Genomic DNA, 63677 nt, shown 5'->3' with positions numbered 1-63677 from the left:
CTAATAACCCTTTTTATTTCCACAATATCTTCCAAGAAGAGCCCTGAGGTCCCTCTGCCAACTAGAACTAAGTGTAAAACTAATACACACAGGGAAGCCCAGGCAGTGCTGGCACAGGTTCAGGTGTGGCTTCCTTGAGATGTGTTCATTGCTCTCTTCCCAGCCAGATCAGCAGGAAACAGGGATTTTTGTCTAATTGTTTTTCCCTTGATAATTGCACGTCTCAGGAGAGCTTCTCCAACAAGGTGGCAGAGAACTGCAGGGCCAGAGCTACTGGATGGAAAAGGAAGCACAATTCCAGCCCAATATACAGACAGTCAGACTGGCAAAAAGTAAAAGAGAAGTAACAGATAAACGTGGTTCAGAATTGCACAGAAACCCCAGTATGGCCTCGGGAATTTCCTTGGGTCTGTGAGGGGAAACTCTTTGCTTCTCACTCTTCCCATAAAAGCACTGAACTGGACACTCATTCACAATTCACCCTGCACAGTGAGTTCAAACTGTTACAGCAATTTTGGGTACCTACTGAATAAAACCATTTCCCTCCTAATTGACAGCTCCAGATAAAGGTGACCTTCCTTTCTGACCCACAGCAAACACAAATTCTGGAGCACAAACACAGAAAGAATAAGTGAAACGAGGACAAATCTTGGCAGAATCACAAAGAACAACTCTCCCTCTGTTCATCCTGAGGACTTGTATACATTAACACACGCTTCCCCTTGCACAGCTCCGAGAGACATTCCAGTAATTCAAGTTCACAAGAGACAATTTTCTGACAAGGTCACATGACAACCACTGTGTCACGTATCTGCATGTTCACACTGGCAAATACTCAAACCAGGCACAAGTTCTGACAAGGAGAGCATGGATTCATTTTATATATTGAATATCTAAAATACTATTCCGATGAGAAGTGCCGCTTTTGTAAGCAACTATGACAAATATTAAAAGATCAGAGTTAAGTTAGTCTTGCCAGAGTTACACCTTGAACAAAAATTATTTTGCACATTTGCTGCTCCTCTGGGTGTACCTCCTCACTATCAGCTTTTGACACCTTTCCCCACTTCACTTGCAAGTCTCTTTTTATAGTCACAAACATCTGATTTTACCCCTGATGTGGGCTATTTTCATAACAACCCATCCTGAATCATCTCCAATTATTTTAGCTACTGTGGTGAAGTTTACTGGAAGCATAACAAATTATGGTTCTTCTCAGATTTACCCAAGTGTGTAACTGGAAAATAAAACCAATTAGCTGGCAGTGTTTGTATTCCCCAGAAACTCCTGGGCAATGTTTGAACTGCCAGAGTGGCTGGACATGAATGGCCAGAAAGCTGGGAATGCTGCCGTGCCACCCACTCTTCTCCATCAAAGATGGGAATTTTTTCATTAAATTAGTTCAGCCAAAAGTGACCTGGGCCAGGTCCCTGCAAGTCAAGGTCAAGGTCAAGGTTGAGATGGATGCACTTGCAAATGTACCCTGGTGACCAATAAGGGAAGATGGGCAGAAACTGAAGCATTTTTTATTCATTTCACTCAACAGAAAGTTTATGCCTGAAAAAATGAGCAATGCCACAATGAATACAAGCTGGGGCAACCACTTTTCCTCAGAAACTTGCAGGATTGGGAGGCGCTGTCCTGGACAGCTGTGCCCACCCATGCCACCTGTCCTGACAGGTGACATCCCGAAGCCGCTCTGCCTCCTGCCTTAAACATCTCTGAAAGATTTTCTTGGAACTGCCCAAACCCTTCCCTTGCATCTCCGCACATCCCGAGGTACCACTCAAAACATTCCATTGCTTCTCGCCATTCAAATCTTTCAAATATTTGTGGTTTCATAATGTCACGGTTGAATTGTGTCCTTCCCTCCCTCCCAAGCCAAGCCACCCTCGGCGCTGCTGTTTTCCTCTCCTCTCCCTGCCGAACGCTCCGCAGGCCGGGCAGGACATCCCGGTGCTGGAGCTGGCCCGGCGGTGCCACCTGCGAGCCCTGGTTCCACTCGGCGTCTGGGGTCACCTGTGGTCACCTGCCACCGCTGTCGCCTCAGCACGGCACCCCGCCGGTGCTCCCTCCCCCGGAGAGCCGCGGATTCACCCGAGCATCACCCACCGCCCTCGCGGCTGCGGCACCGGGCGCTGCAGGGAGGGGATTTGGGGACAGCGGGGAGCGGGGGAAGGACCACGGCGGAGAAGCACCGGGAGCGAGGGACACCCACCCGAACGGGGCCACCCGCCCGCGGCATCGCCCCCGCAGCCCGGCCGCGGGCGGGTCCCGCCGCCTCCCGCGCCCGCTGCCCCGGCCGTGCCCGCGGCTGGCACCGGGAGCACCGGGGACACCGGGCTGGCAGCGGCCCGCGGTGTGCCAGCCCGGAGGGGTCGGGGATGCTCGGGGCGGGGTGCGGGCGCGGTGCGGGGCCGGGCCGGACTCACCTGCGCCGTCACCATGGAGCCGCCCGGGCGCTCCTCCCGCGGCCCCGGAAGCGGCGCGGCCGCTCCGCCCGCCCGTGACGCGCTTCCCTGGCAACGGCGCGCCCGCCCCGCCCCGCCCCGCCCCGCCCCGCGCCGCCCGGCCCGGCCCGGCCCGGACAAAGCGGCCCCGCCGCCAATCCCGAAAATGCCGGGATTGCCCCAGCCTGGGCAAAGCGGCCCCGCCGCGGGCATCCCGCACACCGCCAATCCCGCAAATACCGGGATTGCCCCAGCCCGGACAAAGGAGCCCCGCCGTGGGCATCCCGCACTTCGCCAACCCCGAAAATGCCGGGATTGCCCCAGTCGGGACAAAGGGGTCCCGCCGCGGGCATCCCGCACGCCGGTAATCCCGAAAATGCCAATCCCGAAAATACCGGGATTGCCCCAGCCCGGACAAAGTGGCCTCGCCGCGGGCATCCCGCGCATTGCCAATCTCGAAAATGCCAATTCCGAAAATGCCAATCCTGAAAATGCCGGGATTGCTCCAGCCCGGACAAAGGGGCCCCACCGCGGGCATCCCGCACTAAACCAATCCCGAAAATGCCAATCCCGAAAATGCCGGGATTGCCCCAGCTGGGCAGGTCTCTGCCGCAACCAGGCTGGGGTTTTTTAAACCCTGCAAAGCTCGGAAGTATTTCCAAGGAGAAAAAGGCCATCGTAAAGAAGATGTTTAAGAGTTAAAACTCCTTAATCAGAGCTTTCTGGATCGCAGCGTTGCACAGCAGGCTGCAGCTGGGGTACCAGAGATTCCTGCAATGGAGGAAGGAATGTTGGTGCACTACGAGTGAATACAAAATCAAGTTTTTATTAGTACAAAAAATACCTTATTTAAAAAAAAAACAGAAAAGAAACACCCCACTCCAACATTTGGTTTTAATACTTTCTCTTCCCAACAGTGTGGGGAAAGGCTTCTCCAGCTCCACCGCAAGGCAAGGCAGCCCCAAGGGAATTGCCCAAGATCAGTAAACTGTATGACACAAGGAGGTTCAATCTTCAAAAGTCCAGCTTCCAAAGGCCCTAAAACAGGTAATTTTCCCCCAAATCCCATGATTTTTGAAGCCAGCCCTGAGGAAACAAGAGATGAGTTTTAGCCACCCTGACACCTAGGGAATCTTCTCATTTTGCCCACTTTTGCTCACTCCCCTGAGCCCTTTAACTCCTTCAAAGCTCAGAAACATTTCAAGGAGGAGAAGACCACCATAAAGAGAGACATCTGGAGTTAACTGCTCGTAACAGCCTTGCCAGGACTGCAGCAGTGCACTGGAGGCAGCAGCTCTGGTACCACAGACTCACCCAAGAGGCATTTCCAAAAAATGAACCGTTCTGTACTCAGTCTTTGGACCAGAAAATAAAGTCACAGAAGCACCAGAAGGCATGGGTCAAGTTATGTCTCACCATATTGGAATTTTTAGTTTACCAGCATCAAACCACACCAGGCCAAACAGAGGGGTTTGGGCTGTTGCTTCCCCATCAATGAATAATTTTCCAGAGTTAACTCCACTGGGAACTGCCCCAGACAAGGGTAATGCTCTCAGAGGGGTTATCTTATAGTACAAAAACAAAACAATACCATAGACCCACGACATACCTAACCCCACTACAGCTACTTCAATAACCTTGGCTCAAAGTTTCTCTTCTACCACAGACCTCACTGACATCAACAGCTACAAAGCTACGAGCCCTGAACCTCCAGTCCTGGCCTGGCTGTGACAGATCTCCTCCCATGTCCTGCACACACCTTGCCCCAGGCTGATGCAGAGGCTGAACAGGCAGCTGCCACGTCACACCACGTCCCACTGCACTCCTCCAGCACCACCAAAGAGATTCAGGGCCCCACAGCACAGAGTATGGAACCTCTTTGGACAGGAGAAGGGACACTGAGGCACTGTGGTGACACAGGTCTGGTAAGACAACTGCGGTCCTTGATAAACCCCAGAGCTTTTTCAGTCCTGAGCTTCACCTTGCACGCCCTTTCCAGGGAACCTGATGTGCCTGACAGAAGTTTTATACTTAAAAAGAGCCAATTATGGTCAGTTTTGGACACGGAGCTTCAAAACACCTCCAGGTGAGAGCTAAGAATTAACAGAGAAAGAAAAGAGGAGGAAATCTGAGCAGCTGCTTCATCATGATTGCTGGTGAATCCCAAGTAGTGAGAATTGAGAACTATAAAAGCTACCTCTTAAAAAACTATACATAGTTTATAGTTTCCTATAAACCACATGATTTAAATTCCCATCTGAGCTCACACTGGAAACACAGGAGAGATCAGACAGAACAGTCTGGAAGGGGCTGTGAGGAGCATTGGAGGGCAGGAGCTCTCTCACAGCCCAGCAGTGACTGCCCACAGGGAATGCTGCAGCACCAAGGGCCCAGCTCAGAGCCCTGGCACCAGGGAGCTCCTCCTCCTCCTCCTCTGGTCAGAACTCATCCCGCAGCAGCCTCGGAGGGTGGTCCATGCCAAAAAACGAGGAGGGTTTCCCATGGATGTCACGTTCTCTCTTCACAAAGGCAGTGAAGGAAGAGACACAGTTCCCAATGAAGTGGTCGGACTGGCCAAGGATGTACAGATCAATCTGAGGCACTTCTGGCTGCAAGCTGACAACCTTGAGCTGCAGAGAAACGTGGAGAGCAGATGAATCCAGTCAGCTATTATCACAATCCAATGTCTTGGCATAATGTTAGAAATTGAATACACAACAGAAAGAGAGTGAGTTTTGTCTTTCTCTGCCCTATAACTCATTTATGATTAGATCAATGTCAGAGCATTTCTGAAAATCACTTAGGTTTATTTAATTTAAACCCTTTTCATAGAAATATTTACTACCATGCCAGACAATGCTCTTCAATCTCCCGGAAAAAAAAAAGAATTTTACAGGATAATTTTTATTGCTATGAGCCAAATTCACTTTGAGATGCCAATATTTGGCTGTGAATACCCTATTCCACAACGGCCTGTCTGCTATCCATGACAGCCTCGGGCCAGAAGCCAAGGAAGGTTTTTACCCAAGCACTCCTGCTAGAAGATATTTCTGGAACACTCACCTTTCCCTGGAAGAACTGCTGTATTTCTGTTGTGTAGGGCTCAGAATCAGTAGCAATATAAACAGATTTAGCTTCAATCTTTGCCACCCAGAGCTTGAGAGCCCGTTTGATCTCTCGGAGGTCTGGCAGGCACATGTCCATGGTGAGAGGCACGGCAGCACTGCGGTCGTAGCCCACGCACTGCGGTGAAGCCATGAAGTGTGGTCCAGCTGTCCCATCCTTCAACATGTTGCAGGCATTTTTCTATTGGAAGAGGAAGAGAGAATCAAAGAATCATCAAAGCTGAAGATCTCTGAGATTATCAAGTCCAAACTTTGAACAGATGCCCCACGCCCACTGAACCTTATCAGAAAGCACCACCTCTAATTGTGTTCTGGACATTTCCATGAACGGCAATTCCACCATGGCCCTGGGCAGGCTGGGCCAGTGCTCAATCACTCAGTTCAATGAAGAATTTTCTCCTAATATTCAACCTGAACCTCCCCTGGGGCAACCTGAGGTCATTTCCCTTTGTCCTGTCGCTAGGAGGAGAGGCTGAACCCCACCTCACCACAAACTTTTTCATACCACACTCAAATGAGAAAGCACCACCACATCCCCCACCTCTGCCTGTCTGAAAGAACCCCAGCACCACTGCTGACACACAGGGAGCTCCTGGATGGCAGCAGGGATCAGGTGCTCTCCCAGCACAGCTCCTTTTTGAGCAGCTTTGCCCACACCCCACTGTGCCGTACCCAGTCGGAGCCGATCCTTAGGTGGATTCCCACGTAGGGCCGGAGCAGCAGGGACTGGATGTAGGATTCCCCCTTCTCCACCATTGCATCCGACCACTCCATGTACTTCTGCAGGGGCCGGTGCTCCTCCAGCACAGGGAACTGGGCTGGAGCTCCAGGTAAGGCAAGAACAGGGTGCTCAGAGGCTGGAAACCTACAGAAAACCAAACACAGCAGGCTGAAACGTGATCTAACCTGCACGAAGGCCACTAAGAAGGTTAGAGAAGAAACAAGGAACATCCCCAAAATATGCAGCATTTATTGCTCCAAATTGAGATAATTTTAGCTGGTTTGCCATTTGAACTGAAAAAATCTCAGGGGCTGTATTTTGTCTCAGACCTTTTATCTGATAGACAATAAGAGAAGAGCCTCAAATGTGCAGTGAGGAGCTACCAAGCAATGGGATGTTACATTTTCATCCCAAACTAGATCAATTCTGTTACCTAAAGTCACTCATGTCTCTGATAACACAAATACAGTTCATAATCCCCAAGTGAGAACCAAATTCCTTTTGATGATTAATTACATATTTAATAAATACTTGATAAATTAAATATTCCTGGCTCAGAAGTCAATCAGCCTAACAGAGTTCATACCTAAAATAATGCCCACAAGAAGTGCTTAGCAAACATTTAAAGGAAAAAGCATTAATATTTTTAACTATATTACTAATTAACCACTTCAATCTCTCCCCCAAAATGTAAAGTCACAATACACAGTCACAGCTGCTTTCATGAGTGACTCTAAATGCCCACAGTGACCTGCCAGCACTCTTGCATCTTCTTGCTACCTTTGGATCCAATGGTCCTTGTATGCAGGACTGAAGGAAATCCCCTTGAAGAGCTCAGACTTATCAAAATCCACTTGGAACTGATCCCAGAAGGGACCAAACGGATTTCCATCCTGCAAAGAAAAGATGAGTGTTCATTTAGTGCACACACAGAGCTTCAAAGGTGGATGTGCAAAGATCCTGAGGTGCAAAGCAGGAGCCTGTTCCAGGATGGAAGCAGCTGGGATACAACAGCCTTTTTGACACAACAGCTCCACAGGAAAGAGACAGCAAAATACATTTATATATTTAGCTTCAATCTTTGCCACCCAGAGTATACAGGGAAGTTACTGAGAAGGTTGCAAAGGTTGTCTTAAAGAACCAGCACACCACAGCTCCCAAACTTGTAATTAAGAGAGGTTGCTTTAACACCAGCTGGGAAACAGAGAGCAGGAGATAAGCTACATTCTCAATTAAATCTGAGGTGATAAAATCTACTTGCACAGACTGTATCCCTGATCCCCAAGCACTTGTAGACAAAGAAAACTAATGATAGCACAGTATGCCATTCCACAAGTGGTGAAAGCAATGCCACACAGACCGATTTGCGGCGGGTAACTCCTAAATTTGCGAATCAATGGCGACCTGAATGAGTCAGTCGTAGCCTTCGGAACTAAGCCGTGCCCGCGGGGCTGACGAGGAGCTCACCTTCATGGGACACGTGCTTTTATCCGCGCTTCTCTGGGCAGCAGCCTCGAAGCAATAAGCCACCCTGCTGCCGGGGGGCCAGTGCCGGGGCGCCAGCTGCTCCATGAACCGCTCCAGGCTCACCACGCGGTGGTAGCGCCGCAGCGGCTCCAGCTCGAAGAGCTCCGAGTAGGGGACGTGCAGCTGCGGGGGAGCAGAGCCGTGAGCCGAGGCTCCCCTCACCGGGCCCGCAGCTCATCCCAGCCCTGCCCGCCGCCCCTCCCTCCCGCCGGGGCTCACGTTGGTGTAGGGCGGGCGGTGGTGCCGGTACTCGATCCAGGGCGGCACGGCCAGGGTCCGGTTGAGGGCGCGGGCGAAGGCCAGGGCTCCCAGGAAGTGCTCGGCTTGGTTACCGAAACGGCCTGCGGGAAACGGGGCTCAGCCGGCCGGGACGGACCGGGCACGGAGCGGGGATGCAGCGGGGAACGGACCGGGGGATGCAGCGGGGCACGGAGCGGGAGATCCAGCGGGGCACGGAGCGGGAGATCCAGCGGGGGCACGGAGCGGGGAACGGAGCGGGACATACAGCGGGGCACGGAGCGGGGAATGCAGCGGGGCACGGAGCGGGGAATGCGGCGGGGCACGGACCGGGGAACGCAGCGGGGAACGGACCGGGGATGCAGCAAGGCAAGGACCGCGGACCGCGCCGGGGGATGAACCGCGGTCTGCAGCACCGGCGTCTGCAGCGGGAACCGCACCGGGGGATGCAACGGGGAGATGCACAGAGGGTCTGCACCGGGAGAGCCTCACCCATGCAGGGACAGTAGAGCAGGTACCCGGCCTCATCCCAGGCGAGTGCCTCGCCGTCTCCCGCCGCCGTCCCCGGGAGGAGCATCAGGAGGAGGACGAGGAGCAGCGGGGCCGGCGGCTCCGCCATGGCGGCTCGACGGCGGCCAGAGCCCGGCGCCACCATCCCGGCATGCCCCGCGGCGCGGCGCTCTGGCGGCCGCCACCGAGCCGTGACGTCACTCCCACAAGGCCCCGCGCAATGGCGCCGCCGGGGCCGGGAGCGGAGCCGCGCTTGGCGGGGCCCGGGGGAACGGGGTGAGCGCGGGGGGGCGAGCGAGGGGGGCGGCACCGCAGCGAGGGGCGGTGGCACGGCCGTACCCTCCCCTCGGTGGCGGGGTCCCCTCAGGGGAAAGGGGGGCGTGTGAGGAGGAGGAGGATGCGGGGCGGAGGGGGGGGCGTAGGCCGGGCCCGCCTCCCTCCCCTCTGCGCTGCGGGGCGGGGGTGGGATGTGCGATCCCGCTCCACCGGGGCTGCGCTGTCCCCGCGGGTGGGGGTCTCCCGCCTGGCTCCCGAGGCAAACAGCGGAGGTGCCGGAGGGAGGAGCGAGTTGCCCCTCGCGGCGACCCCCCCGGCACCTCCGCCGTTTGCAAGGCGGTTGCAGCAGCACCTCTGAATTCCCTAAAATTCCGTATGATTGTTTATGCACCTTACTGTTAAAAACATCAAAATTCAAACTCTTGTCTTCTTCCAGGTAGCTTTGAAACTGGCCCAGATGGCCAGGCTTTTTCGGAGGGAAAGGAGCAGTTCCCCGGTGAAAGTGGTGGAGACTCTCGGGACACCTGCACAGCTCTGGAGCAAGAGGTAGAGAGCACTCATCTTTTGTGGGACATATTTCATAGAGAGGTGAAAGAGTCATGCTTTTAGCACCTAGTAAGACAGCTTGCTCTGAACCACAGGCCTCCTGCACCCTGAGGGGTCAGAGCAGCTGTCACACCACGCTGGTTTGTGCCAAAGTGGCACCTCAGCAGTTCTGGTCCTTTATTGTTCTGCTCTGACCACGTAGATTTAGCCTGCACAAAACCAAGTTTTGCTCTTAACAGGCATTCCCAAAGCTCACTGTGATATATTTTCTTGGGAGTCATCCTGTTTCCCAGTGTTTTCCTCCCTGAGGGAACCATCCATGGTATTTCGGGTGACAGTGCAGTCACAGTAATTGTCATTTCAGCTCTTCATAACGTTCCCTGAGCCCTTTCTTGGGGGTTGGTTTGTTCCCTCGCAGTTGCACATCCTGCCCACAACTCGCACTCATGTTGATGTGCAGCAGGAAGTTCCTCCTCTGAAGCAATCATGGAGTGAGGGTTTGATGCTATTTTAAGTAGGGTTTCTCAGGCAGCCAAATTGAGTGAAAGAGGTTGGTTTTATTTCAGCTGACCGTTTATCAGTTGAGCTGGCAGTAGAACCCTGTAAAAACCAGCACACAACTCAGGAATCTCCAGCTGCTAAGAGAGATTCATATAGAACCTCATCAATGTGAAAACCAGAAGAGTTTACAGGAGGTGTACTTTTTTGAACAGGAAACAGTTTGAGCTTCCATTATTAATGCATGAGAGTGTCAAAGAAAAAAAAAAGAGTTAAAAATTGCTCATTACAGTAGAAAACTTGCTGATCCAGAGAGGCAGAATCTGCCTCACAATCGAAAAGTGAAAATACAATGAGTAATCCCACCCTGAAGAGGAGCAGCATCCGTTGCCTTCCAGAAAAAGGTGTGATGTTGATGATAATTGAGAGCTTTCTTCCTCAGCCTCATTCAGCCACATCTGGGGGTTCAGATTGGTTTGTTCTGGTGATGGTTTTGCCCAGTGCACCAGGTTGGTAGCAGAAAGGATGGGAAAAGAAAATACAAGAGAGCTCTGAGAATCTCTGAGAGGGAGTTCCCTGTAGGCAGAGACCAAGAGCAAGTGAGAATATAAAAAAATGGGATGAGAAGTGATCTGCAAGACACACAAATAGAGGTATTTAGAGCTACAAATAGACACCTTTTATGATATTTCAGAAGAAAACACATCCAGCCTGTAATACTGGCCCTTAATAGTGGCAAAAAATGCAATTCAGAAAAAAGTTTAACATCGTTTTATTCAGGTAACAGGTTAAGGGGAAAGAGACAGAAAAATATTATTTATTGGAGGTCCCCATGACTGGGAACAAACATTGCCACATGTTTATTGTGTACACAGGTGAAGGTGGCAGTGAATTAACAGCAGCCTTCTGTGATTTCAGATGAAGAAGTTCTGCTGTTAAAGCAGTTTGGTCACAGGGGGCTCCAACAGAAAACTGCACCAGGACAACATCACAGCCCACAGGCTCGAGTTCTGCTTGACATGGCCATGTTCTACTAGCCCTGCCATGACGGCATTTTTCCCCAGTGTTCCCAACTGGATTCAAGATGCAAAGCAGGAGGAGGAAGAGACAGGCTGGAAATTAGTCCCCAGACCAAGAGGTGAAGAAACCGACAGTCAGGGAAAATGCCAGTGTGAACTATCAGAGCCCCCCTTCCCTCACGTGGACAAGCTGAGAACTCACACGCTTTCCCACTCGGAGCAGAGGCCCTACAACTGCCCCCAGCTGCACTGTGGCAAGGCCTTTGCCTCCAAGTACAAGCTCTACAGGTAGGTATCTGCAAGTGCCTCTGCCCAGCAGTGCCAGGAGAGAGGGGAAACCCCCTCCCTCGGGTGTCTTTGCTTGAATTTCTGAGAAGCTGGAGGAGGGGAAATGCCCTTTTACCTTGCAAAGCAGTTGAGTCCCAGACATTACCATACTTGGCATCTCTTTAGGTGCCTTCCAGAGAACTTCAGCTAATGCTGTATCCTGAGCTCAAGCTGCTTTATGTTTCACTGAGGAGGAAATAGAAACAGAAAGTGAAGTTCGCAGATTAAAAAACAAAATGCAAGAATAGCGTTTGCATTCATAAATTCTGCTTCTAACCACAGGGATAATTCTGTGGCAGCTGTTGCTCCAGTATGGAGAAGTAGAGTTCCCATTTATGTAGTGAAGTACAAGACAAAATAGTTGAACAGTGATGGCTGAGAACTTGAAACCAAGTGAACCACAGTGGGGGACAGTGTGAGATACCAAGGTGAAATCAGACCACAGTGGCTGTCAGCAGACTTGGGCACAGCCTGACCCTCCTGATGAAGTGATGTTTTCTCACCTAGTGTCACAGACTAGGGAGGTTTTCTTTGGCAGCCTCAGCAGAGAGCAGGAGCTGAGGAGAGACAACTGCTGGGACAGACTGCAGGTTTTGCCTGAAGCATTGTGCTCCTGTGCTCCTTGTTTAATGAAGGTAAAATGCCATCTGGGATTTTTGTGGCATGAAGTGTAGGACACAAGGAAAATTGTGGAAAACCAGCTTGTGTTCCCTCAGGGGCTGGATGTTTGTCTGACCTTTGCTGCTTCTCTCCCCTAAGGCATATGGCCACGCACTCTGCTCAGAAGCCCCACCAGTGCATGTACTGCGAGAAGATGTTCCACAGGAAGGATCACCTCCGGAACCACCTGCAGACCCACGACCCCAACAAGGAGGCCCTGCACTGTCCCGAGTGCGGCAAGAACTACAACACCAAACTGGGCTTCAGGCGCCACCTGGCCATGCACGCTGCTGCCAGCGGTGACCTCAGCTGCAAGGTGTGCCTGCAGACCTTCGAGAGCACCCAGGTGCTGCTGGAGCACCTCAAAGCCCATTCCAGGCGCGCGTCCGGCGGGGCCAAGGAGAAGAAGCACCCGTGCGACCACTGCGACCGGCGCTTCTACACCCGCAAGGACGTGCGCAGGCACCTGGTGGTGCACACCGGGCGCAAGGACTTCCTGTGCCAGTACTGTGCTCAGAGGTTTGGGAGGAAAGACCACCTGACCAGGCACATGAAGAAAAGCCACTCCCAGGAATTGCTGAAGATTAAGACGGAGCCCGTGGACATGTTGGGTCTGCTCAGCTGCAGCTCCTCTGTGGCAGTGAAGGAAGAGCTGAGTCCTGTCCTGTGTATGGCATCCAGAGACATGATGGGTGGTAAGAGCTTCCCTGGCATGCTGCCCGTGGGCATGTACAGCACACATCTCCAAACCATGCCAAGCTCAGGGATGCCCCATTCTTTGGTCCCTAATTCTCTTCCAATGGGAATGAGCTATCCTCTGGAGTCTTCTTCTCCCATCTCCTCCCCACCGCAACCTCCTCCAAAGTATCAGCTTGGATCTACCTCATATTTGCCTGAGAAACTACCCAAAGTAGAGGTGGACAGCTTTTTGTCAGACTTCCCTGGCAGCCTGTCTCTCTCATCTGGTGATCCTCAGTCCTCTTCGCCTCAGCCACCTGCCCTGGATGAGGCTTTGCTTTCCAAGAGCCCTGCTAACCTCTCAGAGGCTCTCTGTGCTGCTAACATGGACTTTTCTCATCTTCTTGGCTTCCTTCCCCTAAACCTTCCTCCTTGCAATCCACCTGTCTCGTCGGGGGGATTGGTCATGGGCTACTCGCAGGGGGAGGCGCAGCCACTGCTCACCACTTTGCAACATCAACCTCAAGAGTCTCCTGGAGCCGGGGCCTCGCTGAACTTTGGGCCCCTTCACTCGTTGCCCCCCGTCTTCACCTCCAGCCTGAGCACAACCACGCTGCCACGGTTCCACCAGGCGTTCCAATAAGCTGGAAATAGCACTGGAGAACAGATCTTTCAGTCACCCTTTTGTGGAGAGCCTTAAAAGCGCACAACTCTTCCTTCCTTGGGGGTGTGAAAGCTCTGGCAGAGCTGGGTCAGACAGGAGGTTTCTGATCTCGGAGGGAGCACTTGTAGACTGGAACCCGTGCAAGTCCCAGTCCTGTACAGCAGAAAGATTTCAGCTGATAGACTGGATATATTTTATCTAATTTTTAATCTGTGAATCAGGAGCCGCGCTTAGCACTGACCTTCCCTGAGAATGCTGGAGCTGTATTCCTCTCTGGGAAGGGACTGTCCCTCAGAAGGAGCTGAGACTCTTTCATCCTGGGCTAAACTTTTGAAGAGTCCAGCTTCCATTTCATGTTACCACACTGCAATTCTGGCAAACCAGCCAACACCTCCACACGGAGAAGAAGTCATGATACCACTCTGTATGAAGCCAATGGGGAAGAGCTGTCCTTCCCTGCTACCTCTCATCCCATCACCCAACACAGCTTACTCCACATCAGTGTTAAGCAACAAGCCCGTTTACATAGTGAATTCAACGCCGCCTCTTTGGAGCTGTTAGGATAAACTGGTTATGGTGAACATTGTTTACACAACACAAATCTGTTTCTGCCATTGCAAAAAATAGGAGGCACCAGAATACACTGGGTTCATCTCTGGTGTAGCTAGAACACTGTTTACACAATGAAGTCAGGTTGCACTGATTTCTCTTCACTTATCATGTTCTTCCCCCATGGGGAAATCCACTGCTTTTGGACCACTTCAGCCTCTGCCCCTGTAGGCAGCAGCTTCCTGCCTTTTCTGGCTGGCTATCCCGAGTGAAGGGGATGGAGCAGCTCTCACAGCTCAGCTTGGTGTGTGGTGTATGGACAGAGCCCTTTGAAATCTCTCCCCCAGGCAAACAGATCTGGAAACCAAAGCACGTCAGAGAGCTGGGTGAGGAGCTCGGGCCATCGAGCACTGGCACACCAGGCGTGGGTGAGAACAGGCTGCAGGCCCTGCTCCACACCCTCCCTTGGGATGAGGAACAGAGTATGAGTTTCTGGGGTTTGGGCTTTTTTTAACCACTCATTGAAGTCAGCACCCTTTTTGGCTTGTCCAGGAAGGAGTCTCAAAGGTGTATTTTAACCTCAATGGTGATAACATGCAAGAATCAGGGAAACATTGGTCCCAGCTTCATGTATACACTTTCAGTGTATTTGAAGCATTTCTCCCAACACCAATAGTTCTAACAAATGCTGAGGTTTGGGGCCTGCAGTCAAGTTTTCACTTTGGATTTGGTTCCACTGGCCTTTTTTGTTGTCTCCTGCTCAAGCCTTGCCTCCTGAAGTTAAAGTCCTGCTTCCCTTGCTCCCTGCCCTACCTCTTCAACTCTTCCATGGGCTGTCTACCTACCAGGGCAGGAGAGTTGTACTGGGAAGAGGCAGCCAGCTGCTGGTGTCACTTAGCACCTGTATTGTCTCCTGCTCCTGTTTTCCTGGGCACTTCTACTGCAGATGGGGACATACGGAGGTCACTCTGCACTGGTGCATGTTTGTGACCATGGATGGGCAGATCTTCGTACCTCAGCATGGAGGAACCATTGTAGGCCAATATAAACCAGGAAATCTGTCAATATTGTTCTCCATAAATCTAGGAAATGCAAAATCTACCTCTACTCTGTTATCTCAGCTCCTTGGGTGAAGCCAGATGCTGTCCTCCCCGTCTCCCCAGAGCACATCCACCTCAGTTGATGCAGATTCCTTCCTGCTGAGCCATGATCCCACTGTGTGACATCAGCTGTGCCTCTTTTGGTCACAGGCTTGTCCCCCTTCCATTTTACTCCAGAATTTTATTTTTAATTTAGCTTAGTAATTCTTCCCAGAATGACTCTTTAGCAATCCATTGATTCTCCAGAACATAGATCGGTTGTTTTAGGTTAGCCAGCAATGCTGCAACTGAGACTTTTGTATCAAAATGTAATATAAGATTTATTTACCTCAGCAATATCCTGTGGCAATGATCTCCCCGAGTTGAATGCAGTACTTTTTCCTTTTCTCCACTGGAAAATGTTGCCTTTCCAAGTCCAACGAGTGCCTTCTTGTTCTCTAACCTAGCAAAGGTAAACAGGGCATTGCAGCCAGTCTGTTTACCAGCATTGAATACCTCAGGCCTGTCTTCTCTTGCTTTGCTCTTTGCAAATTAAAGAGTTTCACACTGTTATCAATTATATGCAAGCCTTATCCCTGTCTTCAGTTGAGAGGATTATTATTTTTTGAGAAATAAATGGTCAGAACTGATCACTCACTGGCAGTGAGGATTATCAGATTTATGCAATGCCATCACACACCTTCTCCCACTGCAGAACATTCAGCTTTTTTGCTTCCTGCCTGCATTGTACTCTGAACAGATGTCATCACTGGAATTCCTTTAGCAGTGGTAGCTAAACTTAGAGCCAGGCATCTTTTTCCTACCAGTAGTCTGTCAAAGAATAAATGGAATTCATTTTGCTATGATTTGCACGTGTGATTTGCTTTCCACAGCTACTTTAACAAGCAGAACTGCAGTAACTTTTGTCAATGCAAGGAAAATCAAACCCAGCAAGGGCAGCGTGGTCAGAGACAGCACTGGAGCTGATTCCAGGTGTTTGCACAGGAAAATGGATTCCAAGTTCCTCTCCCACAACAGCTTGTAACCTCAAGGTATTTTACCAGTCAGTCTAAAACTAATGAGAGTAATTCCATTTGAAATAGTAAATTCACAGAACAAATTACAGTGAACAACTTTTACCTGTTTATAAGAAAATACCTGGAGCATCCAAGCTTACAGCACTTGGGAATCCCAGTCCACTAGGACATATGTACCAAGCTCTTAGGCAAGTCAGTGGAACTCATCTTAGCCAAGCTCCTGCTGCTGCAGCTGGAGGTGAGGGACAAGGGTAACTCTGGCATGCTGTGAGGGGATTGCTGCAGCACAGCCTGCAATCTGTTCTGTGGTGTGTGTGCAGGGCTTTGTGGCAGCCACTGTGCTGGTTATGTGATATAAAAAAATCATCCCAGAAAGAGCTTGGGTTTGGTTTTTGTTTTAGACCACAAGTTTGGGGCTGCAGGTCCAGGACATGGCTGTGAGTCAGGCAGGCAGAGCCCAGGAAACCTTTCCACTGTGATCCCTCTGTTTCTGGCACACCTGTACCACAAAGAATGCACCAGAGCCCAGGGACAGCAAGTACAGCATGTAATTGTTCAGGAGGGTTTAATTAAATAAAGGGGTGTTTTAAACTGGCTGGCTTGGGGAGGGTCCAAAGCAGTAGCAACACTGCAGTCAGCTAAGGTATAAACCCACAGACCTCCAGTTAATAAAAGGACAGGACATGAACTTGCCAGCCCTTACAAATCAGACTCTGGATTCTCAGAAAGCCAAGGACCCCCTGGAAATAAGAACTAACAAAGAGCCAAGCCACTCCCTGACAGCAGAGGTTTAACTCCTGCCCATCCTTCCAAGCTCAGATTGCCAGAACCCTGTGAAGGGCTGAAGATCTTTTTTCCCCCTGGGATTACACCTCACTCAAAATCCATTTGTAGGAAGGAACAACATGTTATCTTGCATTTGCTTCCACTGAATTTCACATGATGGAATACTCACACACCATGTTGTGACAGAGCCCGTTCTCTGTCTCACAACATTGCTGCTCTTTAGCCTCAGTGTTGAAAAATGGTGTCACTTCAACTGGAATCCTTTTTTCACCTCTGGAAGATTGATGATTTCAGTACTTTTGTTGAGCTCAGCTCTTTGTTCTTTAATTCCTTCCTTGCTGACAGGTGAACAGCAGCTGCTGGGAAGATTTCCTGCAGTTCACTGAAAAAATCCCCTTTTCCTTTCTCTACCATTGCACCATCTTTGCTCTCTGGACAGAACAACCCCACAGAGGCATTTTCTGCTGTCTGCAATTAAAATTTCCACAAATAAATCTTCAAAGATGTGCTTCCCATCACCCTACCTTCTTGCTTATCCTCTAATCCCAGTTAGTCAGGCTGACTGAATTCTCCCTCAGGTGCCTATTTTTAGTTAATTGCCTGCCCAAGCCCTGGAGCTATTCTGCCACTGAACAGTGAAGTGGATGAATAGCTCAAACAGAACCACTTCAGCTTTCCATCCTCATCCAAAATTTGTGTCTTTTCCATAACTTCTGGTATTTTTCCCAGTTCCTAGAGATGGGAGCTGCCACCTGAAGCTGTGAATCCCCTCCTGGCTGACCCCTGTGCAGTAGGAGAAGGTGGTTTGGTTTAGCCTGGTCTGCTGAAGCCCAGATTCTTTCACCCCAATCCCCAGCTCTGGCACCTCTCACCCTTTCCATGCCTGTTGACCATAACATGCCACAGCCATGCTGAGCCTCTCCTGGAAAGCAGCTGGAAGCTGCCAGGGAGATGCCATCACCACTGATCCAGATTTGCAGGACCACTATTCCTATTCCCCACCACCTCTCAGGATCTGTTGTCACTGCTGCACAATCCATGCACACTCAGACTCACTCAGACTCACCTCTGGCCATTCCCAGTGATGGACTTGCTTCCTTCTAGTGAATAACTGGGATCCCCCAGGAATCCTCCACGTTTCAGCTGTTCTTGTGGCTGCAGGTAAGGAGTTTTCTCCTGGGGTACAGTCTGCAATCTCTACCTGGAGCCAGGTTCGTGTCTTCCCACAGGCCACACACCACTAATCACACTGGCATGCAAACAGGTTGAGCAAAACCAGAACTGGAGCTCAGAAATGAGACCAGAGAACAGATCACATTCTGCTTCTCACACACCCACAGAGATGAGCCTGGCTTTCCTGTTCAAGGTACATTTTATTTCCATGTGCACAGGTGGGCTGCAGGAGGAGCCTGAAGCACCTTCCTCACTCTGTGCTTGTGGTTGAAGCCAGATCTGTGTGGTCCTTTCCTACAGTGCCTAAATGCCAGCATGGAAATGGAGCATACATGACACAGAGGGAGCTCCTCTGGATCAGAACACACTGACAAAGGAAGTTAAAAGCATTGCAAAAGATAACCAGGGAATTTGGAATTAATTTTTTTATTACTATAAATAGGTCAGCTCTTCAGCTGGGGGAAGAATCCTCAACATTGAAGTGTCTTGTTACAAACCAACCATTCTTCACTTTTGTGTCTTTGTTTCGAACTACTGTGCAAGGGGATAACCAGCTCTAGCATGGAATGCACTGAGTGGACTGGGGACAGCTCCAGGGCCTGCAGGACAGGGACAGGCCAGGCTGGCTGAGTGTCCAGGTGAACAGGCCAGGGACCTGCCTGCAGCCCTTCTCCCTCTGTAGTCACTGTCTTGCAAGAAGGGAACACAAGCTTGGCTCACAGCCCTCAGAACCCACTTCAGGGTGCCACACCAGGTGCATGCTACAGCACATCCAAGACTTCTGCTAGAAGCCTTTCTGGAGTTTGAGATCTCCTCACCCTGCTGAGTGCCTCAGCCTTGATGCTTTGTGGAGCTTTCCCATTTCAGTGATTCCTGATATCTAGGAGCAATTTTTTGAAAGACTGTTTTGTAACATTTGAACCAGTGTTTTCCTTGAATGAGGATACTGAAGAACACAGAGCTGTCAGCTGATGTACTCTTGAGACCTGGGGTGGCTACAAGAAGGACAAAGAAGAACCTGTGGAACCTCTGGGAGCAGCCAAGCTCCAAAACTGCTGCTGGAAGAAAAGCTACAGAGTGGCCTTTGCAGCCACAAATCATACCAAAAACCCTCTCCCAGCACAAGCTCTGCTGTCCCCCACAGAAGCCTATACACATCCCACTGGAAGGTGAAGGGTTTGGGATCAGCCATGGCAGGGGAAAGCCACAGTGTCCCTCCCTTCACACTGTCCCTTCTTGTGCTGGTTCTGGACAGGCCCCGTGCCTGACCTCCCTCCCTGCAGCTACAGCTGCCAAAGCCAGAAACTTCCCATTGTTACAGTTCCACTGGCTTTCTAAAAACAAACTTTCTAGCACTTTTACACAGAGTGAATAACCTCTTTTAAAGGAGTGTTTTGGGGGCTGTAAACAAGGTTTTTAAATTCTAATTAAGTGCCATTAGGAAATGTATGGTTCATCACTAAAATTAGCTCTTGCAAAATGAAGTTCAAATTGAAAGCATCTTTTATAATGAAGTTGTTTATTAAAAGCATTTGGATCTACCCCAGGTGTCTTCATGGAAGGGAGTTTGGTTTTTGGTTGGATTAAGACAGGATAGAATCATAAGGCAGGTCAAAGACACAGTTCCCTACATGAAGCCAGAGAGGTTTTTAAATTTCTGCCAAGCAAAGAATTAGACCCACAAGAAAAACCCAGCACCCACTGGGGAGGCAGCCACAGCAGACACCATTATCCCCTGTCAAGGAGAATAATGTTTGTTAGACAGAAAGTTCTGGTCCCTTGGTTTCACTAGAATTTCCAGCCCATGTGGCAGCATTTCAGACATTCCCAAATAACCCCAACATGCTCTGCTCCCCACAGGCAGGAAAAACAGGACCAAACAACAGCTTAAGCTACAACTGGCTGCAGGCACCAGCAGCATTTGAAGATGAAACAGGGCAAAGCACACAGGGCCCTCCTGGGATTCTCCTTCAGAACATGGATTAAAAGCTGACAGCCACGATCAGTGTTAGGTGCTTGTCTAAGAATGATCTAGTTTTCAGTTCTAGTTTTCATTCCTAATTCAGCCACCATTAAAACATGACCTTTTCTCAGCAAGCTTTCCCCTGGCACTGGGGACTGTGACAGAACATGAATACACTCATCTGCCAAAAATGAGAAATAACTTCAGCATGGATTGTCCTGGTGCTGGAGCTGAAGCTTCCTTTGCCTTTTTAAAGGGAGGAGGGATTTTTCTGATGATTTCTGAGTTTTGATTCAAGTATTTGCCAGCTCTGGTCTCACTCACAGACACTCAGCAACCCCCAACTGGAATCTGTAATCTGGGGCAATCACATCCATTGCTCTGCTGGGCAAACCATCTCAGGAAAAGGGAATTCACTCTGCCTCCCTCCTGGAGCCAGCACTCCAGCAGAAGCTCATTGATCTCCTGCCACACACCCCCCAGCAGAAACACACAAGCTCTGGGAAGCCAATGGAGCTGGAAGCCAGCACTGAGGGCTCAGCTTCTGCAGCAGCAGCACTCCTCAAACTCCCTTGTGAGCTGCCCTCTCCCCTCTGCTGCTCTGAAGAGCCAGCACTGCCATCCAACAGTTCTGCCACTCTGCCCCTCAGTGCCACACGTCAAACAATGTGTCCCACACCAGACACGAGGTGCTCAAGTGATCTTACCCAGCAGCACAGCAACAGCAGATCCAAATGCCACAGCTGGTGGCATGATCACAATATATGGCAGCATTCAGGGCATGCCACACTGGGAGAAACTTAGTTTACCAGGAGAAAAATATTACAAAGAAAGCCAGAGTATTCCAAGCTCTGCTTCTGGCTGAAACCACACATCACAGACAGGCCAAGTGTTACAAAAAGAAATTCTCCAGAAGTGGCTTAGGAGAACCCAAGAAAGCAGGATGACAGGACAATGGCAGATTTATTTACAATAGGACACAAAGAATACATACATTAATTAAAAATTACAAAGAATACAGAGAAAACACTTCAGGGAAGGGAGAGAAATCAATGCTGGCTGAGCCTCTCCACTGGGGCAGGGGCAGAAGAAAAAAAGAAAAAAAAAATCAACAAAAATCTCAGAGAGGGACCTCAAATCAGAACTGACACAGGATTCCACAGCACAGTTGGCTCACACATCCCCTCCTCCTTTTTTCCATCCATGATTCCTGGCTGATTAGATTTGGGCATGACGGGCAGGGCCAATGGGAAGGGACACAGGCCCTTGCATGGACCTGGTGGAAACTTATGGCAATTGGGGTTTAAAAAGGCCCCAAAGCCCTCCCTGGGATCAAGGAGGGCTTTGGACAGCTTTGGGTTGGAATGATGTGACCTGTGGCAGCTGGTCATTGGAAGACCTTACTCCAAGAAGAAAAATTTTCATAGATCTCACTAGAAAAAAACTCTCCTCTGTAGTCCTGGCTGAATCCAGTGAGTCTGGGGATGGAGGGAGCCTTCACTGCAACGTGGAACCTTTTTACTGATAAACATCACTGAAGTGACCAAAACAAAAGAAAACAAACCACAACCCAACTTCAACCTCTTTTAAAAAGAGCTTCCCATGGTCTGATTCAGGCATCAAGCCATGGGAAAAGAAGAGCCCATGTCAGCTATCCAGGAGAGCTCCGTTTTCTGTGGAGAAGAACAAAATACAGCTATGGGGTGTACACTTTTCCTGTTCCCTGGAGGTAGAGAATTTCAGAGGAGGAGCAGAGAGCAGCAAGGGCAGTCAGAGTACAGGGCCAGTGAGAGGGCCCCACTCCCAGCCATGGGACAGCTCACGGGGCCACCTGCCTGTGCCAGCCCCCTCAGCATGGCCTGCACTGCCCTTGGGCAGCTCGGGCCCAACACTGCCTCAGATCACTTGGCACTAACACCACGGCACCACAGCCATCCCTGCAGGCTCTTCAGGATCCCAGTGGCATTCCCAGGAAGGAGCCTGCCCTGATTCCTCACTCATCCAGAGCAGAGCTATTGACAGAACAATCTCTGGTAGTTACCTCACGCATCCTTCCAGTCCTGTATTCAGCACAATCACTTCCACCAGGACCTTCTGTCCTGCCTTCTGCAGGAGAGGCAATCCCACCCTCCCACACGGCCTGTGCTGTCCGAGGCTGGAGGGAGCAGCGGTGCTGAAGGTTGCTCAAGCTCTCTCAGGGTGAAATTGCACTTCCCAGGCTCGGAATGGCACCTCCAGCAAATTGTAAACGAGCCAAAGCCGGGACTTCGGCGATCGGAGCGCGCCGGGCTCCCGCTGGGTGAGCCTTGAGGCTCCGCTTGTTCTGCCATAGTCAAGCTCCCTCTTCTGTGCAGACACGAAGGCAGGAGAAAAACCCAGTCTGATACTTGTCTGAAGAGTCTCCCTGAATCCTAGAGCACCCCAGGGGCTGGAAGAAAACGTTTTCACAAGTGTTTCCACTGCTGTCTCAAATCCGTTCATCATCAACATAAAAAAAAGGATGGATTAGCAAAAAGGGGGTTTACTTATACAGAGGGACATTTCTCTGCTAAAAAACTCCCTCAAATATGGAACAGGATAATAAAGTTAAAATGTAAGGTATCTACAGACCCCTTTTCCCCGCAGAAGTAGCCCAGAATCCATGTACACTGTGCCAAAGTTACATTCCAAATCGAGGAGTTAATTATTTCTCTTGTGACTCTCCCACTGGATTTTTTGTTTCCTTAAAAAGAGCTGGGAGAAGATGTCCCTGTCCCTCCTGGGAGGACATGTGTTCAGAGGTGTCTGATTCCTGCTGGGGGGTTCCAGCTTCAGTCGATTTTCACAGCGGCGTAGATCTTCCTCACGAACATGTAGGCTGCGTAGAAGCCAATGGTGCCCGTCAGGAGCCAGAAGGACAGGACCATGAGGGCAGTGTAGCCAAAGTACAGTAAGGAGGGAATGAACTCAACAATATCCAGCTGAAAGAGAAGAGGATGAGAAAAGTCAGTGAAATAACGCACACAAATGACAAACCAACCAGTGCCCTCCGCAAGGAGAGTGCTGGCAAAGGGAGGAAAATTTTCATTTTTGTCCAGCTGAAGGGAGATTCCCTATGAGGTGGGGTCAGGGAATGCTGCTCTGTGCGAGTCCTGGGGCACCTGCACCCTCCTCTCCTGTCTCGAAGGGCTGTGAGCACTGCCTTGGGCTGGCCCTCAGCAGGCCCACTGTTTCCTTTCCCAAATCCCACAAGTCACCCCAAAAACATGGCACTTCCCCCCAGAGGAATACCTTGTTCACAAAGTAGAAGACAGCATAGATGAGCACGTAGAAGGCAGATCCTCCAGACACCAGGAAGGTTCTCCACCACCAGCGGTAATCCTGACAGGATAAAGAGCCTCATTATCCCCCCAGGACCTTCTTCTCCCCAGGCACTGCCTCAGGGAAGCTGTGACAGGGAGAACACCACCCATCTTCAAAGGAAATCCACAATGTGGGACTGGTGAACTTTTTCTGTTCAAAGCACCTGCTGCCCAAGGACATGGCTCACCTTTGTTCCTGCATTTTGTTTTGTATGTGGGTGGAACGGAACAGCTTGGGAACAGCTCAAAACATCCTGTGCCCAGCAAAACTCCTGGCATGGAACCACAGTTCCCAGCCTAACAGATAACCAAGGTGCTTTAATTCCCTTTAGAGTGCAGAGACAATCACACCTGTGAAGCTGGGCCACACTGATCTTTGCTGAGCAGCAGCAATAATGTGATCTGTGCTTTTCCAGGAGCAGAGCACCCTCTGCTACCCAAATTACAAACATGGAAATCTCACCTCAGCACAGAGCTGGAAATACACCATGACAATGCTGATCTGGGAGCAGGATACCACCAGAATGATAAACACCAGGAAGAGGAAGCCAAAAAGGTAATAGAACTGGTTCTCCCAGATTGCCTGAAATAAACAGAGCAGGAATTGATTTCCATGTTACTGTCATCAATCACCGAACATGGGACTCACTCCTGGCAGCCAGCCAGGGGAAAATGAGGAGCCCCCTCAGCCTCACCTAGATGGAACCACAGATCTAATGCATTTCACAATGTCACTTCAGAGGAAAAGGTGCACAAGGACCTCTGAGATAGCTTGTTCATTCCCCTGCATCTCCCAAGCGATGGAACAGCAAATTCTTCCCCATCCATACAAGGTGAAAAATGGGTAGCAGCAGAACAGTGACGGTCTCAAGACCAGGACTCCTCCTTGATGTAATGTTACAGTAAATTTTGTCTTTACCACAAAATCACCAGGAGAGTCCCATAGCTCTCCCTGGGAACTACTGAATGGCCTAGAAGACACCAGCTACCCCTTCAGAGAACACAGGAACAGGAGACTGCTCCAGTGGAAGGCCCCTCCCTTTCAAAAGCTTTGGCATGAAAAGAATCCCATTGAGGAAGACAGTGGGTTAAATGCTTACACTGAAAATGAAGAACAGCTCAATGAACATGGCTCCAAAAGGCAGAATACCAGCCATGAGGATCCTACAGAGCAGAAACAAAAACCATAAGCAGCACAATATAACTGTCTGAACATTAAAAATTCCTTGTAAACACAGCACAGTCCAAGCAAAGGCTCTACATTTCCAGATTACTAAATTTCACAGGCAATGGCACAGCTGCTCCCACTGCTAAGTACCCCTCATACGACATCCAAATTATTGAGGTAGTCTCAAGGAACCCAATCTGCCATCTGTCCATGTCCAGAGAGCAGCAGGTGACACTCAGCAACCCAAGGGGACCAAGGGGAGGGGATTTAACTCACCATATTTCCCAGCCACTGATCACTCACCCCACAAATTTGTTCATATACCACCTCTGCTCCGGGATCTGCCTGGGAATCTGATTTGTCCGTACAGGATTGTCATAGGGCTGCTTGCGAAATCCAAAGTAGTAACCCAGGTAGACCAAGGGCAAGGAGATCCCAAACCACATGCACAGCAAGGCCACCATGGTAGGGAAAGGCACCTGGAATCACACCAAGAGCCACAGAAGTGAGGCTGACAGCACTCCTGCCCTGGGGACTGATGTCATTGGCCAAGCCAACTTGTCACCCACTTGGAAAGGTCTGGGAAGCCAAGTGGGTCCCTGTCAGCCCAGTGACCCTGTCCCACCCAGCAGGCCCCAGGCTGAGGGTGGCACCTACCGCACCAGAGGAGTGTTTCCCCCAGATGAAGCAGTTGAGGACAAAGCAGATGCCAAAGACAACGCCTGGGTACAGCGTCGCTGTCTGCAAGAGGAACCACAGCATAAGAGAAAGCACCTGATTCATCAGCCAGATGTTCCTATGGAATGAGCCCATCCCTGAGACAAGGCACATGTGGAGAAGTGTCCCTTTTGTTACAGGACAAGGACACAGAGCTGGGCTGTGGGGAGGATCTTGGACAATCCTCTTTGCTCTAGTACGTGTTCTGGTGGTGCCTTTTTTGTACAGCTACAAGGGCTCAACCCACAGCAAATGTGCAGCACAGTCAGACTGTGTCCAGCTACCACAAACATGTGGAGCTTATCCACAGATTCTGCCATCAGCAAACCAGGATAAACAGCACAGAACATCCAAGACTCACACAAAAGGCTCCCTTCTTCCATCGATGGCCTTTCAGAGTCCGGTATAAGCGGCCAGCAAAGAATCCACCAAAAACCCTGGACAGAGACAAGCCAAGTCAATGAAAATGAGCTGCTGATGCTGGGGGGAGGCAGGACAGCACAGGGGGAAGCTGTGGAGGCACCTACCCCATGAACATGAAGAGGAAGCAGGCAGTTGTCATCAGCGCGCCCCGGCTCGAAGGCGACAGCATCCCCAGCATAGCAACGACTGCAGAGGGAACAGGACAAGGAACAGCAGCTCTGAGGGACATGTGCTGCAGCAGCTCAAGGACAGGGGCCTGTCCCATCTGCAGCTCACAGCTGCCTGCAGTCCCTGTACAGCCTGATTTCCTTCACAGCATAATGTATCCAGAGCCTCCAGCACCGGCCAGAGAGGAAGGCACAGCTTTGATTTCAGCTACAGACCATGCTTCAGCCTCAGCTTCCCCAGGGATGGGAGCAGGTGCAGCTCAGCAGGCAAGGCACACCTGTGCAGAAGTCCCCCAGCCCACTATCAGCCAGGGCTCACAGCTTGGCAAAGGAAATAAAATCACACAAAGCTGCCTTCAGCTGGGCAATGTCATCCAGCAGTTGAGAATCTGCCCAGGCTGATGGCAACAGGAAGCTGCTTCATGGGCCTCACTCCAGCTAAAGTGAGCACAGGGTAAAATCAAACATCCTCGAGCATAATTCGTGTTACAGCCACCCCGTGCAACATGTGCCACTTACAGATGACAATCAGGATCATACAGAAGAGCTGAATTCCAGAACCCAGGAGAGAGCTGAGGATCATAGGATACTGTGGAGGCCTGAAGACATCTCCATGCACAAGTTTCCAACCAGATTCCTCCATAGTATCTTCCTATAGCAACAACAGAAAAAGGAGGTTATTTAGATATGATACACTAGTGGAAATTAAGGTCCTACCACAGCCAGCCTAAGAGATTACCTTTCCTGGATCCAGTTTTTCTACTGAATTTTACCACTCTAGCCAAGAAACTTCTTTCTTCTTGGGTTAAAACAGCTGAGACCTGAGTTGTCAGTGCCAGGACACACATTTACAGAGCTTTTACATTTACATTTGCAGTCACTCCTTAGGTCTGAAGACATCCTAACTAATATGTGATTGCTCAGGCAGAAACAGGTGTGTGACAGCACAACACAACTGCCCATCCCATGGCCAAGACTCAAAGGAAAACAGGGGCAAGGGAAGAGACAATACAGCCAAGTCTGCACACTGGATCCCTCCTGGCCTGTGCTTCCCTCCCTCTAATCCCAGTCCAAGGAACAAACACATACAATGTCATCCTCTTTGTTGTAGTTGGCAATGTCCTTCCGCAGAGTCCGGATGATGATCATGCTGAGAATCCCTGAAAACAAGCACAGAGTTCAGCTCAGAGGCTCCCACAGGGCTGTGCTGCTCTCATGCTGTGCAACTACATGGCTCCCACCAGCACTCTGTTCTGGCTGGGAGAGGAGGTCTTGAGTCATCAGCAAAGACAGAAACAAAACCCCAAGGAGCAGGGAAGGCAGTATTCCAGCAGAAATGAGGCATTGTGGATTTCTTGTGAGTTTTTTTGCTCCGTCAATGACCCCAGTGTGAGAAAGGCTGGTAACTGCCTGACCCCACAGGACACTGTTAGAACTGGGAGGCTTTAAATTGGTTCCTGCTACTTCTGACCAGGTTCAGGTGTGGTCACATGCTCCTTGAGCCACCTGCAGCTAAAGCTTAAAGAAAATTCCCTGCAGATAATGGCAAAGCCTTCCTCTCCCCACCCACCCACTCACCTGAAAGGAAAAAGACAACCACAACGGAGTTAATGATAGAGAACCAGTGGATCTGCACATCACTCATGGTCAGGTATGTGTCCCAGCGGGAAGCCCACTTAATGTCACTTTCCTGAAACAACAGCAGAGTTCTTCTCACACCAGCACATCCCCAATGCCTTCCACAACTCCAGTGACAGACACCTGGAGCATCACTGCCAGCCAGCTCCCCAGTAGTGCCTCACCTCCCAGTGCACAGAGTAGGTGAAGAGCAACTGGTTCTCTTTAGTGGGATCTATTTCCTGAGGGGCAGAGCCCGTGGCTTCGGGCAGAGTGCACATGCTCTTCTCATCAGCCTTCAAGTCTGTGAAGGAAAGCAGAGCACACAGTGAGCCCTCCCCTCAGGCACCACCTCTCCCACTGAGCATCACCCTGAGGGCACTGAGTTGCAGTAATTCCAGGTGGGGAAGCACTCGCTCCTTGCTCACCTGCTCTGCAGTTTGCAAAACTACTCTCCTGACCAGCAGTGGAGCACCATTAACAAGCTTTCGGGAAAGCTATGCACAGGGCTCTCCTTAACTGGAAGGATAAAAGCCAGAGGTTCTGAAGCTAAGGATCTAGACCATGAACAAATCCTCTATTCCACATGATATGGTGAGAAACAAGAGGGAGCTGTGTGGGGTGATCCACACCATGAGCAACTGCCCTTCTAGACACCCTTTTCCACTGGGCTAACTGAGGTAGGAGTTCTTTCCCCTAAGCATTATTTTTAAATTTCAATTCCCCAGAACAGTTCCAAACATCCTGTGTGTCCCTGAACCAGCACAGAGTGTCCCAGTCAGGGAGATCTGTGCCACAACAAGAGCCAGAATGCCAGACATGTCTCATACCAGATGACACAGTGCAAAAAAATCCAACCCCAAAACCTCAAATTTAGATCTTTTTACAGGAATTGATTTTCCATGGACTGCAGTTCATGGATACGTCTCTATTGTTGGTACTTCCTTAATAACAAAGTGGTTTATTATTCTTGCAATTTAGACTCATTTCTGTGCCCTGTGAAGCAACAATTGGCACTCTGATACATTTTGTCCATACAGGAGATTGTTCCCCCTTGCTCCCCTCCTCAAGGGTCTCTTACCTTCCAGTTTAATGCTCTGGGGAATCACCTCAAAGCGCACCACCCTGTAGGTGTGCTCCTGGCTCTCTTCCACATCCTCTCTGTGGTAGTAAAGGATGAAGGAGAGGTGGTTGTGCAGGTAGAACTGAAACAGTGACATAAAAGAAAACATCAGCACCCTATGGGAGGAAGAGGCAAAGCTGAGAAATAGCAACTGGAGAAAACAGCTTCAGTGAGGGAAAAGTCAGTCTTGGGGGCACAGTGCCTTTGCTCTTGCTGAGGGGAAGCCATTGCATGAGCCTGTCCAAAGTCACACAGTGAATAAAAGCAAGGACTCCTGCCTTTCCCACCTTCCCACAAGAGACCCTTCTCTCATATTTCCACTATTAATAAAACCTTTTGGTTGTGTTCCCAATTCTGATACTCTCTGGCAGACCTCTAACAGACACCCAGATCTCCTCCAGGCACCCTCACACAGCACCTCAGTTCCCTACCTTGTTACCATCCATAAAGCCAAGCCTGTATCCATGCTCGAACTGCACATCCTTCTCCTTCTTCTTCTCCTCTTCCTCACGATTGGAATAAAACTCCAGCCGTGTTGCCACAGGGAGGTTATCAGCAATGCTGAAGAGATCAAATTTGAACAGATTTCAGAACAAATTTGTCCACAGCACCAAATCCCCCCAACACAAACCCATGCCTCAGTGACTCACAGGTGGACATAGTAATCCTCCCTGATGCGCTCAGCGATGAGCTTGCTCTGCTCCACTGTCAGAGTCACTGGCTTGTTGGGAAAGTTGCACAGAACTTCACATTTCTTCTCCACATTCATGGAAACCTGGAAAGGCGTATTTACAATTCGGTCCCCTCGAAGAACCTCACCTGGAAAACAGGAAAACATGGGCAGGGTTGGAGACTGACAGGCTTCCTGCTGCTGTTCCTGCTGCAGGGACCACAGCAAGCTCCTTTGCTAGCCCAGGTGCAAGGATAAGATTGCAAGTCAGTACAGCTGCTTTGTTGGAAGTATCAAGGCCTGCTTATGGATCAGGTTACAGCTCTCCATCTGGACAGACACCTCCTCTGTTCAACACATGGACACTGCTGTTTGCAGACAGTGAATCAGAGGAAGCAGCTTCTCTCAGCTCAGCAAAAGGGACACTTGCAATTGCTTTTAGCCCTCTAAACACCCCCCACACTGTCTGACAGGTACACACCGAGGTTCTCAGCCTTGTAGGTGATCTTGCTGGGCTGGCAGAAGGGCAGTGAGTAGTACTCATAGGGCAGCTGGGTCCGGGAGCTCGTCAGCTTCACAGCCTGCAGGAGGAATTGAAGGATTATCCCCAGGAAAAAACTCCAGATAATTTCCTGTCCTCTCAGCATCATCCAGAAGCTGATGCTTACTTCAAGACACCTTCCATTTAGCTCACATCCAGAAGATACTACTACCACTACCACTACTACTATTAAAAATAGTAACAGAGACAGATGTTCCTGAGAGACTTCCAGTTGCAATTCATTCACAGAGAAACACTCAAATAACAAAACATGGTGGTTTCACAAATTTATGTCTCAGTGGAGTCATAAGAAACAACAAAGAGCTCAAAAGAGATTCAAGAATCGCATTTCATACAAGATTTCCTCAAACAAAAATTCACATCCCACTGGACCTAGAGGTCTGGCCTCCAGTGCTATGGAGAGTTCAGCAATTTTAATCTCTGCAAGGAAAGCCAGAGAGCCATCAATCTGGGAAGACAAGGTGACCAACCACAAACATTCCTGGAGAGTTTCCACAAATCACAGGGTACAAGGGAAGTGCAGAGACATACTACAACAGCCAAGACCACAGTTGCTCAGAAAAACAGAAGTGTTTTGTAACACAGCCAAGCTTGTTTATTGGAAAAGTGCTGGCAAACACACTGACTTGCCTAAGCACTTGAAGAAGCATTTAGCTCCTGAAATCCCTCTGAGAACAGCTATTCCAAAACCTTCTTCTTCTGGGAAGCTTACTGTAGCCACAGGCAAGTCTCATTTGCTTAAAAATAGTCTATGTCTGGCAGTCTGTGGCTAGAGAGAAAACTGTGCCGTGCTTCACGTGAGAGCAGCCAACCTCAGCAGCCCCAAGGGTGCTGGATTTGCTGAGACAGAGGCCACAGCTTTAGAAAAATAAATGAAATGGGCTATAAATCACTGATGTCTGAAAGCAAAGCCTGCCTTCCTCGTGGATAGGTGCAGCAGCTGTGTCACTGAGTACCAGCAATGCTGCAGAGGAACAGCCCTCAGCAAGGCTGGGCTGAAAGATCTGTAAGGCTCAAGGACAAACACCTCCACCTGGGAAGAGCTTCTCATGAATTTCCCTGAAAGCACAACATGAGCAAACTGGGTACTGAGAAGGTCTGATTCAGACCTTATTCCAAAATTCACCTTCCACCCAAAGGCCCAATCTGCATAAGCACCTTTAGAGTCAGTATAATGCTGGAGAAATTAAATTCACTTCAAAGAAACAGTGAGAAAGGGACACTTTTCCCAAACAGAGCAACATCTTGAGGACTTTGAAGGAATTTGACAGAAGGAATCTTGAAGAAATTTAGTAGAAGAAATCAGGGACAAGAAGGAATTGTGTTGGGACCCAAACATTGTGAAGCAAATTTAACGTTACAGCCCATTTTAGCTGCTATGGTATAAAAAAGAAAAAGACAAAAACCCCCCAAACCAAACAGACTCACAGCACTGAGTTTGTCCTACCTTTATCTCTACGGGGTCATTGCGGTGGAAGTTGATGGGAGCCACCCCGGGTACGTAGAACGAGTCTGTGCTGTGTAACAACAACAGCAGGCCCAGCACACATCTCAGCCTTTCCTGCAAAAAGAACAGGGAACAGTAAAATACAACAGAAACAGCATTAGAGATGGGCAACAACACTGGAAATGTTCATCCCAGATATTAGAGAGGCTGTGCAGTCAGGCGATTAAACAGAAATTAAATTCACAAAAGCTGTTCTTGGCTTTGTTTTGTGACCCTCATCACGTCACTTTCCACTCAGCGTGTCTCTGCCTCTTCATCTGCAATTAGGAAAACTTTGGCTTTGCTCAACCACAAGAAAAATGCCATTTTTATCTGCACTATGGGGCATCAAGCAGGCCATCACTTTTCTGCTCACCCCCACTGAGCTCCCTGTGCTAGAAAACTCCATGGATTAGTGGAGAAGAGGGCTGTAGCCCTGGCTGTGGGTGTGTGTCAGCTCTGCACAGCAGCAGCTGCCCTGGAGCTGAGTACAGATGGCTGCCCACAGGCCACTACCTGCAGAGGAGCAGTTACTGTGGAGTGACACCAGTAACTGCACCAAAGGGACAGTCACGTCACCACTCTGCTTTCCTCACCCCTCCAGGCCACAGCACAGCTCAGTAATATGGCAAATCACTTTTTCATCCTTTTTTAGGGAGCAGGGTGACAAGTCAGGCTGGAAGGTTCAATAAACTCTATAGGGGCTCCAGGAGAACTCAGATCCTACCACAGCCACAGCAAACCCTTTATTAACACACCTTGCTGCCTCCTCAGCCCCTCCCATTACCTCAGGTAACCCAGCTGAGCATGGGCAGGGAGGCTGTGAAATGAAAATCGAGCTTTAAAGAGTATTAGCCAGCAGCAGCTTGCCTGGATTAGGACATCAGCTCTGCTATAATCTCACAGCACTACTGGCTTCAGGCCCTTCTCCTGAACTCCCTGTGGGTATGGCACCACTGGGAAACCACACAAAACCTGGTTTGGTTTGGGATAACTCTTGAGCTAATGCTGCAGATGTAAAAATCAAATCCCCACTGTCCCTGTGTGTCCTCAGCACTGCCAGTCTGTCTGACAGCACCAGAGGGAACACTCCACAGGCCAGGTGTGACAAACAGCAGCTCTGTCATGGGGATCCTTCCTCAGGTTGGGGGAAAAAATAAAATTAAAAAAAAACCTGTGCTTATTATCCCCACACCCCTTCTTCTTCATCACCTTGCTCCTCAAGGTCTCAATCTAAGGCAAGGAAAGTACCTGGGCCTAGACACCTGTAAGGGCCAACCAGAGCATCCAGAATTCATGAAATTGAGCAGGATTTAAAAAAAAAATGCAGAAGTGTCAGGGGGTTGAAAATCTAAAATGTATTTAAGATGCAAATGCTAGGCACCTACAGAAAATATGAATACTGAATCATCAGATACATGTGGCCTTCCAGTACCTGGAGGGAGCCTACAAGAAAAATTGAGAGACTATTTACAAACCATGAAGTACAGGACAAGGGGGAACAGCTTTAAACTAACAGAGTAGGGCTAGAGTGTATATCAGGAAGAAATTCTTCCTTGTGAGGGTGGTGAGGTATTGGCACAGACTGCCCAGAGAAGCTGTGGCTGCCCCATCCCTGGAATTGCTCAAGACCAGGCTGGATGGAGTTTGGAGCAGCCTGGGATAGTGGAAGGTGTCCCTGCCCATGGAACAAGATGAGTTTTAAGGACCCTGCCAACCCAAACCATGCTGTGATTCTGTGATCTTTTCTGCTTACAAAGGGGATTTTCAGATCTATTCTAAGCACAGCCAAATACACTTGGAGCAGGCATAAAGCCTCAGCTTGGAAACACTCTTGTTAAAACTGCCTGACATTCAATACTGATCTGCCTTCAGGCAACATGGGGATTATTCTCTGTGCTTCACTAAATTTTGCCTTTCCAATCTTTAAAGGGAGTGCTCAGTGGCTCTCCACAGAGCAGGAAAATGTCTCCTGCACAGGGGAAGCAGTGGAAGGAATCTGCACTCTTGTCCCACACTGCACTCCAGCAACCTGCAGCCCTGTTCTCATTTGTCACTGAAGTGACAGACCTACACAGTGTTACTCCAAAACCAGAACCACACCACTGCTACCCCTGCCCCAGCAGGCTGGGAGGTGAAAAGGCCAGGACAGAACTTTGGCAGCCACTCAGGAGACACATGAGCATGCGGGAGATGAAATTTGTGATGACAATTTTGGCAGAAATCAGGCTGTCTTTGCATACAGATGATGATGACTCAGGCAGCAACAGGAAAGACAAGAGGGTGACTCTAAAGCCTTGCCAGGAAAGAACAGTTGGTAGCAAGAAAGGGGAAAGCTGCTATGCAACAAGTGGGGAAAGCTTTGGGAGTGAAATATGGAGGAAATGCCCAGTGCAGGCTCCTGAGCTGGCAGAGCACAGGGAAGCTGAAGCCAGGGCCTTACTCATCAGGACCTTTGTGCTTGTACTGACAAATGTGCCTCATCTTCTCCAAACAAAGGCAGCAGCTTAGAAATGTCAACATGGGCAGCCCCCAAAGCATCTGTGTGACTCATGGGCCTGGCCAGGTGATTGTCTCACAACTCCTGCAAGCTGAGCTCTCCCCTGTGCCAGGTCACAACTTCCAGCAGGGAGCTCTGTGTTGGTTCAGTCACAGAGCCCTGGCAAGTCCCAGACTTGGAGCAAACAGGACACACAGCTTCACAGCCTTTTCCATTTACATTTCAAAAACATGCAAAAAAACCCCTCCAATGACAATCTTGCATCTGAGGTGCCAGGAAATCATTTAATGGTGCAACAAGTAGCACAACAAATATGCACCAACCCCAGACTGAGAAAAACCCAGCTTCAAGTAGGCAAAAATAGTTCAGATTGCCTAAGCCTGATTGTTTTCCCATATGCAGACATGCAGAGACACCCTGTCTTAGGAGAATATGATCTCAATAAAAGAAGTAACTGCAGGAGCACAATCACCATTCCTGTCCCTCAGATCACAAGTTCACACACAAACCCTCTCCAAATAGGCCCTTCTGGATAATCATCACCAGTCTTGGGGTTTGCAGACAACCCCAGGTTTATCCCATCCAGAAAGACTAAAAACAACATTGCCACTTTCTGTGAATTCACACAAGGCTCACAAACCACACTGCCAAAACAGAGGATTTGTTCTCCAAACCCCAGTCTGACCCAGCATGAAGAGGCCCTAAAATATCCAGTTATTACCACACTTGTCCCTCCCTAGGCCTTGTGGTCCCTCCAGCCACCCCTGCCAGAGTCTGACATTTATTTAAGGGAAAGGGGAAACAGCAGCTGCTCCCTGGGGCAACAGCTCCAGCTGCTCCAGAGGGTCCATGGCCTGGCCATGTGCACCCAGGACATCCCTGCCCAGGTTACTGCCAACAACTTGAAGAAACTCTCAAGCAGCAGCAAATTCAAACATCAGAAATGAGCCAGTGCTGTACCAGGGTTGGTTTAGGTCTTAGGAGTTTCACAATCCACACAGGAACTGAAGAACAGAACACAGGATTTGTTCAAAGACATGAAAAGGAATGAGGAAGTGACAGTGATGGATATCATGAATTGTCCCATCTCTTTTTGGCAGAGAAAGGCAAGAGGGACATCAAAGAGCCATAATCAAGAGTTGCTAATTTTCAAAGACAGCTTTGAAGAAAAACAGGGAAAACGACCTGTGCAGAGCCATTTGTCCAAACGGATTCACACAGCTCTCCCATTCCATTCCACTTACTGAAACTTTTTTTAAATGGTCACAGAAAGGGAGGAAAGCCACAACCCACTACTCTGTGGGAGCAAAAAAACCCAACCAGCTCTCTCACCTTGTAGAATGTAACCTTCATTCTGCCCCCAGGCACATTAGCAGGACAGAACAGTGCTAATGGCACTCTGACCCTCATCCCCTTTTCCATGGGCTGCCTCCTTGAATGATCCTGACACCTGTTTGGAGAAACTCATCTTTATTACATCCCTGCCCTGCTCACCCTGCACTGGAGGAGCCACAAGAGCCCTTCAGAAGGAGACAAGTGCTGCATTCACATTGACTTCAGAGCTCCTTTGACACCAGGAGAGCTGCTGGCAGCCTCCTCTGCCCTTCACACAACAGAGAGCCACGAGGAAATTCCCAGCAGGACCATTCCCAGCCCTCAGAGCCAGCTGAGCACTCCCTCCCCCGTGCCTGGGGGAAAGCCAGCAGGGTATGAAGATGCTGAAAGCAAATGAAAGGAAAACCTTGGCTCTCCCAGTCTCTCCATGAGTCACCTCACAGCCCAGCCAGCAGCGACCTTTGTATCAGCACACATCCTTTATCCACACCGCTATTCCTGCAATGCCCTGCCACAAAAATACCCTCTATGAAAGCAAGCAGGAAATCCGTTTGACTTCTACAAGACTTCAAGGCAGATAACAAATGTCTCAGCTGCTCGTTTTCTGCTCTGCGGGGTGGCCCTGATGCTCACCAGGAACACAAGGAATAATCCCATGATAATAACAGGGATGTTGAGACGCGGGAAACGAGGCAGCTGCTCAAACCCGGGCCTGACAACCACCACCAAGCATCTGTGAAACCACACAGAGCAAACAGAGCTACAGGCTCGGTGCTTGGCACCAGCCCCGGCCCAGGCTGGCAGCTCGGAAGGGAGGGCAGAGGATGCGCCGGTGCTCCCTGCAACCCGCCCGGCTCCGAGCCCCCGCCCGGCCCCTCCTGCCCCGACACCGCCGCGAGCCGCACAAGGGACCCAACTCTGCTGCCGAGGGAGCGCGGGGCAGGCAGGACAGGAGCCCGCCGGGCTCCCCTGGGCACCGGGCGGCGGCCCCAGCCCTGCCCTCCACAGGTGACACCGCCGGGAGACGCGGGGCAGCTGCCAGGCCCCGGCCGGGACCGGGGAGCCTCCTCTGCCCAGGGGCCGGGCCCGCATCCCTCCCAGCGCGGTGTAGATCCGGCCGCAGCCCCCGAGGCGATCCCTGCGCCGGGAGCGCCGCCGGGCCGGGCCGGGCCGGGCAGAGCGGGCGGGACGCGGGGCCGGGCCGGGCCCCGCCGCACTCACCATCGCCGCCGACGCCGCCATCTTGGATCCACGTGTCGGCGCTGCCGTCACCGGAAGCGACGCGCGGTTGGCTGCGGGGCCGATCGCCATGGCGACCGCGGCGGCCGGGCAGGACCGCGCTGGGCGGCCGCGCTCCGCGATACCGGGGCCGGGCCCAGCGCAGCCCCGGATCGGCACAGCCCTCCTGCCGGGAGAGCCGGGGCGAGGGTCTCCGCTCCCATCCCCAGCGGATCTCCGGCCCCGAGAAGCCGGCCGGGGAAGGGGCGGGCCGCGCCGCCATCTTTGCTGAGGGCAGCGGGCTTTGCACGGGGAGCGGGCGCGACGCTGCGGCCGCCATGTTTGGTGAGGGCGGCGGGGCGGGAGGCGCCCGGAGCGTTCCGAACCTCCCGGTTCCTCCTGGTCCCTGCCGGTTCCTCGCGGTTCCTCCTGGTCCCTGCGGTGCCACCCGGGCGGTCCGCGGCCCGGGCCTGCTCAGAGGGCGCTGCGGGTCTGCCCGGCTGCGGGCCCCTGCCCGGGCTGCGGAGCAGCAGGAACGGCCAAGAGAGGAAAGGTTGATAAATATTTTATTGATTACAAAATAAAAGATCCCAAAGCACAAGCGACGGCGTTTGCCTCTTGGTATCAAAAATGTAATCACAGGCACCACTCTTCTTGCTGTAAGAGGTACATGGCTGTCTTTAAAAAATACTGTTTACTCCTTTTCCCCAAATAACCTAATGAAATACTAAAAATAAAAAGTGAGTGTGCAGGGAGCACCTGGCCCTTGCTGACACTGCAAATGTCCCAGCAGACAACAAATGCTGCCTGTAAGCTTTGCCATGGGGAAGAAGGCTCCTTTTGCCATGGCTTTGGGCTCCAGAGGTTCCTCCCAAGGCAGGTGGGGGGTGATCCATGCAGGATGGCCTGGAAAAGCCCTGTCTGTGTCCATCTGCCCCCGTGGCACAGCCTCACCAAACCTGCACTCTGCACAGGGGCTGCCATGAAAATACCGGGGAAGGAAACCCAGGAGGGAGAGAGGAGGTAAAGGGTCTGTGACATTCAACATCCAAACCCCAGGATCGTGTGCTGATGCTGAGCCCTGGGACTGCAGTGCAGTGTGCCTTAGAGGAATCCCTTGGGATCAATCACAGGGAGCACAGGCACTGCAGGGCATTTCTCCAAAGCCAGCACCTAAGGCACCTACTTCTGCAGAACAACATGATAAAATCTCAGAAAATAAAATACTGATCTGGGCTTTCCCTTGCAGCAAAAGCAGGCCTGGCCCCATCCCTGTCCATCCTCCTGGGGTCTGGGCACCACTGTCCAGCCAGCACTTCCTGGAGCCACTGCCCCAGGGGCATTCAGGCTCCTGGGAAAGGCACAAGGTGTGGCCACGTCTCTTCTCCCTCCATCATGTGCTGCTCCAGCCCAGCCTCTCCAGCAAGGCTGAGGTTCCTGGGCCAGGCTGGCAGGGAAGGCAGGGCACAGGTGAGACAGGGAAGAGCTGGCAGTGTCCGCCCCAAGCATCCCGTGCTAGGGCTCCTGCTGGTACTGGCTTTCTGTGGCAGTGAAGAAATCCTCCAGAACACTCTGTATGTATTCAAAAGTGGGGCGATCCTCGGGTTTGATCTTCCAGCACCTCATCATGATGTCATAGAGCTCCTCGGGGCAGTTATCTGTGCGGGGCATCCGGTAGCCACGCTCCAGAGCCCTGATCACCTCCACACTGGACATCCCTGGAAAACAGGGACAGGAGAACATCACCTGCTTTATCACTGCTGTCTTTGAAAGTCATAAAATCCCCAAACCCAAAACTTCTCTCCCTTTGGGCAATGTTTCCAGGAAGGGAAAACATTGGTTAGAGGGGCTGGGAAGGGGGAACTGCTGCTCCTGGTCAGGGAAACGTGGACAAAGGAGATGCTGGGTTATTGCAGGATGGAGTTTTGTGTCCCAGGACAGATGGGGTTTATAATCACTTTGTATAAATTAAAATCACTTTGTATAAATTCAAATGCTAAGTCTGTGATGAGCCATTGCTTCCAATGAAAAGTCAGTGTGAGGGCAGAACTGCTCCTCAGAACAGCCTGTTGTGCCACCCCAGATCCACTATGGCCCATTTGTGGTAGCATTTACAGAGTAATTCCCCATTGAAAAGAGGTACCAAAATGATTATTAGTATAAAATACAGGGTGGTCCCTAATGATAAGGATTTACAAGGTTTTCCCATGGAGCTGGAGAAGCTCAGGTCACATGCATGGGGCCCAGAAGGTGGAATGTCTTTTGGAATCAGATTAGAGGAGGCATTTCAGCTCCTTACCTGGGTAGGGGATGCGTCCATAGGTAATGATCTCAGTCAGGAGGACCCCAAAGGACCAGACATCTGATTTTATAGTGAAAGATCCATAGTTGATGGCTTCTGGTGCAGTCCATTTAATGGGAAACTTGGCACCTGGGCAAAGAGATCCAATGGGAATCATGAGCCCAACCTCAACTGCTGAGAAATGGGTGGTGAAATATGGGGAACAAGAAACAAACAGAAGAGGAACAAGTGAAGTGATGCAAATGAGAGGAGCTTCCCTCTGCCCATGTACCCAGCACATCCCTCCCAGGGTCAGGACACCATGGGGGCAAGGGAACCCCCCAAGCTGTCACCCCCAGCACCTTCCCGGGCTGTGTACTCGGTGTCCTCGATGACCCTGGCCAGCCCAAAGTCTGCAATCTTGCACACCAGCACTGCTGACACCAGGATGTTGGCGGCTCTCAGGTCTCTGTGGATGTAGTTCCTCTTCTCAATAAAAGCCATTCCTTCTGCAATCTGCCACAGGGGAACAGGGCAAATGCAAACGGGCTGCTTGAAATAACACACACCCCCTCAGCACCAGAGAAGCCAACTGCTTCTGGCCAGCACTCAGAAAAGGGTGAAAGGAGGCAAGAGATGGACGTCCCATCCCTGGAAGTGTTCAAGGTCAGGCTGGACAGGGCTTGGAGCAACCTGGTCTAGTGGAAAGTGTCCCTGCCCATAGCAAGGGGTTGGAATGAGATGAGCTTTAAGGTTCCTTCCAACCCAAACCATTCTGTGACTTTCCTGTCTGGAAGCTGCTCTCCAAGCAGGAAATCCCCTACAGAAGAAGTTGGGGTTTGGGTGAGCAGCCCAACATGACACCTGTGATCACCAGAGGCTGTGAGTGTTTGCAGGGCAAGGTGTAAGTGGGCTTCACCCACAGCCATGAGGATGTAGAGGAGGAACAAATAATTTCCTACTCAGGGAAGACATGAGACCAGTCTCCAAATCCACCCACAGTGGCTCACTAATTGCTGCAGCGAGGGTCAGCATTCCAGAGCTTCCTTAGACAGGGCACAAAAGCATAGGGGAAGATGCCTGAGCTCTTCCAGATTAGTTTCTGAAGAGTCACCTGTGCCTGGGGACAGGATGGCTGTGATGGCCCCTGACAATCCCCCCTCACCCCTGTGCCTTCTGAAGTCCCTGTACTCAGTGCTGTGTGTGCAGGTCTCAGCCTGATCAGGCAGAGGTGATCTGGTGTGTGCGCAACCAAACCCCAAAGCTGCCCTGTTATCCCATACCAGAGTCCAGAATGTGAAGGGGCAGGAGCAGCCAGAGGGGAGATCCCCCCTCCTTATCACACCCACACAAGCTGTGGGTGAGGTGCAGCTCCCACAGAGCTCTCCCCACTAAATACAGAAGTAGCCAGGCAAGAGCGGAAGGATCATTTCCATGACCACAGATGCATTTCTGCCCGCAGTGACTCAGCCCCAGCCCAGGGGCCAGGCTGCTGCCTGCCTGTGACAGCCCTTCAGCCTCTGCTCTCCCCAGAGCTGCTCCAGCAGCTCCTCAGAGCCATGGGCCGAGCTGGGGCTGGCAGGAGGCAGCTTGCTGAGAGCAGATGGTGCAGGAGAGCACAGCTGATGCACAGACCCCAGCACAGCCAGCTCCAGCAGCCAGTGACCTGGTCTCAGCCCACAGGGTTCCCATCCTGGATTTTCTATTGCTCAGGTGCCTCTGTGAAATATTTGAGCTCAGCATAAAGGGTCCCTGGGTTCACTCCTCACCCAGGGCCACTGCAGAAGCAGCAGGGGCTCAGTGGTTGTGTAAATGGTTGCACATGGAGTGAGGTGTTTGACATCCTGTTCTGCTGCACTCAAAGTCAGCTCCTGAAAATATCCCTGAAATAATTATCTGTGAGTCCTCCTGCCTCTCCAGCTGCCTTCCCCTGCTGTGACAGCCCTCTGTGACCCTATTGAACCACAGCCCTCCCATGGGCATTCCCCTGGGACAACACAGCCTGCTGTCCTCCCTCCAGGACACTGGGAACCGTGCCTGGCTCAGCCCCTCGGGTATTGGGAGCACACAGGATCGTGCTGCAGGATTCCTGTAAACCCACAGGGCTTCACACCACCGTGTGTGTGTGTGTGTGAAGGTGCTGTCCTGAAGCAGTGCTGGGGGTGAGGTGGGTGTGTGGCCATGCTGGGTTTGTGGAGCTTTGGCCAAGTATGCAGGTAAGGTTTGCAGGTAACTGTCACAGCAGCAGCAAATTAGAAATTATAGTTACCAGTATAAATAGTTATCAATTATAGAAATTGATAACATTGCCCTGAGCTTGCTTGGGCCACCAGCACCAGCACATTTGCAATTGTGAGCTGTGGAATTAAGCCCCATCCTCATCCCCACTTTCTCCACAAAGCAGAGTCGCCCATGGGCTGTGAGGGCTACAGGAACCATGGCAAACACAGAAGTCAGCAGCCAATCCTCTCCAGGATGTGTGCAGCTCTGCTGTGCACTGCTCAGGTGCAGGTGGGCTAGCTGAGTGCTGCAGATATTGGTGTGGTGAGGGGGAAGCTGCCACTTCTCCTTTCCCACAGCCCTGCTCCTGTGAGGTCAGCGGGATGGGGATGGTGAGCAGGCAGTGGCTGCCCACAGGAAACCTCACAGCATCCCCAGCATTGCTCACAGCAGCTCCTGGCTGGCCCTGCACAAGCTCCAGGTGAGCTCCCAGGCTCCTCACTCACCCTTTTTCAGGGGAGCAAGGGGCACTCAGAGCTAGGGAAGGTCTCCTCCTTCCTCACCTGGGCAGAGAAGTCGATCAGCTTCGGCAGCGGCAGCTTGTTCCCCTCATCGCTCTTCAGGAAATCCAGCAAGCTCCCTGCAGGCAGGGAAAGGTGCCAGGGCTGTTGGTTTAGCTGGAGCCTGCACCCACCCTTAGGGTGGCACAGGGTCCCAAGGAGACAAGCAGGACAAGGAGACTCTGGAAACACACTTGATCCCCATCCCACTCCCGTGGAGAGGCCGAGGGGAGAGCAGCAGTGCAGGCTCCCTCTGCCTTGCAGAGTGCTTGTTCTCATCTGTCCCCTCTTAGGTGTCCCTCCTCTCCCAGTGCTGTCACCACATCCCCTCTCCCAGCACCCTGCCCCAGAGCTGTGGCAGGAGCAGAAACTGCTCCCAAAGCCCTGGGAGTGGTGCAGAGCCCACAGCCGAGCCTGGGGATGTGGAAGGGATTGATCCTGCACCATCCCAGGAACCCGAGTGCCCACAGACATCCCTCAGGATGCAGACTGCACCTTTCTCCATGAATTCGGTGATGATGAAGATGGGCTCCTCCCTGGTGACCACTGCGTGCAGCTTCACCAGCTTGTCGTGCTGCAGAGTCTTCATCAGGTTTGCCTCCTCCAGGAAAGCTTCCACAGACATGCTGCCCGGCTTCATGGTCTTCACTGCCACCTTGGTGTGCTTGTTGTAGGTGGCTGGGGGTGGCACAACAGAGCATTCCCACACTGCCCTGGGAGCCCTGCGCTTTGGAGCCACAGTCCCAGCCCTGCTGAGCTGCTGTGGGAAGGCTGGAGGCCACACACAGCCCAGGGCTGTCCCCACATGCCCAGTCCCAACCAGGCCCTGCACCAAGGCAGGGTCACCTCCATGTCTCTCTGCTTCTCTCCCTCCCTGCCTCTTCCACTCCACCATCCCTCTACCTTCTCACACATCCCCCACCCTTCCTCCTTTACCACCACCTTCATCATCCTCCCAGCCACCTCCCCCTGACTCTCACCCATCCACACTTCTCCGAACTGCCCAGCTCCCAGCTTCCTCTCCAGGCTCAGGGACTCCCGAGGGATCTCCCAGGCGTCTTTCTCCCAGGGCTTCTGTGGTTTGGGCACTCGGCACGGGTGGGTGAGCCTCTGGCACAGCCCATCGCTCTGACCTGGGGGAGCATCCAGGGCCATCAGCCAGCCTGTCCCACTGCCACACTGTCCTTCAAGGGGAGCTCTGGCCACCGTGGGTGTGCAGGGACACCAGCACCACAGCTGTGACAGCCAGCAGCAGCCACGGCAATGGGGGAAGGCATGGAACAGACTGCATGATGGCAATAGGGGAAGGTCTGGAAGTCACTGCATGATGGCAATAGGGGAAGGTCTGGAAGTCACTGCTTGATGGCAATAGGGGAGGGTCTGGAAGTCACTGCCTGTTGCAGTCAGAGCCCAGGGGTGATGGGCAGGAGCCCCTCAGCCTCTGCACATCCCCAGCTGCTTGGCTCAGGGACAAAGCCCGGTTTGGGAAGGGGAGCCGGGCACCCCAGGGCTCACCCTTGTAGTGCTGCACCAGCTCCTGCAGCGTGTTGAAGTTGTTCCGAGGGGAGATGTAGAAGCCGCCGCTGTCCAGGGTCCGGATCTTGTAATGCTTCACTGCCCCGCCCCGCAGCTCGTCCGCGTCCCGCACCGAGAGCGAGTAGGAGCCTGCGGGAGGGGACAGCTGGCACCTCCCCGGGAGAATCCCACGAACATTCCTGCTGCTGCTCCCGGCCATCCCGGCTGCACAGAGCATCGCCAGCAGAGCCAGCAGCGCCCACCCCACTGTGCTGCCACCATCCCTTCAGCAGCACCCGTGCCACTGTGCTGCCACCATCCCTTCAGCCCCAGGCCAGCACCCAAACACCCAAAGCAGCCCCAAAGGGACACATCCCCCATCCCTGCAGTGGGATTTGGACATGTGCCAGCACCACAGGCCATTGCAGGGGCACCTCCAGGCAGAGCATGGGTCCCCCAGTCCCTCCCTGCAGCACAGCACATCCCCAGGGCTGGGGAGGGAGCTCGTCTTCCAGGAAAAGGGGAATGAGGGCAGCCCTTGGGGCAGCTGTTCCCCAGCACTGTGCCATGGACACCCCTCACACCTTTTGTTGTCTCGCTGTCCCTGATCATGAAGGAGCCAATCATGTTCCCAGGGCCAAGGAGCTGCCGCTCAGCATCCTTCCTGCTGACATCCTTGAAAAACCACCTGCAGCAGAGCCAAGGGAAGCCAGGAATGCTGGATTGCGGCAGGACAGGAGGCAGGAGCAGGGACAGTGGCAGTGGGAAGGGGTGGGACAGCATGGGGACAGGATCTGGCACACAGGGATGGACTCACTCCTCTGTCTCCAGCGAGTTGTCTTGGGCAACGTAGTTGCTGGGGATGAAGCCTTCACGTCCTGTCGCCAGCGACCGTGCTCGCCACCATTCCCCTGACCTGTGGCAGAAGTGACATTGGATTGGCTCCTGGCACATGGAGCTGGGCACCAGCAGCTCCTCCAGGGCAAATTCCAGAAGAAAATCCCATCAGGGCCACAGAAGCCATCAGGAGATCCTGAACAGGGGTCTCCAGCAGCACTTACTTCTCCAGGACCTTCATGCGCTCGCCCTGCTGGAAGCTGAGGTCCCCAGCGTTCATGGCCTCGTAGTCGTAGAGTGCCAGCACCACGCTGTCCCCCGGGCCTGCAGCAAGGGAGCTCCCTGGGCACCCTCCCCGTGCTGGGATGGGGTGCCAGCCACTCCTGCCATGAACTCTGGCCAGGACATTGGCCAGGACCCCCACAGCCCCAGCACCTCCATTGTGTCACATCTGGCCCCTCACGGGAGCCCAGAGCTCCCATCCCTCCAGGATGTGCTCACGCCCAGGTCAGAGAGGATCTGGCCATGCTGCCCCCACACACTCCCACCCCCTGCACCCCCTTGCAGCCCCCTTGTACCTACCATCCTCGGGCAGGGGCACAGCCATGCTGGGGACATTGGTGTTCTGGAAAGTGCAACAAAACCACAGAGTGACATCACAGGGGGCAGAGACCAATTTCCCATGGGGGGTCGTGGCCCCAACAGCAATGGCAGGAGCAGGAGGGCACCCAAGGGGCAGCACCAGCACCACTTGACACAGCCCACCCAGCACCAGCATCTCCACCCCCTCCCAACACCTTCCTTTTCTCTCCCTTTCTCCATAATTCCTGGATTCCCATCAGGTCCACTCTGTGCTTTGTCTCAGTGTGGCCTGGGCTCCCACCCATAGCCCAGTCCCTGTCCTGGAGCACAGGCACTGCCAGTGCCCTCAGCTGTCTCACTCTCAGTGCTGGTGGCACTGCTGAGGAGAGGGCCTGAACCCCCTGTGACAGCTCAGCCCCGAAATCTCTCATCACTCACCCTCTTGTTGGTGGCCGTGGGGTCTCTCACATAGTGGCCCTGCTGGATGGTGGGGCCAGGATCAGGATCAGGGTCAGTTTTTGTTATCTTCTCTTGGCCACCAGCTTCCTTTGACCTCACACAACCCATGCTGCAGCCAAGGAAGGGGAAGTGAGGCCATTGCAACAGAGGTGAAAGCCCCGCTCCAGCCCCAGTCCAGCCCATTCCCATCAGCTCCCACAGCACAGGGCCCCAGTGCTCTGCTGTGACAGGGAAACTCTGCTCCTCCCACAGCTGCAGGGCACTGGGGTGCCCTGTGACACTCCAGAGGAAAAGGGAACTCCTGGAGATGCCATTGGAGGTGAAGTTTGGGGAGACAAGAGCAGCAGCCATGGAGCAGCTTCCCTGCCCTTGGGGGATGCAGGACAGGGTGCAGGCACGGGGCACCACGGCAGCAGTCACACTCAGCATCTCCTGCACAGAGGAGCCCTGATCATGGTGAGCCCTGCTGCAGCTTGGGGGTCCCCACACAGCACCCCCATCACCATAGGTGACTCCACACTGTGCTTCCCTGATCTCTGCTGGGTAGGAGCTGCCCCAAACTGCCAGTCCAGGGCAAAGGCAAATGCTCAACCTTCTCCAGTACCCCAAGAAATTCAGTGGGAAAAAAAAGCTGCAAGAGGCAGCAAGAGTGGTAAACCCCTTGCAAATGTACTTCCCTTGGCCAGGGAGACCTGGGTGCAGAGAAAGCAGAAGGTGCTGGTGGTGATAGTGAAGGAGGAAGCTCAGGGCTGAACCCTCGATGTGCACAGCACAGCTCTTGAGGAACATCAGCCCATGGTCATTCCTTGCCTTTCCCTGGGTCAGCCCTGCTCCAGAGGGCAGAGCAGAGCAGCAGTGGCAGCCAGGACAGCTCATCTCCCTCACTGGGCACAGGCTGGGGACTGTGCCAGATCCATCCCGGCAAACCCAAGGTGCCCAGTGAAACTCAGACATGGCTCACACCATCACCATCACCATGCAGGTATTTGCTGTTCCCGTCCCACTCCATCCAGCCCTACAGAGCACAAACACCCCGCACAGTCCAAGGGTCATTTCCCTGGCTCCTGTGGCATAGCTGGCATTCCTGATGTGTCCCACCCTGGAGAGCCAGGTCCCAGGGCTCATGCGGTGTCCCCAGCCAGGAGAACCAGGTTGGATGAGGGTGTCCCTCGTTCCCGGAGCAAGGCTGCCCGCAGCCCCCTGCCCTTGCCCGTGCCTTCGGTCCCCGACAGCGCCTGCAAAGCCACGGGCAGGGACCCCCTCGTGGGGGCTGCACTGTGACCAGCCGGGGCTGCACCGGGACCCCTGAGATTCCCGGCCATCGCCTCATCCCGGTCACCCAGGGTCCGCCGCTCTGACCGGGACCGGCCCGGCGCGGGGTCGGCCCCACCGGGCTGCGCGGGACCGGTCGCGGGGCTCCCTCGCCGCCCTCGGGGCTCCGCGCACAGTTCGGATCCCGGGGCTCTCACCTTCGCTGCCGTCCTGGGGCACGTCCCCGCCGCCGGTCCCGCTCCCAGTCCCCGTCCCGGAGCCCGGGCTGCCGCCGCCGCTCCGCTCTGCCCCGCTGCTCTCCCGCCGCCTGCCCGGTACGGCCACGCCCCTCCCGGTACCGCCACGCCCCTCCCGGTACGGCCACGCCCCCGACTCCGACGGGGCGGGTGCGGCCGGTGCCTCCCGGGCCGGGCTGTGAGCGGGGATCACCATGCCACGAACAGCACCCTTAGGGACATCACAGCCCTGCGTGATCCCGCTGCCCTCAGGGACCCCCGACCGATGCCAGAGCCCGCGTGTCCGTCTGCCGTCCCCGGGACACCGGACGGGTTTGGGTCCCGCACCCCAGGAGGTTTCCCCGCCTGGTGCAGGGCCATGAACGGCGGGGGCACGGGGGGAGCACAGGACACGGCCTCAGCCTGGGTCTGTCCCAGGAAGGAGGAAAGAAAGCCCTGAGCATCCGTGGTGGGGTGCAGGACATGAGGGAGTGCAGGACACACAAGGGTGCCTGGGACTGGCTTTGTGAGGCACAGCTCAGAGAGGTCCGGGTATCCCTGGCTTTGTAGTGTCCCTGCTGGCCCCGGTATTCCCCTGCCGAAGCTCCCCTCGGTGCCCTACCCAGCCCCGCAGTGCTCCAGCCTTTCTTCTGGATTGCCCGGACAGCCCCTGAATTCGGGATGGAGGCAGCATCGGCAAGGGCATCCACGGCTCTGTGTGACCCTGGCCAGGGGCTGCTCGCGTTTGGAGGAAGCAGCCAGGGTGGGAGAGCGCCACACCTCATGAGGGTTTGCATATGTAAATATTTTTTGTAGAAAAAATAAGTCGCTCCGGTAGCCCCAGCGCCTCCTGCCCGCACACCACCCTGGGGCTGCAGCGCTGTCCCGCTGTCCCCACCAAGGGACATTGGGCCAGGGAATGTTGGCTCGGGGCCATCAGCCAAGGGCCAGCAACCGTGGGTTGTTGGGGTGCAGTGACCAGGGAGAATCGGCTCGGGGACGGCGGCCAGGGAACATCAGCTGAGGTCCATGGGGCGGCGGGAGCACGGCCCGGTCCCCCGGCGGCGGAGGGGCTGCAGGGCGGGACCGTAGGAAGCCGGGCCCGGGCAGGAACTTCCTTTTGTGAAACACCCGCAGCCCGCAGCCGGACCAGTGTCGCACAAGCGTCGCAGGCAGCAGCGGGCCAGCTGCGGCCACCAGCCCTTTCCTCTCCCAGCACATTCATGCTGACCCCCTCCATTGCTCTGAGCATCCCCTGGAGCTAGCCAGGAACAGCCGGCAGCACCCTGACACTGGTGGTGACCTCCAGGTGACACTGGAGTGAGTGGGCAGGTGCCCAGCCCAGCCCAGCAGCCCCCTGCCCCAGCTCACCCGACACCACAGCAACCCCTGCACTCTGGCAGGGCCTTTCCCGGGGGAAGAACCTGCTCTGTTCCAGCCCCAGCATTTAATTGAAATCTGCAGAAATTACAGCACATGTGTCTCCCCCACAGCTGCCCTGTGATTCCAACAGTCTCAACAAGAGCTGACAGGGCAGTGCAGAGACCTGTCCCCTCCCACGGTGACAAATTCACCCTCCCTGGTTCAGGGGCAGAGCTGGGCACCTGCTGAGGCCGCTCCTGGAGGTGCAGCACCGCATCAGCCAGCAGAGAGAGCACAGCTGGTTCTTGGCACTGGCTCACAGGTAGTTGTCCTCTTCCTCCTCCTCCTCCTCATCCCGTGCCAGGGCCTCAATGTCGTGAGTGATGTCGGTGATGATGCGGTTGAAGGACTCGCTCTCGGAGCGCAGGGACCAGCTGTCGTAGCTGCGCACGGCCGAGGCCGACGTGTTGCTCATGCTGCGCTTGATGCGGCCGAAGCTGTCGGTGAGGATCCCGCCCTCCCGGATCCCGATGCTCTCCAGGAAGGTCTCAAAGTACCCGATGTCTTGGTCAGGGATGAAGGGCCTCATTCCTGTCAGAAGCACTGTAAGCCTTGGAGGCTGCTCAGCCCTACTGGTTTGTCCCATCCCGCCCCAGTAAGTAGCAGGGTCCTGACATCCCCTGAAGCGCCAGCCCTGTGTCCCCAGGGGATGCACAGACATCACCAGGGTGACACAGGGTGGCTGCAGACACTCACCCAGGAGGAGGAACTTCCTGCGGTCCCCGTAGAGGCGCAGGAGCTCCGTGCAGTATTCCTGCACCGGCGTGCCCAGCCGGTACTCACGGAGCAGGATGGCAAACTGCTGGATCTCCTGTGGTGACAGCTTGTTGCGCAGCTGGGGTGACACAGGGACGGGTTTGGCTTGGGGACATCAGCAGCACACAGCCCCCAGCCCCCCACCCTGTGTCCCACTGCTGCTCTCTGGCACAGGGAGCTCACACCAGCCTCCTCCCCTGCCCCAGCTGCTGGCACTGCTGGCCTGCTGCTTGTCCCTGTGCCCATCCTTGTGCCCTCACCGTCACCATGTAGTCCTGCAGCTGCTCCAGCCCTGCGCCGCTCTGGTCACTGCCACTGCAGGCGGTGGCCAGGCTGTGGTGGGAGCGGTGGAAGGAGGGCGAGGAGGTGCCGCTGTAATACGCCTCAAAGGTCTCGTGGGAGCCATTGCTGGGGAGAACACGGGTCAGTGTGTCCCTGTACACCCAGTGTGCCCAGCTGCTCCCCGCCCACTGCACAGCACCGACCATCACATGGGGCTGGGGCATCATTGCAGTGGGACTGGCACCCAACCAAGGGCAGGGGTACCCACCCAGGGGCACCCTGGGGGAGTCAGACTCACAAGGAGCTGCAGCAGCTGTAGTCAGCATCGTAGCCATATGTCCCATCTGTGCGGCAGCTCTCGCCTGGGGAGCGAGAGCAGAGACCTCATAGCAGAGACAAACCCCCCATCATGTGTCCATGTACCCCCACCCGTGTGCCCCATGACACTCCCCTTAATGTTCCCACTCCTGTCTGCATCCACTCACTCCTGCTGGAGAGCCAGGGCCGTGTGGGTGTGGAGGTGTAGTGGTACCCGGCTCTGTCCACGCACTCGATGCTCTGGTCGCCGTAGATGATCTGGAACACCTGGCAGATGAGGGCACAGGACTCCTCCCCAGCATCCTGCAGGGGAAGGGCGGCGGGCAGTGAGCGCCGCTGGGTGGGCGAGACCCGGTGGGCGGCACACGCCGGGCCCGCTCACCCTGTTGGGCACGGCGAGGATGATGAGGTTGGAGTAAGCGTCCGGGCAGGGCTCCTGGGGGTCCAGGGGGTTGCTGCCGGCGTGCCGCCGCTCCCAGCTGCCGAAGCCGGTGCCGCGCTCCCAGCTGCCGCCGGCGGTGCCGGCCCGCCGCCGCTCCCAGCTGCCGCCGCACTGCTGCCGCCGCTCCCAGCTGCCCGAGGGCCGCCCGCGCTGCCGCCGCTCCCAGCTGCCGCCCCGCCGCCGCTCCAGGCTGCCGCCCTGCCGGGCCTCCTGCCCGCCCCGCGCCGCCCGCCAGTCCAGGCTGCAGATGGTGTGCCGCCGCTCCATCGCGCCCCCGAGCCGCCCCTCCGGCCACGAGCCCCCCGCTCGCTTCTCTGCGGGAAACGCCTCGGGCAAACCGGCCGGGGCCGCCTCGGGGTGCGCCCCGGCGGGGACCGGGTCCACTCCCAGGCCTGGGGAGCGGGGACAGACAGGGCGTCAGGGCGGAGGACTGCGCTGCCCACCCTGCCGGGTCCCCAGCCCCTGCCCCGGCCTCCCTGTCCCACCTGCCCAGGGGGATGCGGAGGGATGGGGATGTGGGAACCTCAGTGGGCTGGGGACACCCCTCCGGTGCTCGGTATGTAGGAGAGGATGGGACACACCAAGGCAGGGACACAGGGCGGGATTTTGCCGCCCTGATAGACTCTGACACCCATCTCCAGCCCCTCACAGCCCCTCGGGGCTCGGCTGGCGGCCCCCGGCCGGACCCCCGCACCGGTTTTGAGGATGAGGAGGTGCAGGGCATCGTCGCGCAGGTAGGAGGCGGCTGCGATCTCGTGTGTGGGGATTCGCAGGATGAGCTCCTCGTTGTCGCGCCAGGTGAGCAGCAGGCAGCGCGCCGAGAGGCTGAGGATGCTGTCCTGCTCCGGCGTGGTCTGCAGCGGCAGCTCCTTCAGCTGCTGCACGGACAGAGCGCGGGGGCTGCGTGGGGCACCCGGCAGGGTGGGGTACCCCGTGCCCACCCTCTGGGGAGTGGGGACCCCTCTTACCCTGGCCGTGTCCAGCAGCTGCAGCACCTCATCCCGGCTGGAGGGGTTCAGGGACGATGTCACCCATGTCAGATGGCCTAAAAACTGGGGGGGGGGGGGAAGCCCAGGGCAGCTTGGGGAGGCTGGGGCATGGCCCCAAGGTCAGGACACATCTTCCTGGGGTTCGGGGAGACCCTGCACTTAGGGGTTCCTCCCCGCACCGCCAGCGCACCCTCCTCCTCCCTGGGTGTTTGCCTGGGCAGGGAGGGGACCCAGACCCTTCTGGCCACTCTGTGTGTGGATCTCAGCACCGTGTGGTGGCCTCATAACCCCACCTCAAGCAAGCAGTGACCCCGGGCACTTTCGGGCATCCCTTTACCTTCACCTCCTTCTCCACGTAGTCGTGCAGCAGGATCTGGGGGTCGATCAGGTAGTCGGGGGGGTAGAGGGGCACGGAGTGCAGCGGGCGCCGGTAGACGCTGCTGCGGAGCGCTGCCCTCCGCGCCGCCTTGGGGAAAACCAGCCGCTTGATGGGCGACACGAAACCCTGGCAGGGGAACGGGCACGGGGACGGCTCAGCACCGGGCACCCAACCCTGGCCCCCACACACGGGGTCCGTGGCACCCAGCACCCGGGGGGATGGGGGGGGTAACAGCTGAGCACCTCTCTGCTGGCCCTTCGCTCTGTTTGGGTGGCTCCATTCTCCCCGCCGTGCTGTGGGAGGGGTGCGGGGCCTCTCAAACCTGGGCATGGCACTCTCTCCCCCCTCCTGGCCGCCCCCTGGACCCCAGCCCCAGCCCCACGCACCTTCTTCCCCTTCTTGGCCTCGCTGTCCATGGCAGGACGCGGTGCTGCGGCCGCCCCTCTGCCCCGCTCGGCGCCGCGGCGCTTTCCTGTGTCGGAAACTCCACCAGGATCGCTGGGATGTGAGTTCCTGCCTCTCCTGGGGGGTGCTGGGACTGGGCTGGGCCGGGCTGGGCTGGGCTGGCACTGAGACTGGGACTGGGACTGGGACTGGGCTGGCACTGGGACTGGGACAGGACTGGCACTGGGATAGGGGCTGAGCTGTTCCTTGGGCAGAAGCAGGAGCTGAAGCTGGCTGAGATGGGACTGGAGCAGGGACTTGGACTAGTGCTGGTGCTGGGACTGGGGTTGACATTTATACCAAGACTGGGCCTGGGATTTGGCAGACTGGGGTTGCAGTGGGCTGAGATGGGACTGGAGCAGGTGCTGGGACCAAAGCAGGTGCTGATGGTGCCTGTGGGACTCTACTGCCATGGAGCAGCCCCTGCCCCTCACTGTGGGGCTCTTTCCTGGGGCTGGTTCTGCTTCCCTATGACCCCACATCAGCCTCGTCCTCATGGGGCAGCCCTGGGGGCTCCCAGCCCTCGCTGCCCACATCCTGTCCTGCTTACATGGGGCCCTGGCACTTGGAATGGCCCTGGCACTGGGAACAGCCCTGGCACTGGGAACAGCCCTGGCAGGAGCCCACACAGCTGCCTCCAGCACCCCGTCCCCACAGCTGCCCGTGGGGTCTGAACCCACCGTGATTCTGGGGTTTGCCGGGGGTCGGGGCCTCCGGCAGGGGCAGGAGGAGGCTGAGGCTGGCCCGGCAGTGCCGTGTCCGCCAGTTTCCTCCCCGAGGTGCTGCATCCTGCCTGTGCACCCCTTCCCTGCCGGCCACCGCGCCAGGGCCACCACACCAGGCAGGCAGCGCTGCCTCAGCCATCCTGCTCTGCTAATGATGCCCCCGAGCAGTCCGGGACAGAGAGGAACCATCCTGCCCTGCTTTGGAGCCCCAGCTGCGAGCTGGAGGTGCCGACAAGGACAGGATCCCACAGGCAGGGCTTATTGAAATGAATTTAATATCTCATGTTGCAGCAAAATTAAAAATATACAAAAAGTTTGTGGTATACAAAAAAGTCTCGGGACGGACCCCGGCCTCCCGCTCGCCCCCGCCCGCGCCGAGGGTCCCAGAGAAGAAGGTGGCACACAGAGTATTTACAGTACGTGACAGCAGCCGCCGGGTCCCAGCGCCAGGGGGTGCAGGGATGCGGCTGAGACCCCGCGGCAGCCCCTGCCAGAACGAGCTTCTCTCACTCCCTGAAGCTGGAGCAGCCCTGCTGCCACCCCTGGGTGACACTCCCAGGGGCCAGAACCCCGCCATCCCCAGTGGGAGCTCGAGCACCCCTGGAGCTGTGCCCATCCTGGCCCCGGTCGTGTCCCCTGTCACCCCGGCAGGCAGGGGGGGACAGGGCGCTGGGTTTGGCTGCTGCTGGGGCACAGGCAGGGAGGGGACAGGGGGGTGGCCTGGGGCAGGAGTGAGACTGAGGGGTCCCCCCGAACCCCACACGTGGCCAGAATCCTCTGCCCAGAGCAGCCCAGGGCTGAGGGTACCGTGGCTTGAGTGCATAGAAAAGTGTCCCTCCGACCCACCAGCGTGGCCCTGGGGTCCCCACACGAACCCCAACGTGAAGGACATGCCCAAATTGCGTCTCTGCCCTGGGGTGGGCACGGGCAGGGGGAGTCCAGAGGAGCCGCCCGATGCTGGCACACAGTCCCCACATGGCCCCTCCCCAAATCCGCTGTGAGCCGGACCCAGGGAGGAGCTGCCACCGTCTGGGCACCGCTCAGGGGCTGCGGTGACACTGCTTGGTGCTTGCAGTGAGCCCCCGGAGCAGCCTGGCACCCCTGGCTGCTGCCCCCACCTTCCCTGAGGAAAACAGACCCAGCCCCAGAGCTGCCCCAGCCGGGGCTGCCTCTGCCCAACCAGCACCAGCACACACCCCCGGGGCAGCTCCAGTACAACCAGCACACACCCCCGGGGGCTGCTGTGACGGTGGCAGTGAAGGAGCGGTGCAGGTGACAGGGGCCCAGCCCACTGCCCAGCCCCAGCCATGCTCTGCATCCTCCTCCTAAAGGGTTTCCAAGGCTTCCAGTTAGCACCAGTGAACCCAGCGATGGCCGGCCCAGCCTGCTGTCACCCCAGCTACCAAGAAATGGGAAACAAAAGCAACGTGATGCCACCCCACTGCCCCCACACCCCTGCCAGCCCGGCCGTGTCACAGGGCTGGGCACCCACGCTGTCCCTCAAGGACCCCACATCCCCACAGCTCCCAGGTGCAGCTCTCCCATCCCACACCTCCCATCCTCCAGTGCCTCACACGGTGCCCCATGGCACAGAGGGGCCCTCAGTGCTGCCCACACTCCCCTGCCCAGGCAGGGCTTGGCACTGTGGCTCGGGGCAGACAGGGGCCAGAACCCTTTGGAGCCATGGCAGGGGCACAGGGGATGCAGGGAAGGCACAGGGGCCGTGGGTGTGGGGGCAAGGGGGGCAGCACAAGGCTGGGGGGTCCAACAGCTCCCCTGCCCTGCAAACCCCTGCCAGCCCCTGCACACACACACACACACACACACACACACACACACACACACACACAGAGCCCCCCAGGACAGTCCCAGCTGGGGGGCACAGGGTACATTCAGCACAGCCCCTCGGTGGGAGCCGGTGGATCTGGGCAGGACCAGGGACACATTCAAACCCAGAGCCCGAGCAGCCCCACTCCTCTGGGGAGGCAGGAGCAGCCAGGACAGGCGGGGCAGGGGCTGGGGACAGGCAGGGGGGACACAGGGTGAGGTCAGGGGACGGAGGGAGGGTCCCAGCTCAGCTTGATACTGCAGAGCTGGACGGGGGTGATGCTGATGAAGGAGTGAATGGAAATGCTCCCGGCTGGGAAAGGATGCCAGCCCAGGAGGGGAGAACGGCTGGGGGTGAATCCCACTTTGGGGAATCCGGGGAACGCCGGCGGCCCCGCACAAACCCCGCAGTGGTGCCAGCCAGGCCCTGCCACCCCCGGCCCCAGCGGAGGTAGAAAATGTCACACAAAATGTCACCATTCAGGTGAAAACAAACCCAATGAGATGAAGCAGTTCCTGTGGGGATGGGGGGGAGGATGGTGTGCAACCATCCTGGCCTCAGCTGGGGACCCAGCTCCGAACCAGGGGTGCAAGGTTCGTGCCCACCCACGAGGGGCCCACCCAGGCCAGGGTCTATTCCCCACAGGATATTGGAGACCCCATGGAGTTGGGGACATGGCTCAACCCTGAGCCGGGGGGACTGAGGATGGATATGAAGGGGCTCACTTCGGGTTGGTGTGGCAGAGCTGGGGGAAGTGGGAGACATGGTGGGGACTGGATGGACCCCGGCTGTCCCTGCCCCAGCTCCCTGGGGGCCACCAGCCGCATGCACACCCAGTGCAGCCACGTTCCATCCCCACGGCTCTGCCGTGGCACAGGCACCTGTGTGCTGCCCACCGTGCCCACCGTCCCCACCGTGCCCCTGGCAGCTGCCAGCCCCCAGCCCCATCCCAGGGTGCTCCCTGTCCCCATCCTGCACCACTGATATGGGCCACAGCACCCACCGCCTGGGCTCAGGCACCGGTGAGGTATTTTGGCAAGGACGAGCCCTGGAGGGCGTGGGGGCGGCCGCCGTCGGGTGGGACGGGTCTGGGCTGCGGGAAGGCAGCGCGGGGAGGGGATAGCACCAAGAGACCTCCCCGGCCACGGCCCACAAGATGCTTGGCACGGCGACACGGCAGCGCCGGCGAACCCGAAGGAAGGCAAACAGCTGTGGAGACACAGGGTGGCCCGGGTGGCACCGGCGCTCCCGCCGCAGCCTCACGCCCCGCAACCTACACGGTGGTCTCGTACTCCAGCACCTCCTGGGGGGCGCCGGGGGTGCGGTACTGCAGGCGGGGGGTGGTGGGCGACGCGTACTCCAGCGCCAGGATGGTCTTCCGCAGGCGCCGGTCGATGAAGTGGGCATCCCAGGCCGGGTACTTCTTCCTGGGCAGGTCAATGCGGATGACGGGCCCCTCTGTCCGCGGGGCGCGGGCGGCCGGCGCCGGCGGGGCGCAGGGTCTCACCTGGAAGACGGGCACGCAGCTGTCCCGCTCGCCCGGCGCCCCGTCCCGCTCGCCCCCTGTAGTCCGCGGCAGCGAGCGCGGGGGGCTGGTGACGGCTTCCACGGGGGACCCCGGCACCACCGGGGGCGGCTCCTGCCGGAAGATGCAGCCCACGGAGCGGTGACTGAAGATGGGGCCGTTGGGGTGCAAGAGGCAGTAGTAGATGAACATGAAGAAGATGCCGAGGGCGAAGCTGGAGCTGACCACGCAGACGAGGATTAAGGCGTTGAAGTCGGAGGTGACCTTGCGGTCGTAGTAGAGGAACCAGAGGATGGTGAGGGCGGCGTTCTCCGACAGCGTGATGATGTAGTAGATGCACATGCGGTAGCGGCTCCGACCCTCCTTGACGTTGAACCAGCAGAAGATGTAGATGATGCCCACCACCATGTTGTAGATGATCTCCTCCCACTTGGACATGCAGAAATCCGTCTCGCCCTGGATGATCCAGAAGGTCATGATGCACCAGTGGGTGACGATGAAGATGCCGAAATAGAGCTGGAACACGGAGGCGAAGAGGGCAAAGGCGATGGCACGAGCGGCGATGGTGAAGAGGTGCCAGAGGATCTGCACCACGGCGCCCTTGTAGGACATGGGCATCTTGTCCTCCCGCGAGTCCCGCAGCACCTTCTGGTAGGACGCGATCATCCAGGCCAGCGAGACCAGCGAGGCCGAGGCTGAGAGTCCTGCGGGGAGCGGCCGTGAGAGCCCACACGAACCAGAACCTCCCTCCCCTCACCCTGTCCCCTGCCAGCGCTGTCCCTTACCCTGCAGCGGCTCGATGCTGTTCTGCTGCACCATGATGCTGAGCTGCAGCACGAGCTGGGGCGCGCTCTTGAGGAAGGCCTCGAGCAGCCGCAGCATGCTGATGTCGGCGCTCTCGAACATCATCCGCCAGTAGAAGTGGCGGCGCCGGTGCTCGGCCTGCCACCGGCTCTGCAGCCCCAGGTACAGCGTGCGGAGGTACCTGTGCGGGGCAGGCCAAGGGTGAGGTGAGCCCACGCTGCCAGGTGAGCTCACCCCACTCTGTGCACACCAGGAATGCCCTGTGACCACTGCCAACCTGTTCCTGTTGATTTGGGACCATGGAAAGCTTCCCTAGGCCAGTAGTGCCAGGAGCTGCAGGACAGCAGCAACGATGAATGCACCCCTCTCCCAGACTCCAATTTGGGAAGGGGCAGCTTGTGCAAAGCCAGCTCAGCACCCCAGAGCCCTGGGCCATCACCATGCTGCCCACCCAGCCATACACTGCCTACCCACCCATCACTCCAATCCTTGCCCACAATTCAGGGTCTGGCTTCCTCACAGGGACCCCATCCCCAGCTTCACTTTCCAGCCCCCCATGGATTCAGGCTGCCCCAACCCAGCACCACATCCGGCTGCTTCTCAAAAGGGATATTTTGGTCCCAGCTGGCGCCGAGCCCACCCTGCTTCCTCCTGCCCCGGCCGGGATGGAGGAACCAGCTGGTTGTGCCGTGCTGCCCACAGGAAGCTCCTGGCGCTCATGCCGGTGTTGCCTGGGCTCTTGGCAGGGCTGCAGGCTCAGCCACACGCTGGCCCCGGCCATCTGGTGGTCGGCCGGGGGTCAGCAGGGCCGTGCGTGGCACGGACGCACGCCCGGCTGAGTCACCGCCACCAGGGACCCTCCCCACGGCACCGGGCCAGAGCTGGCACCACGGGAGGGACGCGGGGCTGGCCAGGCAGGGCTTCCCCGGGCAGTCCTGCCTGCACCACGGCCAGGGCTCTGCTGGCCAGGAGGAGAAGGGAGCCGGGTGAGGAGGAAAACAGGCGCAGCAGGAGGACATCGGGCCACAGATTCCTCCCAGAGAATAAAATCCTCTGGCAGAGCAACGGCTTCTCCATCACCTCCAGAATGTGCTGCCAGACAACTCCATCAGCCCAGAGCATGGGAGAAAGCCTGATCGCAGCACTTTCAGCTCATCCGTCAGCAGGAGGAGGCAGCAGCCAGCCCTGCTCCCGCTGCAGGGACAGCAGAGTGCTCCCACCCCGGGGCTGCACAGCCCGGAGAGCGCACTGAGGGCCATCAGCTGGGGCCACCGAGCCCCCAGGACACCCTGCTGCCATCTGCTCTGCCCTGCCAGCCCCACTCCCAGCCCCCACCGGCTTCTCTGTGCTGGTGTCAAAGTGACGTTTTAACCTCCACCTCCGGGGCAGCGCCTAATTTTAGCCTTTGCTGCAGCCTGTGCCTCGCTGCTTGGGGTGGGGAGAGGCTGTGGCCACCTGGCTCCTGGCCCCTGGCACAGATCTGCATCCCAGTGCCACCTGCTCAGGCAGCCAGGCCAGCGCTGCCATTGTGCCACCTCCAGGGCCAGGGCCCCTCAGAAGGGCCCGGTGAGGGACCCTCCTCTCTGGTGGGGAGCAAACCAGTGGGCAGCCAGGGGTGAAGGCACAGCATAGGGGCAAACAACAGGGGAGGCAATGTAAAACCCTGGCTGCTGCAGGGCATCACTGCTGTCCCAGGGTGCCCATGCATGAACCAGGCTTGGGAGCTGGTGACCTCATCCTGTCCCTGTAATTAGTCTTGATAATTGGGCTCATCAGTGATCCCACTGTCCACAGCACAGAGCAGCCCCCACACACAATACTGAGCCCCAGCCCTGGGTCCTGCACCGTTCAACAAGTGACCCGTGGCCTCCCCAGCTTTCAGCAAGGGCACAATTATCCCTCTGTCAGCCAGCTCCATAGGTCTCATTAAAATGAGATTTCATCTCCCATCAAGTCTCCCGAATGAAACGTTGATTCTTATTTGTTCTGCATTTGATCATGCCATGGTGTTTCAGCCCAGCGAGCGATCCCGGCGCTGCCAGCGCGGCAGGCGCTCCCCAGCCCCGCGCCACGGCAGCTGCACGGGAAACACAGAATCAATCACTTGAAAAAAAATCATTTAATTTTCAAAAAAACTGATGATGAGGCAGAAACCGACAGCGAGAGCTCTCAGGGCTAATTGCTCCCTCCTTTGTATTGCAAAGAGTGATCCAACAAAAACCCTGCAGCAGGAAGGTGGTGGCTTGGTTGGGCACTGGTTTTGTCAGAGCCCCACTACAGCTGGATTTGTCACCAGTGTCACTGTTTGCCCCCAACTCCCAACTACTGAGCCCAGCTCTCAAATGCTGGAAAAAATGAATGAGGAGAAAAGCCCAGCTCTGGTTGCAAACAAATCCCCTAATCATCATCCTCAGATGGAAAAGGATGAGGGACCCTCTGGTCCCAGAGTGAGCTGAGGGAAGTGTGATTTTCCTAGAAGATAATTTGGGATCTCATCCCTTAATCCTGTATTTAAACAAGGAGAAAATTGCTTCTCTGTTACAGCCATTTTAATCCCTTACACATCCTACCAAGTCAGGTCATGAGGGAGAGCTGCACATGTGCCCATGTCACTGCATGGTGACACATATGTGACACATGGTCACGCAGCCACTGTGTCCCACCAGCCCCACACCCCAAGGTGTCCTGGCTGCTTGGGGCAGATGGGAGTACCAGAGGGCACCTGTGCTCAGGGAAAGGCTTTGTCTGGCCCTAAAAGCCCCTTGTCCTTTTCACCAGGTGGGCCAGGTGGGGACTGGCAGCACTGGGTCCTGCACAGAACAAGCTGACACCCCAAAGCTGGGGGCCCCAAGAGCTGGGGGGCTCCTGCCCCAACACAGACAGAGCAAAGCTCTAGGGAGCAGAGTGGTGGGGAAACCTGCAGGTCCCAGCTCTGCCACCCCTCATGAGCCCACCCAGGATGACCTTGCCCTCCTGGGCTGCTACCAGACTGGCACCAGGGCTGAGGGGTGGCACTGGGTCCCCGAGCCAGCAGAGGATGGGGGTACACAGGCTGAGAGGGGAAGAGAGGGAGCTGCTGGTCTGGCCCCAGTGACCCCAGGCAGCCAAACCATGTGTGACCCTGTGCTGACACAGACACAGGCACTGATAGGGCTGTCCCCAGCCCAGTGGGACCTGCAGCACACCCTGGCCAGCTGCCAGCCCACAGAGGAGGCAGGGGACCCTGGCACATTTCCAGGCAGGAGGACACTGGCATGAGCAGCATCCCTGCCCTGCAGAGCTGCTTTGGTGAAGAAGCTGGGGACTTCATGAATGGATAACAATTCCTGAGCTGCAAAACCATCCAAGCATGGCCCACAAGCACAGTGGTGGTGTGGGACCAGCTGGGGACAGGCCCTTGCTGCTGCTGCTTACACGGGCACATGGTTATGCCACCAGCAGCATCTCCAGAGACCACTGTGATGGAGCTTGTGCATGTGCACCATGAACATACCAATGACTGCTAACTTCAACAGATTTAATCAGGGATAACCACAGAGCCAGTGCCCACAGCTGCTTTTGCAGGTGGGAAGAAGCTTTCTTTTTGGGGACTGGGGGTCTTTATCACAGGTAGGGCTCGGGGCTGTGCAGTGAGGTTGGTAGAGGTGACATCTCCAGAGGTGAGGGAGGAGGCAGGTAAACCAGGAAGGGGGAGATGTTTGGCAAGGGGCACAGTGCTCTGACCAGGGAAAATGCTTTCTTTCACCTGTAGCATTTATCCAACACTTCTTTAACTGCCACATCCTCCTGCACCGGATCCAACCCCACTAATGGGTTTAACAAACTGCATTTAACTGGTCACCCCAACTAATCCCAAATCCAGAGATTAGAAAGAGCCTCAGCTGCTGCTTGAGACCAACATGTCCTGGAGGGTGAGTGCTGAGAGTTACCGCTTTAATTGGCTTAGGAGTCTCCATGGCTCAGCTGATCCAAGAGCGGGACTGACACCTCCAGGAGCAAAGCCCGCGGCTGCTGCTCAGCTCCAGCTTGGGCTGGGATCAGGTGTGTCAGGCTCACTCCAGCTGCAGGCAGGGCCAGAGAGCTCCTGTCCTCTCCCTCACACACCAAAGCGGGTTTTGCACCCACCCTGCAGCCAGAGTACCCTGAGAGTGGCCCCGTTGTCAGGGGGATGGGGAGGGCAGGTGTGCTGGCAGGTGTGCTGAGCACGGCACACGCTGCTCTGTCAAACAAAGTTAAACACCCAGAGCATCCCAGAAGGAGGAGTAGGGGAATGAACATGCAGACACCAATAGGGAACGAGCAAAGAGCCTCTACCACAGCACTCAGGAGGGGAAACAGGATGGAAACCCGAGCAGGGAGTGCTGCTGGCTCCAGGCATTGTTCTGGGCATTGCCTTTGTCTGCCCTGCCAGCCCTGGCTCCTCCAGAGCCGCTGGTGCCTGGCCCAGAGTGGGGTTTGGAGCTGGGAGGGCGCAGGGCTTGGCCCGTGGCACAGCAGGGGAAGGTGCCAAGAAAACATCACCTTGTGCAGCTGGGGGGTCTGCAGAGAGGCAGTGAAGGGCCTTGATCTCCCCCAGCCTGTCTGTCTGCTGCTTGCCCTGCCCAAGCCACCAGCCTGTCCCCAGGACTGGGATGGGGCAGCCTGGACAGGCTGGGGAGCACCAGCACCTCCTTGCCCAGCACCCCACACATCCAGTGAGATCAGGACAGGAGCCCTGAGTTGTTCAGGGCCCAGCATAGTCACTTCACACCCCCAGAATCACACTGCCATGGCCAGACAAGTCCCCAACAGGCCCAGCACCACCAGGCAGCAGGGCTGGCAGGGCTGTGGCACCGAGCTGGGCTGCGGCTCCTCACCCACACCCACAGCTCCTACCCACACCCACAGCTGCTGCCCACACCCCCCTGTGCCCATGGCTGAGAGCTCTTCTCCATCACCCATCTTTCTGGGGCTGCAGAGACATTGATCCCTGCGCCTCCCCAGCTGCCTGGCCCCTGCTTTCACCTCTCCATCCCCACCCATTTCCCCATGCCTTGCCAACCCCTCCTGGAGTCTCCATGCTGTCATCCCCACCCATGTCCCTGCTGCACTGTGCCGCTCCCTCCAGGCCCCGCCTGGCTCCATGACCCCCATGTGCCCCCTCCCCACGTACCTCCAGCCCTGCCCAAGCTTTAGCAGGAGCATCAGGCCCTGCAGCAGCCCCATCCCAGCCCCCTGTACCCTCACCCCCAGGCACCCTCGTACTTCCAGACCTGCCCCAGCTGCAGCAGGTGTGTCAAGCCTAGAAGCATCCCCATCCCCTCAGCACCCCTATCACCCCGATACCCCCACGCCCCCCGTTCTCCCATACCTCCCACACAGCCACACCTGCCCCAGCTGCAGCAGGTGAATCAGGCCCTGCAGCCGCCCCATCCCCTCTGTGCCCCCACCCTCCGGGCACCCCCACTCCCCGGGTACCCCCGTACCTCCAGACCTGCCCCAGCTGCAGCAGGTGGATCAGGCCCTGCAGCAGCCAGACGCAGAGGCGGCAGCAGCCGCGGGGGCCGCTGTCCTTGGTGCCGCCGCCGCTGTCCTTGGTGCTGGCGGCGAAGTCGTAGACGAACCACCTGAGGCTGAGCATCTGCACCACGAGCGAGGGCAGCAGCACGAACAGCAGCGTCAGCCCGAACCACCAGCGCTGCCCCCGCACGTAGTAATGGGCCGCCAGCCACAGGTCCGAGGCACCGTCCGCGAAGCAGACGAGGAGCGCGCAGAACACCCAGCAGCCGTCCCGCAGCCGGTACCGCCGCGCCGGGGGCTCCGCGCCCGCCTCCCGCCGCCCGCCGCCGCCCTCGGGGCTCTCCAGCAGCACGGCCGGGCCGCCGCCGCCGCCGTCCGACTTCGCGGCCATGTTGTCGGGGGAAAGGAGGAGAAAGGAGGGAGCGGGAGAGACTTCCGGAGGGATGGAGCCCGCCCCGGCAGCGCCCGCCCCCGCCGGCCTCGCCCCGCGCCCGCCGACAGCGGCTCCCCCCGCCCGGCGCCGGGAGCCCGCGGCGGCTCCCGCCGCTCCCCCGCCGGAAGGGGCAGCCGCCCCCCCGCCGGCGCCGCGGGGTCCCGCAGGAGCGCTCGGTGCCGCCGGGCGCCGCCCCGCGCTGGGAAGGGCAAGCGGCCCCTCCCCCGGCCGGCCCCCAGCCCCGGGCCCCGCCGGCACGGACCGCCCGGACCTGCTCGGTGCACCCACCCCGTCCCGGCGGAACCGCGCTGTCCACACTCCCTCCTTTCTCCTCCTCTCCCCCTTCCCAGCCCACCGAGTAAGAACCGGCGCTTCCCGGGAAGCTCCTGGGTACCCCCGCAGCTCTCCAGCCCCGAGGCTCGGTCCAGGCAAGACCCTGCCCATGAGTCCAGGCTTGGCCTGAGGTCCGGGTGAGTGGAGGTGTGGGTGCCTCCTCTCCCCTTAGGCTAAGACAGGACCACAGACCACCAAAACCCTGCCCAGCGCAGCCAGAGAGGGTCTCAGCAGGGACTGGCTGGGCTCGACATGAGCCCTGCTTTGGAGGGAGAGACATAGAATCATCATAGGATGGTTGAAGGACCCTCAAAGATCAATAGAAGGAACCCCAAAGATCAATTTGTGCCAACCCCTTGCCAAGAGCAGGGACATCTTCCACTAGACCAGGCTGCTCAAAGTAGCTGTATCGTCTTTGAGAAGAACCCCAATTATGGGGTTTGGTAGCAGGCTTTTGTTGTTGCCGAAATGAAACTCGTGAAAGAGTTACAGATGTTATTCTCCAGCCTTGGGAATGTCCCTGAAAGTGAAATACCAAGGCCACTGGAGGCTGGGCGCACAAGATGTTGCCTTGCGCTGCCACTCCCCCTCTCCTGCTTGTTTTCCTCGGGAGTTTGGACACAAATGTGTCGGGCAGAGCGAGGGGCCGCACCCCGGGATGTGGGATGTGTGCTCACTCGAGGGGCAGCGCTGTGCCGGCATCCCCGGCACGGCTGCAGGGAAAGGGCAGCAAGGGAAAGGGGAAAGGGCTTTCTCTCCTTTGTGGCGGCTCTCCAGGGACGGTGGCTGCACACGGGCAGCTGCCTGCTGCAGACAGCCCCAGCCCCCAGCCCGCGGGGCCGGCTCCGGCTCTGGCTCAGCCCCGAGGCTCAGCTTGCTGCGCTGCTTGCTCCTGGCTGGAGCCTGGCCCGCGGTCAGCACGCCGTGGCACACTGAGAGGGGGAGCGTGTTCGATCCCAGGAAACGCAGCTAACTTCCAAATCCTGCCTTGCAGGGTGGCCAGAGGGATCAGCACAAACCAGGGGTGGGGTAAGCCTGGATTCCTGGATGAAATCCAGGGGGTGAAGATGTTACTCAGCACAAGGGAGTGGCCGGGCCCTCGGCAAGGCTCTCCCTGTGCTGTATGTATTAGCATCGATAATGAAACACCTCACCTTGAGATGCTCCTGACAGATCCCCTCCACAAACGCCTGCCTGGGGGAGGGGATGCTCCCAGCATCCCAAAGCCTGAAGAAAGCAGCCTTTCATCAACAACCAGGCAGGGCAGGGCCCCTCCCAAGGATGGGGTCCACTGGCCAGAGCCCCTGTCAACATTTGGCCACTCCAGACCTCTTTGGGCTTGGTCCCTGGGGGCTCTCTGACTTGGCTGGGTGATGGAGCACAGACCACGTTGCCATGACGGTGG

At 55.6% G+C, this 63677-nt stretch overlaps 7 protein-coding genes across 9 annotated transcripts in view; 1 reads left to right on the top strand and 6 right to left on the bottom strand.

Moving 5' to 3' along the window:
• Positions 1 to 2508, bottom strand: part of KIF3B (kinesin family member 3B) — a 9135-nt gene extending 6627 nt beyond the window's left edge. Inside the window, exon 1 of the mRNA XM_054274360.1 lies at positions 2433 to 2508. The gene's annotated coding sequence lies outside the window, so the exon portion shown is untranslated. The remainder of the gene's footprint in view (positions 1 to 2432) is intronic.
• A 2066-nt stretch (positions 2509 to 4574) lies between these two features.
• Positions 4575 to 8715, bottom strand: POFUT1 (protein O-fucosyltransferase 1). Its single transcript, XM_054274364.1, has 7 exons — positions 8553 to 8715; positions 8043 to 8164; positions 7764 to 7946; positions 7077 to 7189; positions 6248 to 6440; positions 5514 to 5756; positions 4575 to 5080 (listed from the first exon to the last, which is right to left on the bottom strand). Exons 1-7 carry the CDS (start codon positions 8713 to 8715, stop codon positions 4889 to 4891), a joined length of 1209 nt encoding a protein of 402 aa, XP_054130339.1. The 3' UTR covers positions 4575 to 4888.
• Positions 8716 to 8784: 69 nt separating this feature from the next.
• On the top strand, positions 8785 to 15732 carry PLAGL2 (PLAG1 like zinc finger 2). 3 transcript variants are annotated; one of them, XM_054274363.1, is made up of 4 exons: positions 8785 to 8846; positions 9287 to 9392; positions 10809 to 11197; positions 11996 to 15732. In XM_054274363.1, the coding sequence occupies exons 3-4, from the start codon at positions 10935 to 10937 to the stop codon at positions 13215 to 13217; spliced, it is 1485 nt and encodes a 494-aa protein (XP_054130338.1). In that variant the 5' UTR covers positions 8785 to 8846; positions 9287 to 9392; positions 10809 to 10934; the 3' UTR covers positions 13218 to 15732. The 3 variants fall into 3 exon arrangements, with proteins under 3 accessions (XP_054130338.1, XP_054130336.1, XP_054130337.1); XM_054274361.1 differs by having other exon boundaries at positions 9283 to 9392; XM_054274362.1 differs by lacking the exon at positions 8785 to 8846 and having other exon boundaries at positions 9166 to 9392.
• A 4550-nt stretch (positions 15733 to 20282) lies between these two features.
• On the bottom strand, positions 20283 to 36245 carry TM9SF4 (transmembrane 9 superfamily member 4). Its single transcript, XM_054274688.1, has 18 exons — positions 36156 to 36245; positions 31061 to 31174; positions 29533 to 29632; positions 29032 to 29200; positions 28813 to 28942; positions 28340 to 28463; positions 27444 to 27562; positions 27220 to 27331; positions 26731 to 26801; positions 26161 to 26293; positions 25579 to 25660; positions 25413 to 25488; positions 24992 to 25075; positions 24638 to 24813; positions 24267 to 24330; positions 23630 to 23749; positions 23096 to 23185; positions 20283 to 22785 (listed from the first exon to the last, which is right to left on the bottom strand). Exons 1-18 carry the CDS (start codon positions 36243 to 36245, stop codon positions 22636 to 22638), a joined length of 2004 nt encoding a protein of 667 aa, XP_054130663.1. The 3' UTR covers positions 20283 to 22635.
• A 1422-nt stretch (positions 36246 to 37667) lies between these two features.
• Positions 37668 to 44714, bottom strand: HCK (HCK proto-oncogene, Src family tyrosine kinase). Its single transcript, XM_054274462.1, has 12 exons — positions 44586 to 44714; positions 44148 to 44190; positions 43790 to 43889; positions 43546 to 43644; positions 43313 to 43416; positions 42729 to 42878; positions 42194 to 42346; positions 41709 to 41891; positions 41217 to 41293; positions 38796 to 38949; positions 38452 to 38583; positions 37668 to 37870 (listed from the first exon to the last, which is right to left on the bottom strand). The coding sequence occupies exons 1-12, from the start codon at positions 44712 to 44714 to the stop codon at positions 37668 to 37670; spliced, it is 1527 nt and encodes a 508-aa protein (XP_054130437.1).
• A 3057-nt stretch (positions 44715 to 47771) lies between these two features.
• CCM2L (CCM2 like scaffold protein) lies at positions 47772 to 51147 on the bottom strand. The gene is made up of 10 exons (XM_054274675.1): positions 51068 to 51147; positions 50640 to 50807; positions 50282 to 50365; positions 50008 to 50191; positions 49254 to 49705; positions 49039 to 49174; positions 48852 to 48915; positions 48532 to 48679; positions 48212 to 48350; positions 47772 to 48046 (listed from the first exon to the last, which is right to left on the bottom strand). The coding sequence occupies exons 1-10, from the start codon at positions 51095 to 51097 to the stop codon at positions 47772 to 47774; spliced, it is 1680 nt and encodes a 559-aa protein (XP_054130650.1). The 5' UTR covers positions 51098 to 51147.
• A 3501-nt stretch (positions 51148 to 54648) lies between these two features.
• On the bottom strand, positions 54649 to 61897 carry XKR7 (XK related 7). Its single transcript, XM_054274555.1, has 3 exons — positions 61473 to 61897; positions 55989 to 56188; positions 54649 to 55907 (listed from the first exon to the last, which is right to left on the bottom strand). The coding sequence occupies exons 1-3, from the start codon at positions 61895 to 61897 to the stop codon at positions 54952 to 54954; spliced, it is 1581 nt and encodes a 526-aa protein (XP_054130530.1). The 3' UTR covers positions 54649 to 54951.
• Between the last annotated feature and the right edge of the window lie 1780 nt (positions 61898 to 63677).

The sequence above is a fragment of the Melozone crissalis genome, unplaced genomic scaffold (genome assembly GCF_028551555.1).
Source record: "Melozone crissalis strain CALT ecotype California unplaced genomic scaffold, PUWL_Pcris_2 ptg000017l_1, whole genome shotgun sequence".
Classification (NCBI taxonomy): domain Eukaryota; kingdom Metazoa; phylum Chordata; class Aves; order Passeriformes; family Passerellidae; genus Melozone; species Melozone crissalis.
Note: the sequence above shows the minus strand (reverse complement) of the source record. Positions and strands in the feature narration are given on the sequence as shown.

Coding starts and splice junctions, on each gene's coding strand:
- XKR7 (XM_054274555.1), bottom strand. CDS start 61,897: ATGGCCGCGAAGTCGGACGGCGGCGGCGGCGGCCCGGCCGTGCTGCTG. Junction 56,189..61,472: donor CAGCTGGGGCAGGTCTGGAG/GTACGGGGGTAC, acceptor TGCCCCGCACAG/GTACCTCCGCACGCTGTACC. Junction 55,908..55,988: donor CAGCATCGAGCCGCTGCAGG/GTAAGGGACAGC, acceptor CGCTCCCCGCAG/GACTCTCAGCCTCGGCCTCG.
- HCK (XM_054274462.1), bottom strand. CDS start 44,714: ATGGGTTGTGTGAGGTCAAAGGAAGCTGGTGGCCAAGAGAAGATAACA. Junction 41,892..42,193: donor GTTCGGAGAAGTGTGGATGG/GTGAGAGTCAGG, acceptor TGCCACCCCCAG/CCACCTACAACAAGCACACC. Junction 41,294..41,708: donor CACCGAATTCATGGAGAAAG/GTGCAGTCTGCA, acceptor CCCTGCCTGCAG/GGAGCTTGCTGGATTTCCTG.
- POFUT1 (XM_054274364.1), bottom strand. CDS start 8,715: ATGGTGGCGCCGGGCTCTGGCCGCCGTCGAGCCGCCATGGCGGAGCCG. Junction 7,190..7,763: donor AAAGCACGTGTCCCATGAAG/GTGAGCTCCTCG, acceptor TTTTCTTTGCAG/GATGGAAATCCGTTTGGTCC. Junction 6,441..7,076: donor AAGGACCATTGGATCCAAAG/GTAGCAAGAAGA, acceptor GGTTTTCTGTAG/GTTTCCAGCCTCTGAGCACC.
- PLAGL2 (XM_054274363.1), top strand. CDS start 10,935: ATGACGGCATTTTTCCCCAGTGTTCCCAACTGGATTCAAGATGCAAAG. Junction 11,198..11,995: donor TCCAAGTACAAGCTCTACAG/GTAGGTATCTGC, acceptor CTCTCCCCTAAG/GCATATGGCCACGCACTCTG.
- CCM2L (XM_054274675.1), bottom strand. CDS start 51,097: ATGGACAGCGAGGCCAAGAAGGGGAAGAAG. Junction 48,351..48,531: donor TGCAGGACTACATGGTGACG/GTGAGGGCACAA, acceptor GTGTCACCCCAG/CTGCGCAACAAGCTGTCACC. Junction 48,047..48,211: donor CAGGAAGTTCCTCCTCCTGG/GTGAGTGTCTGC, acceptor TGCTTCTGACAG/GAATGAGGCCCTTCATCCCT.
- TM9SF4 (XM_054274688.1), bottom strand. CDS start 36,245: ATGGCGATCGGCCCCGCAGCCAACCGCGCGTCGCTTCCGGTGACGGCA. Junction 31,175..36,155: donor TGGCGGCGTCGGCGGCGATG/GTGAGTGCGGCG, acceptor TTCTTTTTGCAG/GAAAGGCTGAGATGTGTGCT. Junction 28,464..28,812: donor GCTTTATGGATGGTAACAAG/GTAGGGAACTGA, acceptor TCACTGTTTCAG/TTCTACCTGCACAACCACCT.